General features: G+C 26.5%; 4 protein-coding genes across 7 annotated transcripts in view; 1 reads left to right on the plus strand and 3 right to left on the minus strand.

Moving 5' to 3' along the window:
- Positions 1-533, plus strand: part of LOC112688654 (limbic system-associated membrane protein-like) — a 532509-nt gene extending 531976 nt beyond the window's left edge. For both annotated transcript variants that reach the window (XM_025561958.1, XM_025561959.1), the window contains exon 12: positions 1-533. This exon is cut by the window's left edge and continues 231 nt beyond it. The gene's annotated coding sequence lies outside the window, so the exon portion shown is untranslated.
- Positions 534-15708: 15175 nt separating this feature from the next.
- On the minus strand, positions 15709-21670 carry LOC112688705 (mediator of RNA polymerase II transcription subunit 15-like). The gene is made up of 5 exons (XM_025562034.1): positions 21297-21670; positions 19080-19156; positions 18443-18524; positions 17904-18282; positions 15709-17342 (listed from the first exon to the last, which is right to left on the minus strand). Exons 1-5 carry the CDS (start codon positions 21366-21368, stop codon positions 16525-16527), a joined length of 1428 nt encoding a protein of 475 aa, XP_025417819.1. The 5' UTR covers positions 21369-21670; the 3' UTR covers positions 15709-16524.
- Positions 21671-27993: 6323 nt separating this feature from the next.
- On the minus strand, positions 27994-32288 carry LOC112688648 (2',5'-phosphodiesterase 12). 2 transcript variants are annotated; one of them, XM_025561946.1, is made up of 10 exons: positions 31935-32288; positions 31349-31584; positions 30391-31151; positions 30081-30220; positions 29849-30014; positions 29654-29783; positions 29343-29498; positions 29154-29259; positions 28199-28353; positions 27994-28122 (listed from the first exon to the last, which is right to left on the minus strand). In XM_025561946.1, the coding sequence occupies exons 2-10, from the start codon at positions 31355-31357 to the stop codon at positions 28015-28017; spliced, it is 1731 nt and encodes a 576-aa protein (XP_025417731.1). In that variant the 5' UTR covers positions 31358-31584; positions 31935-32288; the 3' UTR covers positions 27994-28014. The 2 variants fall into 2 exon arrangements, with proteins under 2 accessions (XP_025417731.1, XP_025417733.1); XM_025561948.1 differs by lacking the exon at positions 31349-31584 and having other exon boundaries at positions 28015-28122.
- A 7102-nt stretch (positions 32289-39390) lies between these two features.
- On the minus strand, positions 39391-60607 carry LOC112688689 (monoacylglycerol lipase ABHD12-like). 2 transcript variants are annotated; one of them, XM_025562012.1, is made up of 11 exons: positions 60261-60607; positions 58078-58116; positions 53063-53212; positions 50106-50224; positions 48074-48179; positions 46401-46594; positions 46181-46313; positions 42361-42478; positions 41384-41545; positions 39619-39740; positions 39391-39477 (listed from the first exon to the last, which is right to left on the minus strand). In XM_025562012.1, exons 3-11 carry the CDS (start codon positions 53128-53130, stop codon positions 39438-39440), a joined length of 1062 nt encoding a protein of 353 aa, XP_025417797.1. In that variant the 5' UTR covers positions 53131-53212; positions 58078-58116; positions 60261-60607; the 3' UTR covers positions 39391-39437. The 2 variants fall into 2 exon arrangements, with proteins under 2 accessions (XP_025417797.1, XP_025417798.1); XM_025562013.1 differs by lacking the exon at positions 53063-53212 and having other exon boundaries at positions 60261-60606.
- Between the last annotated feature and the right edge of the window lie 341 nt (positions 60608-60948).

The following is a 60948-nucleotide window of genomic DNA, read 5'->3' on the forward strand; positions in this document are numbered from 1 at the left end:
GTCACGTCTGCCACACACTCTGAATACATTTCAGTTATCATTTCATTTTTAAGTGATTCGGAGAACCATTCAGTTTTAAATGTTCCCATTACATTACGCTAGACAGCCTATAACAACCAATCGAGGGTTGTTCAATACGTTACTCTTTTGCCGGTTGATTAATGACCTCCTGTTCTGCATTCTTCGCTTAAAGCCAGATAGTAGAATAATTTCTTTAAAACATTCCGTACAGACTTCAACGGATCTACCACAGTAATTCCTAACCGACTGACATTCGTCGTATTTATTTATCTTTTATTCTAATGTTAATCCAACACTCTTTTCGTTTTACTTTTCCCATCATTTTCCTATTCCGTTTTCGTTTCATTCGTACCCGGATCAACGAAACTAAAATAACACTTAAGACTGTCTATTCTTTGTACCATCCTCTTCACCCAGCGTTATCATGAGAAAATTTTAACAAAGATCTACGAAAAAAAAAAACCAATGATCATAAAATATTGCTGTGTACAGCAAAACAGCTATCTACGAAAGCACTGTCAAGTGTTGAGAAAAATGTACGATAAATAAAGAACATCATGAATAGTGGAACGATAGAACATAATGCTTACGATGGAAATTGCGATTAAAATAAATTCGAAATAATATAACGACATTGCGCGCATTGGTTACCGACGACTGTGCGCCTCTAGTAGTGTCTCGACGAGGTATTATAATAATATATTTTATACACTCCGTACAGCCGTTTAGTAAAATACCATTTAATTTAATTATCAACGCGATAAAATAATATCATGTTATCAGCGAACAACATTAAATCTTGATTATACTCTCGAATGGCGATTCTGGGAATGTGTGTAACGAATCCTGTCGGCGGCAGTCTTGTCTTCGTAACAATATATTATTATATTGTTATACGAATCGACCGGGTGATAACAACGAAAAACATCCAAACGTACCCCATACATAAACAATGTTATATAGATCCACTTACGGTTTTAAAATCGAATATCCTATTGAATTACCATTACGAATTTCCCTAATGTCGGTCGTAATTAATAAAAGATAAAATTACAAAAAAAAAATGTTTCCTACCACATAAAATTATATCAAGCAAGCGAGTATTAAAACGCTATTCGCTATTGGATGGGGTTTTTTTTTTAATATACATTTTTGGTTTTTTACCACGGAACATTACAAAAATTCATATTTCTTAAACGACTCGACTGTCGCTGCACGTACTGAAATGCACACGTTTTATTGTACAGATATATTTCATGTGTACAATATATGTATACAAATGTATATAAATAAATGAATGAATAAATATAATACTACATAATGTAAGAAACAATAAACCTATTTGAACTATCACGATCAACGTATAGCGTTTCCTAAGAGTGTTGTAGAGTAGTAGACGTTCATTCGGAACGTACGTATTAAGTATACTATTATAGTCTTTTAAAACATAATTTTATAATATTTAAACAGTGTCCAGTTTCTAATAGTGACACGTTCTATTGGCATTTTTCGGTCGCTTCGGTCGGAGTTACCAGTTATCAGTACCTAGTTAAAGAGACTTTTATTTATATAAATTGTACATTAAGGTTGTATTTTTTTTATATTCAGTTGTGCCGAATACCTATATAACCTAACTTATGTGTGTTGTGCAAAAACAGCTAACACATTTCAAACATTGTCGAACGTTAAAGCTATTATAATTATTTTTTCTTAATTTTGGTCTCGACGTTATATTCCAGAAACGATTTAATTATAATATTGAATCGCACCTAATACGACGTGAAACAACACTCGAACGTACAGAAATTCATTTCGAAAAGAGGAAATTAATCGAGGTACTGCTTTCAAGTTTTTTGAATCACAAAATAAGTTAACCAACAGTAAAATCTTAAAATAACATGGTTTTTGTTTCGTCCTATTTAATCATTGGAATAGTCGTTTGGATCATTTGTATTTCGATAAGTTACTATTGCTTCATTATGAATAAGGAAAAACTTTTGACATGTTTTTATTTTTTTTTATCTATCTAAGTATAAACCTTTACTCATATTTTTCAACGCTTTTATTCAACAAAAACCTAATACCTAAGTCAGTTTTTGACAAATTCTTTATATTAGGTAAACAAACGTGTATATTTATGTTTTTATCAAATATTAAATATGATTCCGAAAGCTTATTGTATTGTTAAATATTTATTTTGCGTTACAACGTTTTCATTTATGTACATACCGAGTAAAAATTAAAGTTCCTTTCAATATACGAGTAGTTCTTCTTATTAGACGTGTGATACTCATGGGCAAACAATATTTTTGCGACTTTTACATTATACTATTACCTTCCCGATCTTTTACTCTGAAAAACAATCATTATTCATATACATCAAAACAAAAAAATATGTCTTGTTCTTCTATAAACAAATTCCACAAGCATCAAATGTTTTAAAAATAAAATACATTATACTTACTATTATTTTAAGTTAAATTAAAAAATACAAAAAATACATTTTTATAATACAAGGACTTAATATTTTAAGGTTATCTATTCAATCGTGTGCACTCCAAAAAAAGTATTCTTCATAATTTACATTTAAAGATTATGTAGAGCTTATAAATTGTGAAAATAATATTTATTTTAAATTTAGTGTTTAAGTTCTTAGGAAGGAATGAGTTTATTGGGAATGATCTTACTTAGTAGATTTGTAATTTTTAATATAATTTTTGTTATAATAAGAAGTAATTATTCATAAATGTATAAGTGCATTAACTATCAATAAATACCAGTTGTTATAATATTATAACTAAAATTATATATAATGAATAAAACACTTTAATACGTTACATCAATGCCAATTTAAAACCAATTACCGTACACTTATTTATCTATACATTTCTGAACATAAAATATCAAATAGCACAATCATTATTCATTCGAATAAAATTCAATTTTTTATGTGCTATTTTGTTTACACTTAATATCGAAAAAAAAGCAAATATTACTGATGAGAAAAAAAATAATTAAAATATTTAAAGTTCAATTTTCATTTAATAGAACACCGATAAGTAGAGGCTCTACATAAGTCACCTTGAAATTTTTTAATTATTTGATTTAGACTAATGTAGGTATAAGGTATATAATTAAAACACGATGAAAATAAAAATAGTAAAAAAAAAATCGCTTAGTTTGAAAAATTAGATATTTATAATATGAAAATACGTTAATAATACTCATTAGAAACATAACGCGTTCTCGTTAAACCAAAATCAAAATAGGACATCATAGGAGCTAAATTATAAAAACTTGGACTATGTGTTATATGAGTATAACCTGAGACTACAATTAAGATGTACATATACCATATATATTATTGTGAATATCCGCAGCTGGGGAATGTTAAACAATTAAAAAAATTAAAACATTTACTATTGAATGTTGATATACGTATTCATACGTATTATAGAACAATCCGGAGATGGCCAAATGGACGATCTCAGACAATTTCAAAGTCAAATGTTAAAGTTTAATTTTAGGCCACGCGCACGAAATTGGTCCAATAGTTCAACAAAATGTAATATCACACTTTAATTATTCCCAGATAAACAAAATAGTATTTTAATTATTATTTAGTAATTAATATAATTAATTAAAATAACTTCATGTATATTTATATAGTTACACTTTATGCTTTATACTTTCCCATTCTTCATACATCTATGATTTATAAATCTTCAGTAATAAAAAATAAATTTTTCATGGAATTTGATCCTCAAAGGTGAAGTATATTTTTAATAGATTGGTCATACCATCATAGTAGATTGGTTTAAACTATAAACAGTATATAAAATAGATATAACATATTTAATTTAGTCAACGAATTATGACTATTTTACCATACAAAAAATAATATTTTTAAAAAAATAGGAAAAATAGTTATAGTTATTGCAACATAACAGACTATCATGCAATTTTGTACTATCTACATAAAATGCTAACATTCCTACATTCCTAACATTCCACTTTTTTGTGATGAACTTTGTTTCGCATTTACATCGCGTATGTATGCCAACCAACTCATGAATTTGATGCAGAAATTTGCCTTGAGAAAATTTGTCGATCCATTAGTACATCTTTATCAGTTATACGTAGATCAAATAATATCGGCATTCAGCTGACATTCACCAATGACTTGTGGCAACAACATTAACCGGTAACTGTCAGCTTTCGCTAACTGCGGAAATTCACAGTAACATATAGATACGTTACAATTGGTAATAATCGTTTAGTAATTTATTATTGTTTACCGTACATCCCAACGAAAAAATATATGCATATATAATATTTGTGTCTGTTAAATTTTTTTCTGGTATAATATTTTCAACGTTTTAAAAGATTTATTATGCAATTTATATTAAATTTGATATATTTAGAGTTAGATTAAATTATCTTTTATATTCTTAACTGTACTATGAGTAGCGTTTATTTCGAATTTATAATAGAATAGCTGTTGTACATGATTGTACTCTGAAAAAAAAGTTATTAATTATAATTTTAGTAATAATATGTATTTTAATAATAATTGTATAATTAACTGTATAAACTAAATCTGTCAAATAATATTTAACTTGTTAATTGACCGCAGAATTTTTAATCGACATTAATAAATATGATAATTTCACGTTTATTAAACACCTATTGGAAAGTTCAGTATTGGTTGGCAAAAAAAATTCTTCTGATGCTGAAAATAGAATAAAAAGAGCGTTTCAGCTGTGTCGATTAAAATATGTTAAGCCTGAGAAAAAACAATAACAACAATATTATTTAAAAAATCATGTTTTTTCGTAGCGATTTGAAAACAAATTCGACGCGTGGTTACGTACAAGTTTAAATAATTATTGTTGTAGAGAGCGATATTATCACTACGTTTCACGTTGTAGTGCAAAATAAACCACCAATGGAACTAATAAGATCATCGATATAAAATCGAAAACACAATACACGATTACTGCTAGGACATTGAGACGATGCAAAGAAAATATCAAAAATGTCGATAAATTTGTGAAAACGTAAAATGTACATAGTTCTTAACGGCTGTTGGTATCATTTGTTCGTTTTCTGTTTATTTATTACAACATACATCGTCACGCGTGATTAAAATATAGCGCAGTATTTCGTTCTCGTGTCCACAAAAATATTTCATCTGAAAATACTCGTGTATACCTCTCGACGGTTTTCTCAATGTAGAACGTGTCAGCAGCGTTCTGAAATTAACAAGGATCACCCATCTGTACATATTAATCATGTAATGATAATATTATAATATTATTATTACGTACTATTATTATAACTTATACGTAATAAGATTTCGGTTTTTTTTTTTTTTTTTTATAACAATATAATCATAAAGTAATTTTATCGTGTGTTATATCATTAACTCGGGATGTACCAACCGCATTTAAAGTATACGGTATACACTTAAATATAAGTATAATATATATATATATATATATTTATACTTATTTATACCTACTAACTGTTATATAGTGTATTCGAACCGCTATGTTAGATTTTACGTATACTCTGACTGTATCCGTATTTAGGTTAAGTTTTAAGTATAAATATATAATATGTTTAACGAATAACTATTTATTACTATTATAATTATTATTATATACACTATACATATATATATATATATATATATATATACACCTTATGATTTTTATGTGTTAAATTATACGCATTATGGCATATTTCAAATCATACATATATGTGTATAAATATATTAAGTATATAAAACGAAAAACATTACACGAATGATAGCGAATACAGAAGTGATTTTATTTTCTTGCTCTCCACGACAAATCAAATCGTTTAAAATCCGAACTCGACGCGTATGTATTTTTAATTTTTTTTTTTTTTTACATTTACCATATACAGTATATATTGATTGAATAATATGTTCATATTGATATTAAATATCAATATGGACACGGTTTTTTAAAAAAAAAAGTTACATTTGATATAATTTTCGGTACGCGTCGACAGTATTGATATTTTATGATATTACGTAGTTACATCGCAGGGACAATATTATAATATTATGCCGACTAAAACATGGTCCTTTTCGCGAAATAAAATATAACATCAAAAGTTTCGTAGTCCTGAATCAGATGTGTAAAAAAATGATTGAAACGCGATGAGAGTAAAATTAGTAACGAATTTTGCGAATGGGAAAATTGTTAAGACAACATAATATCATCGATGTACCTAAATATTACATATTATTTCATGCGCATAGGTATACATTCACGTCACAACATGTGTTATAATTAGGGCTCGCATGTTTATGCACTTAAAATATCTGCAATATGTATTTCATTAAAAAATTACCATATATATACAAAAAAAATATTTTAGACAAACACAATTATGTAAATCAATAATTTATCATTTACCTATCCGTTAATTCAAATTGTTTTTAAAATGTTCAAAACGAACTGATATTTACATTTAAAATATATATCCATAAAATATGCAAAATAAAAAAATAAAAATAGTATTATTTGATTTAGTTAAACACGAATCAAATTTGTATCCAATTCCATATTAAATTTAATCAATAAAAAAAAAAAATGCAATTTCATAAACATCCTAGCCTTAGTTATATTGATTCGCTTCGATCGAATACGCTATAATATTATAATCTTAACCTAGATATATATACTTTGTATCGTCCCAACGATTACATATACAAATTACATTATTAATATTATTATTATAATTACTATTATTATTGTATAATTAGTTATAATTTTCCTGTACTCGATAACCTGTATTTCTATTATTTAATATTATGTGCTGTACCTGTTTCGTTTACTGTATTTGCTTGAGTGTATATTAAAAAAAAAAATGTAAAAAAAACCATGTGTTTATTTATTTATTACTTAAAAATCATCTGTTTCGATAACTTGTAAAATACTGCTTCTAAAATTGTTTTAATACTACAATAATAATATAACTTTTTTGTTCGATCCAAGTTTTAAAATTTATTCCAAAATATCTATGGAAGTATAATTATTTTTTAACTTATTCACCAATGTATATCGTGTTCGTGTTCAATGAAATACAGCATAAAAAATATGAATTCATAATAATAATAAATACGTATCCAATACTAAAGAAATCTCAGTAGTTACATTATTTTTAATATTAAAAAGATCCTCAAAAAAAGTTTAGTTTTTCTTAATTATATCTTTGACTCATAATATCAGATATCATACAATTTTTTGAAACCGATTCCCATTGTTTGTTTTTTATCTATGTGTTTATTTAGTATAAAAATACCGCACGAGATTTTTAGAACATAAATGGTACATATTATAGGCACAGTATTGGCAATTGTTTAGTAAACAAACTTATTAATTGCAATACAATAAAAATCAAGTAAAAAAGATAACATAACATAATTAAATGCTTATTGCGTATTGCTTATTTAATTATGTACGTTCCTCGCCACAAGTCGTCTTACCGGTGATTAGTCGGTAACACTTGCGGCCTTGACGTCTGGAACAGAACTAGAAACCGACTTTCGGCTGAAAACATTCCAAAGAAACGCCTCCGCTGAAGCATATTGCCGCCAAGTCTTGATTCCTGTAAAATATATCGTACAATCGGACGGTACTTGTTTTCTCGTCCCAGCGACGACTAGATCTACTACGTAGGCTGCTAACGTAGACGACGAAAATGGGAACGAAAGTTCTTACACGAAATATAGTCGGTAAAATGTTACTTAATAATTTAGTTCGAGAGATTGCAAACTCTCTCAACTTTACAGATCTGTAAACTCTCCCAGGTCTTCTTCAGAACTACTTGAAGGGTTTATTGTACAAACTGTCTCGGGCATACTGTTCAGTATTACATGAAGGAGGCAATATGTAAACTCTCCTATACCAACTTCGTTTCAATATTATAGTTTTTGAACTTCAACAGTCGAGATATTAATAAAATTAAAATAAGGATGAGACTTATAGGTCGGGTGAGATACAGGGGTGAATGGACTGTATTGGTTTTTTAAACTTGAAATCAATGTAAAAATGCTCTTAAAAAAACGATTCTGAGTGAAAGACGTTGAGTGATACTTCTAAAAATGATTGATATAGTAAAAGTACCAAATATGTTAACAAAACAGGTTGAACTTTTGATGTTAAACTATGGCAAAAAAAGGCAACTAAAATCTGAAATGTTTTTAACTAAAAAAATGATTTGTTATTAATAAAAATAAATTCGTTGAAATATCTGATTTTGTCAGAATTTATTTTTTGTAATTTTTATTAATTATTTTTACAACTTTTCAGTAATTTTTTATTCTATAAAAATATAGCGAATTTTCGCAATTTTTATCGTTTTGTTAAAATTTAACATTTATACATTCATAAATTTGTTTTTTTAAATCAAGCTAATTTTTTTCTTTTATCAGTAAGAGATGTATGACGAACTTTATATTCAATTTTTAAGACTTTTTGTCAAATCAAAATTATTTTATCGACGTTTTTGATAAAAATCTAAGATTATTGAAAATTATGCCATCTAAAAACACGACAATGTTAGCATTCAGTTAAATATATATATCTCTTCGATTAATATTTGTTGAGTTACAATGAAAACTAAAAGAATTTTTATTTTTTCAAAAACCAATAAGCCGTAAATTTTACCATATTTTTATATAATTTCAACTAACAATTAAATAGAAAACTCTTAGAAAACTGTAAAACTACTATTTTCCAAGTACCATTAAAACAATATTTTTAATTTCTTAATTTATATTTGATATTAATCAGGACAGTGTACTATCAGGTAAGTATACTCATTTAAAAAATCAGAAAATGTTACCACCAATCATTATTGGTTCCGGCACGAATAAAATAATATAAAAAAATGTGTGTATAAGTTTGTACGTTCCATTACCATTATGATGATTGATGATAATAATAATGGTAATAATAATAGTGGATTTTGATAATATAATCTAAATCGTAAATAATCTGAATTACATAAACTCTGTTATCTTAACTTCCTACAAGTACAATAAATTAATGTATTCATATATATATATTTAATCAGCCACGTTAGATGTTTATTTTGAGGAGAACGATTTATCATCATCAAAATGTGCAGTTAAATGGTATATACCATATATCTTAATTCGTGGTTACTACAATATGGTCTTTAATTGAGGAGGGGGAATTGCTCCTATGTCCTCCCCTCAATTAAATGGCTGTATATAATAGTGATATTTTATGCACTATTTTAAGTTAAATTTGTTCGAAATTTAGTACCTTTTGGCCGTTCGAGTTCAGGTATTTAGAAATTTAATCTCTGCACCAGCTATAATTCAGTTATTGGTTCTAAGTCTGAACGGAGAGTGAATTGACTTAAAAATCATGAGTTCATTTTTTCTAGTAATAAATAAAATTAATTTTCTTTATTTAAATTTTAAAATTTGAAACGAACTTTACAATTCACAAAATAGTCACGTCTGTATTATACGAATGTAATATTGAAAAATCAATCACACACCTTCATTCTAGGGCAGTATTCATACAATGTACCCCTTTAACATCTGATCAACCGACTCCAAGGGTGAATATGAGGGGGGCTTTGGGGTCAGGTTTCTTTTAAATTTTATAAAATAGTGTTCTTGGTTGAAGGGTGTAAATAATGTATAAAAATGATTTTTATAAATTTTTATTTCGTCACATCCAACAGACGACACACTAGGGAATAGGCTTAAACGATCTAAAAAACTAAAAATATACAGTTTAATACACTAAAAACAGATTTTTTTTTTTTTACTGAATTAACTGAAAATATGTTTTTAAAATTATTTTTAACATTGAAAAAGTTTATTTTGTTATTATAAGTAATAAATTCTTATTATTATTAATTATTCGTCATCTTCTATCTTTTATCCTAAAAATTATTTTCAAAAAATGAGTATACATTATATATAAATTCATTATATTTTTATCTTGTGTTTCATATAAATTCAGCATAAGAATATATGAAATTTAATTTAATTGTTTTCAAATGTTATCCATTCTTACATAAAAATGCCATTAAAGTGTCAAAAAATTCTTTACGGAATAAAAAATTAATTAGATACATAGCAATATTAATTAATATTATACTATACATAATCTATAATATAACATACTTAAGTATAATTATTACAAGAATGAAACAACCTAATGCCTTAAGACTGCAAGTAAGACACTGCAAATAATTGAAAATTGAAAACATTAAACTTCTATTATAGAATATATAGTGTTATGTAGCCGCCAAGAACTTGCTTGGGAGGCTATCAAGATGTTAGTTCAATTTCATTGTATGGTAAGTTGTATTGTGAAAATGTTGGTTTTATTAAATATTTTTAAACATTTATGTTTTGTTTTTTGAATATGCAGGTACCTATTGATAATTTAGAAATTATCCTTTCATAATAATGTGTATGCACAACTGATCCCCTCCCACACAAAAGTTATATATACGCCACTAACCAACTTTTCTCGTGTTCATATTATACGAGTACTGATTCAAAATGCATTATCAATATAAACACAAACTTAGTATATAATTTTCAATTAAAGTAGGTGGGCAGATCGTGCGGTGTGTTCACACTCTTGCGAATCCCGTTTGTATAGATTTATTTGGATATACAATCAAGTATACACTTATTATATACGTGTGTACAGTCACAAAGAGAATAAAATTACTTTAAATTTATTTCAAAAGGTCAAAAATTTTTAATATTCCTTATGCGTGTTGATATTTATGAATTCCGTACGGCATACGTGTGGAATCCGTTGCATCGAAGTAAACAAAATGTAAATGGACGTCTCTAGACACATCTGCAATAGAGCCAAACACAAATGTAAATTTCAATAATGTATAAGAACTACAAAAACTACAAAACTATTTCACAATACTTATTTCGATATATTTTTAATGCAAATCAATTATAAATCACGATTACTTATACTACAGTGACGTAATTGAGAATATTTCATTGGGAGGGATCAAAATAAATTTGTATGGCTAACTTGTAGGGGGCAATGCTCCCCACACTTCCTTTATCTAAAGTTATCGAAAGTAAACGTGGAAACAAAATACTAGTACTAAACAACTTTACATTTTTTATTGGATCAGTTAACAAATATCAACTAATTTTATATATAGTTACAATTTACATAACTAAGGTATCGTATACCATAATATATCATTTTTTTCACAATTTTATATCTGACCATATACAATTACACCATAATAATTATTATATCGTTTTTTTCACCTTTTTATATCTGACAATTTTTTTAAATAAAATTTAACATTTTCTTACCTATGTTGTATATATTATATAATGCCTTTATATTTATTGAATTAATATTATATGTTAAATAAAATTATTACTGTGCTATAACTTTTAATTTAAGCGTAATTTACAGTTGTTTTGGTAAAAACGTGGTCAATATCTCATTTGGTGAAAAGGGGAAAGATACACTTTTGGTGGAAACGAGTATTGGTGGAAAAAGGAAAGGTTTACTTTTGGTGGAAACGGGCATCACCCAATTCAACATAAGTACCTTCAAAAATTTCAGAATGGATTGAAAATCTTTCTTCTAGTTGTTGTACAAAAAAGTCCAACTAAAGTATAAATACTGACACTTAGTAGTATTCTTCAACACTTGAATTGGGATTTGGGTTTGCTCGATTTACTTGTCGTTTAGATACTCTTTTAGTACTCAACTTTGTATCTATAATTACTGACATCTATTACAAATGTCAAATATAAACATAATTATTTTCATATAATTCATATAATCAATGCCGGATTAAACATTCGTGGGCCCCTAGGCAATTAAAATTTTGGGCCCTACAAATTTTTTTTTTTTTATATACATCTTTAACATTATTATCCAATAATTAAAATAAACAGCTTTAATAATAACCAACTATTATTAATAAATAAAATCATGTTTATTACATTTTTTTATTTGCAAAAAAAATTAATTAATTATTATATTATTTCTATTTTTTTCAAAATAATTGTATTATTATTACTGCACATAACACCTACAATTTAATATATATTATATTTCATAATAATTTTTGTCCCGTAAATTCGTAAATAAAATACAGGTATTATTAAATGAAAAAAAATATAGTTTTCCGTTTTCACAGAACCCCTTAAATGCATGAGGCCCTAAGGCGAGCGCCTATTCCGCCTAATGGGTAATCCGTCACTGCATATAATAATATACTTTATCTTAGTATAATTACTTTTGCAAGCAAAAACAATTTGTGAAATTCAGTATCACAATTTAATCTGATATTTTTTAATACAATAATAATATTTTCAGCAAGGCTTACTACTTCTCTTAAATCAATTTTTTCTTTTTGTAGCAACTTACACAATGGTAATCCAAAAGAAAAAAACAACTAAAAAAATATTTTTTTGTAAAATAAAATAGATTATATTTATTAACTACTATTTACTTAGATAACTTGTAAGAATATAAGAAATTCTGAATCAATAGCTTTTAATATTATATTAGCTTCCATTGCAGTGGAATCATTCCAATTAGAAATATTTTCTAATGATTCAACTTCGAATGTAAATAGTTCAATGAAATCTGTTACCGCATCATAACGTTGCACCCATCGTGCAGCACCTAATCTTTTTAGAGTTTTAAACTTAGAATCCTCATTACTATTATCAATGTTGGTTAAAAGAACATTTTGACGTTTTGGTGTATTAAAGAAAACATAGACTTTTACGGATAAATATTTATTACCTAATTTTTTTTTTTTTTTGTTTCGTAATAATTTTTAAGTTTGTATTTGAGCTATTTGTAGATATAAAACAATATATAAATACGGTTCATAGGGAGGATCTATCCCCCATATCCCCCCCTTAATTACGCCCCTGCTATACTATTGTAGTGCAATCGACGTATAGTGATGTCGTGCTATTTAAAAACGAATTGTTCGTAGCATATAACTTGCAGGCGTGTATTCAGAATTGTATTTCGGGAGGGACGGATCAAAATAGTATAGGTCATATAATATAACAAAAATATAAAATTTAACGATTTAAATGTAATAGAATCTATACAATGTATTAGCTATCAAGTACTAAATAATTAGTTAAAAGCGTATTACCTATCAATAATAAATACAGATAATTTGCTTCTTTACGATTTAATACATTTAATAAATAGAATATTGTTCACGTTAGTATATTATCATCGTTGTATACATGAAATGGACGTGAACGTCGTGAACTGTAATGTCCCAAAGGTAACCTTTGGCAGGGCCGTCGTAAAGCTTAATGGGGCCTGGAACAACTTAAAGCACGGGGTCTATAGAGTGGCAAACCAGGGGTGGTTATGGGGTATTAATCCCCCCCCCTAATAAAATAAAACGATATTGGTTTGAATAACATATTAGAAATTCACATATAGGAATTATTTAAACTCCGCATTTAGAATACACATAATCAAAATTCAGAGGTTCTACGTAATTTGTTGGAAAAACTCATGGCTTCAATTACAAATGTGTAATTTAATATCATTTTTTTTTCATTGTACAAACTCTTGCTTCTTGAATTTCTTTAAATAGGTACAACAACAGAATGTACAAATTTACAAGTACTTTAGGTAGGAACAGTGTTTAATATAAATGATTACTTATTATTTATGAATTATACAGTTCTTTTTGCTTAATCTTTAGTTGAAAAGTAAAACAACAACAGTCAATACTCAAAATTAATATTTTATATTGTTATGGCAGAAATACCATGTTTGATGTTATTGTTTAAAACTGTGATTATCGCAGCCGGTTCGCGACGATGGTGTGTCGCACTGGTAATCACCAATTATTATTCTTAATAAAATATTTATTTTAGCCATTGCGCACCGCATTTCTAGAGATTATCATTAATTATAATTTATAAGTCCTTTTTTTTTTGCAAACGCTATCATGTAAATTAAAAATAAAACTATTTGCGTCTAATTAATTTATATAATTAAATTATTTGTTAATTATTATTAACAATGAATAACTTGAAACTCAGCTTAATCTACCATAGTTGAAAAAAAAAAAGCAATAGATGTTGTGGCCACCAAAATTTTAGGGCCTGGGACAAAGGGTCGGATAGGCCCGGCGGGTTACTAAGCAAAACTCGATGGGCCTCGACAATTGAGTATTTATTTTGCTGTCGGATAATTTTGTGTGTATTAATATATTATATTCTGCTGATTGATATTGTGATAATACATTTGGTGAAATCAAACACATGTATAGCAAAATTATAAACCTGAACTAGCTGAAATTATTAAATTTTAACAACCTTTAAAAATTTTTACTAACTTTTGTAATATAACATGGTGCATTTCGTTATGTTTATACTAAATATTAATTAGAAAAGATAAGTACACCTGTTGAAATATGCTATTAAAAAAAAATTTGACTAAGAACAGCCAGTTTGTAAATAGGATGGTAATGTACAGAATTGGTCTGAAATTGGGCTGAATTTGTCTAATCCGGCCCTGCTGAGGCAAAATAATTTCAATGCCCTCCTCCTCTTAATGGCTCTAACCTTTGGTATAATACACTGATATACATCGACTATCGTAAATAATAGTACCAATTTACAATTATCACCTTATTTACTGACCATAATAGTATAACTATCGATTCATGTTGTGTGTGACTATATATTTTATACTTAATTTGAAAATATAGTTCATGTTATTGACAAGAAAATTCAATAACTATTTTTAGAAGTATTTATCTTGTTATTTTAAATGAGCGAGCCTTCAGAAAGATTAATATGCATCAACTTTAGACGAAAGTGATGTTAAAATTAGTATATATATATGATTTATTTGTCTCATTAATTTATATCATGTTGGTATGTTTTAATATAATAGTTTTTTATAGTGATGGGTAACGATATCGATAATTCGATACAATATCAATATCGTGACACATTTTCGACACTGATATCGTTCTATAGTTGTACAATATATCGCAATATGAAATTTAATAATTTTTCTAAAAATACATTTTATTTTTAGATTCTAAGCTTAAGTAAATGTTATTGTGTATGCTGTGTAATAAATTATTAACTAATAATTAATAAGTAATAATATTTGTTTAATGATATAATTGATAAAGTGTGTACATGTGTCCTCGGGAAATGTAAATCATTATATTATTTATATTTAATTTTACATTTCTACATTATTGTTACATTTGATATACCTTATAATGTTATCTGTATCGATAAGCATTAAGTACTAGATAAAAGTTTACGATTTTGGTGTACCAATAATAAATATCATATACTAAATTTTAGTATATTATTTTACTAAATTTATAAAAATTAATTCGATACACAATAATATATTGTTGCCCAACACTAGTTTTTTAACTCCTTTTCAGCACACTTATTAAAATAATTTTTAATATTCAGTGAAATGTTTTCAAGTAGTTTAATGAATATATAAATACATTTACATTAAATTGAACACTAAATGACATTAAAACATGATAAATTATTTACTTAAATAAAATAAGTAAAATAATTAAAAAAATCCTTTATTAAAATAATGTTTCTTATAAACTAAATTGATTTAACACAAGCTTTAATTTTCAATAAGTAAAAATTTCAAATCAGAATAACATTTGACATCATATAAGATCAAATATGTGAAACAATAGAAAATAGAAGTGTGATATCATGTGAAGCACAATGAAAAATACAATATCACGTGAATGAAAATTATTTAGTTTTGTAACAACATTTTAAAACAATATGTAATAGGTTTCACATATTAACCGTGTGCCTTGATATCACATGAGTTGGCGAATTAAAACGTGGGTTCACATAACGTAATACTAATGTCTCCACCTTAAATTTTATAATTATATATAAATTTGTACATACCCGTTATAAATAGCCACTTAAATAATGAAAATTATTTTTATTTATTAAATTACTTTATAATAAAGAAAAAAAATGTTTGAAAATTATTGAAAATGACTGTACATTGAAAATCATGAATGTTTGATTATTATCTAAATACAAAGTTATAATTAAACTATTATAAAAAATTACAAATTATACTTAAAATTAACCAAAGAACTATTATATGATCTATATAAACTAATTATGTCTTGTAAAACTACATTTATATGGATTTATTTTAAGTTAAAATAGTAAAATAATATCTAAGACTGCTGACCAATTAACATTAAAGTAATTTACAAGCCGCAATTATTAATAAATACATAATTGTATATTATATATTATATAATAAGTACAAAAAAAAAATTAGTTATTTATAATATAATAACATATAATTAAGTAAAATTAAGTTTAAGAAAAATTAATTAATGTTCAATCATTTGTTGTTTTGTTTATCATAACCAATATCAATAAGTTTAAACAGGTGATGGCTGATACGGATAACCAGGGTATTGAGATTGGTTTGATGGAGGAGCCAGTGGTCTCTGAGGATATGGTTGATAACCACCTGGTTGACCGGGTGCTGGGTAACCTTGTGGATATCCTTGAGGCGGAGGCTGATAACCTTGTTGAGGAGGGTAGTTCTGAGGTGGTCCAGGTTGTTGATTGGGTCCATTATTAGGCGATTGATAAGATTGAGCATTTGGTTGTTGTGGCGTAGGATAGTTGGGTTGTGGTGCAGGAGCAGTCTGTTGCACAACCACAGTAGCATTAGGAACAGATTGATTAGGTGGTGGAGGGTATGTCTGAGTAGATGCAGATGGAGCTGACTGAGTTGTCTGGGATGATGCATATGTATTTTGTGGTGGATTTCCATAACCCGTGTAAGAAGATGGTTGATTTGTAACTGGACCATAACCACTGCTTGAACTAACAGGCTGTTGAACATAACCAGCTGGTGGATAGTTGGGTGGAAAGTTTTGTGGTTGAGCAGCAACAGCGTTTTGGGGGTAATTACCGCCAGGTTGGTTGCCATATGGACCGTTTGGTTGATATTGCTGATTTGCTGAAGGATTAACATAGTTAGGATTTGGATAGTTAGAGCTGGGTACCGGTTGTTGATGGCCATATCCTTGACCTGGATAAGGTTGGTTTGGTGGTTGATTATACATATTACCTCCACCAGGACCACCTGCTTGACTAGAGACAACGCTGTTTTGAGTTGCAGCAAAATTTTGATAGCTTTGTTGTCCTTGGTACTGAGGTGATGGTCTATATTGTTGAGAAGGCAGTCCTATAATTTAAAAATATATACATATTACACAAATTTCAAAACTATTACTTATTACTTATACACAATGTAATAAAAATCAAATGTACTAACCACTAATAGCCAATTATGTTGATTAAAAAATTTGAATGGATCAATTATTGATTAAAAATAACTATGAAATTATGGTACTAGACATATTTTTAAAAATATTTCTTTTAACTTTTTTAACCAGTTATATTTTATATATTTTTTAATTTAAATGCCTAATGCATAGATAATTTAAGTTAGTTAAAAACTATGATAAGTCACATAATATTATCAGTTCTTTACATACACAACATATGATAATAAATATGTACTCACTCCATTAAAGGACGTAACCACTATTAATGGAATCAAATTTACAAATGAACTTTTTGGGTTCATATTTATAATTAAGAATTTTTTTTTCTATTGGAAGGAATTATGAATAAAAATTTTATTTGTATTAATTAAAACGAAGTAACGATTTTAACACAAAAAATAAATTATTAAAAATCAATACAAAGAAATTAATATAGCTTTTATGAAAATAAGACATACTCATCGGAGCAATTGATTGTTGAGGACGGTATCCACTAGGTGGCATCTGGCCTTGTCCTTGAGTAAACACTTGATTCATAGCTTGTTGAGGTGGGCCTTGTTGCTGAGGTGGTTGTTGTTGCATTGCCTGAGGATTTTGACCATCCGGCCCTCCCATCATTACTGATGGTGGTGGAGGTTGTTGTTGTTGTTGTTGCTGCTGCTGTTGTTGTTGTTGTTGCTGCTGCTGTTGTTGTTGTTGTTGCTGTTGTTGCTGCTGCTGCTGTTGTTGTTGTTGTTGCTGTTGCTGAAGTTGTTGTTGATGCTGTTGATGCTGCTGTTGCAATTGCTGTTGCATATGCTGTCCTTGAACCTGCATGCCCTGCTGTATACTGGGTGGCTATAAAAATTTAAATAATTATACAGTATAATAAACATTTAGATTAGAAGTAGGTGTTTTCTTTACTATAAAATATTATTTATCAATTTTACTCAATAATTTGAAAAAATATAACTATTATATATTATAATCAAACATTTATTATTATTATTGAACTAACCGGAAGCAATGTTTGAATATTTTGATTTGAATCTGCCACGGAAGCTAAATACACCAAATTTCGATGAAGAATTTGCTGGAATCTTTACGAAAAAAACAAAAAAATTAATATTATACAAACATAATGATTATAATTATATTTATTTTATTAAATTTTTATATATTATATATCTACAGTTAAATACAAAACAATGACATAAAAATTACATTTATAATACTACATATTTATATCCCTCCACAAAATGAGGAGCAGTTATCATAACAAAATTTCATAATTCAAAATAAAATCCTAACCATTTTTAACTTTAAACATATTTTAATTTGCATTAGGTAAATTTAATTGAAAAATAATTGTAGTGTAACAATGAATTTTTATTGTAAATTTATTGTCGTAATATTTTAAAAATATTAAGAAATTCAAAACTTTTAATAAATTTATGTAAGATAATTTATTATTTATACTTAATTCATGCAAGATATACCTAGGTATGTATGGGGTATGTATAATTATTTATATTTTATATTATTTGATATTATGTAATTTTTTCTATATTCAATAAAGTTAAATCAAAAGCCTTTACATTATAATATATATTAATATATTATTTATATCATTTATTTTGGTTGATGAAACTTACTGAACACAATCTTGCGCTTTCCCTTTACTCTGAAATTCTTGAATTGTTGAAATTAATTGAGCATTTTCATCAAGTATCTAAAAAAAAAAAACATATTAATTATCTTATGAAAATAAAATTATCCATATTTCTATAACATAATAAAAAACATACCATTATGCTTAGTTTGTTAGAGTGCTTAAGAACTTATGTTTCAATATATTTCTTAATATTTTTTTAATAAATAGTTAATTTTATAAGGATCTAGTATCAACTAATTTTTTATATAATATAACCTAGTAAAATAAACTGCATGTACAATTGTGAAGATGAGTTTCTATTCAATACACACAATGAACAAAACAACAGTGTTACTATTATACACCATAAAAGATATAAGAAACAAACCAATTTATTTTTTTAAAATTTCTTGACATTGAGTCACATTTACGGGTGAGATCAAAACATGTAGTACTATATGACAAAAATTTGTATATTATAAATTAATATTAGAAATAACACACTGTATACAAAAGCTTCTATAAGAACGTGAAAAAATGATTATTATTAATAAATTGTTGTATTAAAAATAAGAACTAAAATTGTAAGGTTAATTATTATTAACACAATTGATTACTTGTTTCTAAGTATATGCTTTCGACAGATTAGGTCATTTATGTATATAGATAAAAAAATAATTATTATAATGTTAAGTTTAATTATAATTATTATAAAAAATAGAACACCGAAATTATAACAACTAGCGAAGATATATTTTCTTGTTAATTAAATGGTAAACAAGCAAACATAGATCATTGAAAAATTCAATTTAACATTAATAATTAATTTAATATTTATATTTTTGAAAAAAGTACTCTAAGTATAGTAAGAATAAAATTAACAAAAAAAATCATACGAAATATTAATAAGCATTTTCTCAAAATCTTAAATTGTTCTTTGCAAAAAGGTAATCAAATTAAAATTTTTTATTTTGTCAGTTTTTTATATTTAAATTTAATTATATTATTTAAATGTTGTTTGAAACAATACTAATATGTCAAATTGCTTCTAATAAAATCATTTGGAATCATACTATTTATAATTTAAACTCTCTTCTTATAGGTACTCTTTTCTAAAATAATTCTTTAAAGGTACCTATATATATATATATTACCAGAAAATATGATAATTTATAAACTGTCATCATTGACAATTCCTGATGATTTTGGTATTGTTAAATATTTTATATTTGTACCTTCATTTTTGTATTATTTTAGGCAATGTTGTAAATTGATACAACTAATCAGACTACAGATAATCTCAACTCAGTTTTATGTTATCAACTTATCAATATTTATATTATTTCATATATAAAAATTAATAAAAGTATCCAATGCAATACCCAGAACAAGCAATAGGGACCTCAGTGCAAATCTCTATTGCCGAGATAGATTAAGTTCATGGCTCACTACGAAATGTACTAGCACTGAAGTTAAAGAAAAATAACAAATAATAAAGAAAACGTTTGATTGCCAAAATAAATTGAAAGAGTCTATCAGTAAAATATGTATATGTTCAATTTAATAAATGCAAGTAGTACCTATTACAGAAATACAATAGCTACCTATTGATTATCTGAGGTTTGTTAACGCGTAAAAAATAAAAAATACAATGAACTTTATAGTTTATAATTTATCAAAATAAAATGAGATTATGATATTGTATGAAAATGTTAAATAAAATACACAATATTCATAAGTCCCATACATTAGTATTTGTATTATCGGCAATGATCATTTAAAACTTTGTATTTATGTGGGTGTAATTCTCGTCTACGAAATATAATACAATACAGGTGTACTGTAGTTTCAACGAGTACTTTAATTATTGTTCACTAAGTCGATGTATGAACAATATAATCAAAAATCATATTGATGTTTGAGAAAACGATGTGCAATTTTGTTACAAAACGAAGTGATTACACTTGATAAGATACAAGCGGCCGATCGATGTCAAAAACAAGCATTGAAACGTTGTGGTCACAGAGACCGAAGGCATTCCATACTGTTACGTACACGATTCGGGCGTGTGCGGTATGGTGATAAGTTACAGCAATCCGATAAACACGAAAAACGACCACTATGACAAAACAACGTGGTCGACCGAACGGCGAAAAAGAAAATGCGCCACTAACGGCGATGCTGGCGCGTGGGGCAGCAGAACGTGGTTTTTGTTTACCTTTTGGATTTGCATCGTAGGCGGCACGCGCCGGTTTTGGTTGTAAGCGGCAGCGGCTGCTGCGGACGCCATTTCCAGCGGGTTTCTGTTCGCACCGCGGGCTGCCAGGGTGACGAATCGGTGCAACGGTCGGGGCGAGTAAAAAACGGTTGCGGCGTGTTCCGGTGCCGATACGAAACGGTTGGTGCGTGCAAAACAAGAATGACTCGACGATCGTGAGGAAAACCACTCGTCGGCAATCGATAATAAAACGGAGAACGAGCGAGGGAGAGAAAAAGTGTGAGAGGGAGCGTGAGAAAGAACGCGTAAACGAGATCGTACGGCGGCAGATGACGAACGAGCGAACGAGACGGGAAAGGGGGAAAAAATTAGCAGATGGTGTGGATGAAGGGGGGGGGGGAAACGATTCGGAGACGTTAGACGGCGCGTGTGTGCGTTGGACGTCAAACGGATTTCGATCGCGCGCGCTCTCGAGTCGGCGGCGGGAAACAGTCTACAAGCGCACCACGTCGCCGTTGTACGGCACCCCACCGTCGATCGTAAAGGCGGGTTTACACGAGACGTGAGCCACGATCCTGTGAGTTGTGGCGCTCACGAGCGTGGTTTTAAAAAGCATCACACGGATCGTAAAGGTATTCACACGTGAACCCAATCACCACTCGATGAGATGGCATCGTTAGCGTCGGTAGTCGTGTGCTAAACGACTAAAACAACGATCGACAGAAATTGACAAATCGTAGTTAAAAATAATAAGGAAAAGATGATGGTGGGCAGGGCAGTGGATTTAAAGACGAAATAATAATGGTGGCTCCACGTTTATTTCCCGTGAATTACGAAATCGAAATACGGAAGATTTCTAGAACATTTTTCAAAAACATGTCAGATACACACTTTGACTTTTTATTAAATAAAATTCAATTTAAGACATAAAAATTAAATACAACAACGCGGGAAGCTAAAAAAACAGCATAATAATTGAATTTAAAAATGTATTACATTTACCTATGTATAATATATGATAGTAATGTATATTACATGTAACAGTTAATATTTTACAAACAAATATGCATTCCATTGTACACCACGACTGAAATATCCAACATGGTTTGATATTGTATGAACTGGTAGTGACAGGTTCGTAAATGACAACACCACGATCGTGAATTACGAATTGTCTGTTTACACAGAGCGTGAACTACGATTCCACAAACCACGATCGTGGCTCACCTCTAGTGTAAACCCACCTTAACACGATGTAACCGTTGCGGCAGTGATCTCTGAATAATTTTACCCTTTCAATTCGTTAAACGTTATTTTGTACACAGCTCTTTTTTTCGCCGGTCGTTTTTCATTCCGTCGACATTTTTACTGCTCCGTGAAATCCCTTTATTACTGATGTACGGTGCGATCTGTTGGTGATTGACTACACGGGAGCGCAACTAGATCCCAAATATTGGGGCTATTGAAATTACTGAAAATAAAATTAAACGGTATTTAACTGTAATTACTATCAGATTATATAGATCTGAAAATAAAAACTACAGTGCTGCGTTTGAACTCGGGAGTGCTAAAAACCCTATTTCGCCCCCCTAGTTGCGCCTATGGTTGACTACTAATCATCGTACTATACCGCCGTACCTGTTGATTCGGTACAACAAAGGTGACCGTGCATTATAACACATCGTTTGATAATGTTATGGACACGCGGCATTATAATAAAAAAAAACCATTTAAACGCGTTCATAAACTACGATAAAATTAATATTCGCAACTGCCAGTCAATTGAATCGGCTCCTTTAATATTTATTCAAGTACAAATTAAAAAACAAACGTTTAAAAAAATAAATATTAGTATGTTTGATAATTACACTTAAATAACTCAAGATCAAACTAAATGATTTTAAGTTTAATATTTTAAGTCATATTTGATTTTACGAACATTTCCTCGCTTCCTGCTCTGAAAAGTGGTCAATAACATCATCAAACTCTGGTTTGCTCAATTCAATAGATATGCAATATTACCAGAGCATCTGAATTTTGCTGGCTCAATGTAGATTGTAATCTATTTTTAATTATTTTCAATGATAAAAACGATCGTTTGCTTGAGCAGTAGATAACAGGCACTATAAGATAAATTTGAAGACACGTTTCCACATTTTAAAATGCATGTGATATTTGCAAAACGGAATTTAAATTGGTCAGCGGGATTTCTTGATGTTTCATCAAAAAATATTAAAAAAATGAAATTGAAGCCATTCATCTGCAAAATTATCGGTATAAAATCCAGTTAATTTACATACACTGATTGTACATTTTTTATTTGGCTGTTGATTTTATTTCTATCAGGATTTTTGATAGTTAAAAATTCAAATTTTTCCTCCACTTCGATGTAGACCACTTTTTGTTTTTTCAAATCAGCTATAAATTTATCACGAATAACATAATGGATATCACTAACAAACTTCGTTCTTAAATCTAATTGTCTTTCTTCCGAATCAGTATCATCTAAGTGTATTTTAATTTGAAGTGCATTTAACACTCTCGTTTATCCTTTAATTTTCTTTTCATTGAATTACTTACATGTTTTTTTGACAATTTAATTATCATTGTTTATTTTAATAATTATTAAAATAAACAAATGACAAATAGATATGCAATAGATACGACTAACCTATGTCACGGAAATAGTTATACTGCACAAGTATGCAAGACAATCAGGTCCGTAGAGAGAAAACACGGGCCCCTGGGCGGCGTGATTTTTTATAAAAGTAAGGGGGCGCCCTTATCTGCACTTAATATGCTACCTGTACCCAGTGGCCCCGTAGAAAAAATTTTGTCCCGGAACGCTGAAATGTTTGACACGGCTCTGAGTATGTGTTTCCCAGAAACATATTAAAGATAAGGGTTAAAAGTAAAAAATGTTACATAAATTATAAACAATAAAAACAGTCTAAACTCAAAATTTGTGATTTCATTGTATTAATAATTTTTTAATAACAAAAATTTCCTATATATTAGATTGACAAAGTTAAAAATTAAAATATAAATTATATTAATAATTCTTTATTCTTTTTTTTTTATTATTAATTTCTACAAACAGTTAAATAAAAATTAAGAAAATTGTAATTTGATCGATTAAATGAACAGTACTACAGTTTATACGACTGATTAGTAATAATTAATACGTTATTTAAGTATACCTACTTATTACCTATGGTTTCTACTTTAAAGTCTGTACGTCTACCTGTCTACATGAATAGTTCATAATAAATACTATAAAAGTATAAAATATAATGCTTTTGAATAAACGTTTGATTCATTTTGTGCTATCGACTATCCTCTAAATATATTTTTATTTTACGCACTACGTCTTTGCGGCTTGCTGTGTAAATAATGTAGTAAATTGTCATATTTATTATTTTTGAATTTTGTCTTTTGATGATAATTACCGATCCACGGTAAAAATCGAAAGATCGGTGTACCAGTTAGTGTAAGATACAGTGGCGTAGCTATCATATGGCGAAGCGGGGCAGTGCCCTGGGGCCCCGGAGCACAGGAAGCACCTTGAACCTTTCTGAAACTATATTTCCCTAAAATAATTAACAATGTTGATGGTATTTAACTTTCCTAATCGTTCGTAGTCGTTTCAACAACAATCAGTATTGAAGCAGAATAATTATAATACACGCAATATTTGTTTGTTTTTTATAATGGGTACCTCCTAATAAACGGCATTTTTTTTTTTTTTACTCTGCACATCTATTAATTATCTGGCAATTAATTGTATTTATCATTTCGTAATAAATAATTATTCACATTAAAAAAAAAAAAAAAAAACAATATAATTTGTATACCTTGAATTTTCATGTAAGGATATTATCAGTTTGAAAGCCATACGGCACCGGGGCCCTTCCCTGTATAGCTACGCCACTGGTAAGATGCCGATATTTATAAATACCGATAGGTCCAAATACCGGTGACTCGCTGGTATACCGAAAATACCGCCAACTCTTGGTAATACTATATACTATGATAGTAATGGCAATGTTGATTAAGACCGTAATTTTCGTCGAAAATCATTAAATTTATTACGAGTCATACGTAATCGGTAGGTGTAATTATTAAGCACCTACTCTCCTCGTTATCCCAATAAAAACTTCGCCCGTCGTACATAACGTCCTAACCTATTACGGTGATAACACGATCCAAAAAAGGTCAACGAGTATTATATGGAAATCAATCGAGTCGCGCGATAAAATATAACCCATGGGCGGGTATAGGGGGAGGGGGACCCTATATCAGCTGACCCACAGTTAATATTTGTTGACAAAATTGACCTCTTGGAAATTTTTTTCTCTTTTTAGACCTTGATTTGGACTCTTGGACAGTTGGCCCATCAAAGTTACTTGAAAAATGAATGCCATGTACATTCAAAATTTAAAATTTTTCAATTCATAATTTATATTTTAAATTATATCGTTTTAGTAGAATGTTAAGTAAATCATATTTTATTCTATACGTTTGTTACGCTAATAAAATTAGATTATATTTATTAATCGTAAATAAGTCATTATCGGTGGTATCACTAATTCTAAAATGTAACTAATATAAATGTACTTATACACTTTTATGAGCATATTGTTTTTTTTTTTTTTTTTTTTTATAAGGTAGGTACCTACCTATTAATTTCTAATTCAGTTTCATCCCTAATAAATAGCCTCTTGAAATGGCTTGGCCCACGGTTCCCCGACTCTGGATCCACACCTGATATAACCATGTAATTAAATTTAATATTATAATATCGTTCTCTACGTAAATTTATGTGAAGCCTCCCGAAAACAGATCGAATTTCCGGGCCTAAAATATTCCACTTCCTCATACTACACACTAAAACATAATACAAATCTAGGTAGATTGTATCATAGGTACTATGAAGTTAAATATGACACTATGCCTTCTAAAATTGATTTAAATGTATCATAGAAGTTATGTAAATTTTTGTGTATTTAGTATAACTTATTTCTATGATATTTTGATGTGAAAAATCTAATGCGGTAGATAACACCTGGATCAACAGTTGCGTGGCATGGCGAACTGATTTTGCAACTTCAAGGAATAACATTTTATTACACGCTTTCTAATTTTCTTGTTCACTCTTAATTATTACACTAGCAGGTCATAACACATACACAATTTCAGACCCTGATAAAACCTGATCACATAATATCGATACGATACTTGAAGTTAAATGATTAATATCAGATATCTAACTGATATTTAATTAAATTTAAATCTTTAATCTCCAGAGCAGTCTAAATAAAAAAAAAAATTGAGTAAAACTGATCCAGAATATCTATGCAAAATATAAAATAAAAATTTACTTCTGATATTTTCGTGCTATATGTAAAACCGTTTATGCTCTCAATATTTTCACCACATATATTGATGATTATTTCAGACTAGCTAACCTGCGCGGGCTTCTCATAGGAGCTTATACGTTACCGTTCAATTATTTGCTATAATTTAATATAGACAAATTTTAAAGATTCGAATCATTGTTTAAGGTAATTCTGACGGAAATGAAAAAAAGGTAATTATAATATTGCACCGAGTCATGACTGTGTTCACACCATTTTTTCAATTAAGTAGAGATGGATAAAGAGTGAGTGAGTTGATTGAAAGAGTCGACTTTTTTAGATGACTGAGCGAGTTGAATTAGGGTGCCATAATTCAATGACTCAATAACTCAATGTTAATCACAGATATATACAAGTATTTACATGTATATTGACATATTATTGTATATATTTATGGCGTTACCTCCTAGTTCTTATCAGTTTCATAAGTTTTATATTATCATTATGTCGCTATTGACTTGCTAGTTGTGTACACGGATATAGATATTAAGTATCTAGATATATATATATATATATATATATATATATAAATCTTTAGTATTCATACACATGGTTGTGTAAATTGAACTATGTAGTTCATTGAACTGGTGATTCATTATTATATAAAACGATTAAATTAAGAGTTTACTCACTAAATCAAATCATTGAAATGAACTGAGTCAAGTAAATTTAAACAATTAGTTTTTCATAATAATTTAAGTATTAATTTATTTTTAAAAAATATTAAGGACTTTTTAAGCTTTAAAAGTCAGATGAAGTCTATAGACCGTAATACATATTATTTAATTGTTTTAGATTCTATAAAATATGACTTTATCACACAATTGATTGCCCTTTTCAACCTAACTATTAGCTTGGACACATTATTTTACAACATTCAAAATAATTTTTTATACCTTTTAGCTACTACAATTTTAAAAAACAGTAGTGGTTTTCTTCTGTTTGTTTGTTTTTATTACAAAATATTATAATATATACTTACTGTTTAATAATTTAAGTTACAATTCACTTAAGTGATAAAAAAACAAAGTACAAATTGATAGTATACATATACATATATATATATTAGAACTCAAAAAATGTTGGTGTACTACTGTTAATAATAGTTTGAATGGTTACCGAAATTGTTGGTTTAACAAATGTTAAGGGTTAACAGCTCAATAAACATATAACTAAAACCAGAAACAAATTAAATTTTACGAATAAAATTTAATAATATAAACTAAACAACAAAGTATATTATATGTACATATGATACTATTATAATGAATACAAACAAATAAATACTATATTTGTAAATTTTATTTAAGTTTTAAATCTGCAATCAAAGCTAAATGATCTGAAGGAAATAATAAGCTTGGAAGACCAACATGTTTGGTAACAACATCATGTGGAGGCATAGGTAATGTCTAAAAAATGAAATGAATATCCAACAAAAACAATTGGTAAATAATTTTAATAGAAAATATTTTATGAACTTTATACCTGAATTACTTCTAGATGCTGATTAGTAAAATATATATAATCTAGAAGACCAAAGAAACTTTGTGTATAGTTACTATACTCAACATCTATGCCATATGCACTTTCCAATTTAAAATCAAGAACATTTTTTAAATTGTTCAATAAGTTATCATTTCCTGAAATCAAAGTTTAAAAATAATTTTATTCAGTTATACACATAATTATTATTTTTTATTGATCAAAGTTGTTATAATATTACTATAAGGTAATTTGAATTAGTTAAATTTAATATTTTTTTAAAAAAATATAATATAAATATGCTTGGGTTTATCCTTAATGTCAATTTTAAACAATCATATTATATTTAAATTTAATATAAAAGTACAGATGAATATATTTTCTCATAATTATATGGATCAACATACAGCTATGTACGCAAAAGAAATAAACAATTTTTGATCAAATTACTTTTTTACGAGTATGTTTCTTAATTACTATTTCTTATGAAAAAATATAATAACTCGTGGCAAGATACAAATACATGATATTATTATTATAGTAATTCATTTTTATTTGAATTTTTAACCTTCTTATTCGTGTATTCAACCTTATGATTGGTTTTACAATTAGACTTTAAATGTTTTATGGAAATAATAAAAATTATGGTAGTTTTTAAAAACATGTACAAGTGAAAATAGTAGGCATAATATCAAAAATTATTACTAATTGAAATCATATCAATATGAAAAACAACTTTTAAAAATTACTGAAAAATATAAATAAATATTTTAATAATAACCTTAAAACATTGAAAACATTACAATTATATGATTTGTATGATTTAAAATTATGACTTGCACTACTTACACAAGTACATATTTCTTGTACAATACTTTATTAAAACTAAAGAAAACCTCCAAACATATTTTATCAAAATTGTAAACTTAAATGGTTATAATTATTAAATAATAATTACTATGTTTTTCTGGTAATAATAAATTGGTTGCCAAATCATAAACTCCACTTTCAGGAGTACTATTAAAATCTCCACAAAATATAATAGATTTATTGCGTTCTGGATACTGAAATGAAAAATAAAATTATAATTAAAAAGCCCTATTATTTAACTTATTATATAATTATTTTTCAACTTGATTATACTTACATCTATGTCTAATTTTTTTTTAATTTGATTTATAATAGTTAATTCAATTAAAGATTGCATCAGTCTTGTAGAATCTCCTTCTGGATCACTAATTAAGTGAGTATTACATATTAAAAGTAAATGTTTTGTATCACACTTTAATTCTAAAACTAAAACCTATAAAGTAAAAAAAAAATATTATAGTAACTCAAAATATACTATACAACTTTGCTTCAAAATTTAAATTTTGAATAAGAAATGTTTACACATTAACACTATGAATAATAAAATCTAATTTGATTTAAATAAATCATTATAAATGAATAAAATACTTGAAAAACAGTTGTCTTTTTCAGACCAATTTTCCAAAATTCATCATCTATAATGTCATTTACAATAGATCCACAATAACTTTCCACAGTAGTTAAGTCATTTAGTTTGATGTCAAATTGATTTAATAAACTGAAATATGTTAAAATATTTAATGTTTTTTAAGTATTACTAAATAAGTAAAACTACAAACATACGTAAATTTATCAATAGAATAAAAGCAACTTAAGCCTTCACGTCTATGATTATTCTTTCTCAAAAATACTCCATTCATATTCATGTATAGTTTTAATAGAGGCTGTAATTCACTATTAAAAAAAGAGGATTCCACTTCTTGTAAACAAATTATATCTGCTTTGTATGCTACTCATGAAAATCAAATAATTTACATAAAAAAATTAATAAAATAATTTAATGTAAATAAATTACCTATTAGTTCTTTTAAAACAAGAGGATTCCGATAACCAGAGGCCAAAACTTCTTTGGAACAATATGGATACATGTCTAATTCTGCTTCCTTTGTTTTTGTATATCCTCCAGCTAGTATATTATATGAAATAACTCGAATACTATAAAATATAAATACATTTTAACAGATTTAACATTTAAAATATAATATTAAGCATTGTTGTTACTTAAAAATTAAGAGCTCACCACTTAAATAAAATGTACATAATTACTTCAAAAATAATATGAATAATAATTTACATTAAAAATATTTATAATTAATGTACACTACCTTTGATTATAATCTCTTTCTTTTAGTCTATTTTCATGTGGGTAGATGTCAATGGTATTTTTTAGAACTTTTGAAGATAAAATTTCTGCAGTAGGTCCAGGTGAACCTTTTTCATTATAAGGTTTACATACCAATTTTAAACAACAATCTATATCTTCTGCAGTAGGTGTATAAGCCATTTGGCAACCCACTTCTATTTCCTGTTTTTTTGGCGTGATTCTATACCATAAGTAATTAATATGAGTACTTGACACATTAAACCCATTATCAAATCCATATGGATATAACATTAATTTTTCATATGAAGGCTTATTAAGTTTTATGTTGTTTAATATTGGTGCGTTATAAACTACGTTTATATACATGTCCCTAATTAGAAGACAAGTTGTTGAATTATTATTTTCAAATATATCACTCAGGGTAGCATCATCGCATACTCTAATTCCATCCTTTTGTAATTCAATCTCTGTTTTTCCAATATTCTGAGTTTTAAGTACGTAATCTGAAGATAATTTTAATTTTATTCGTTCCAAAAACATATCTATAGTATCCTGGGGTTTTCGACACATATTTATTTTTCTTGGCTTGGACGGTGGTTTTATAGACAACATCAATGATATATTAAATTGTAGTCCAGTTCCATCTGACTTAGGCCCAGAGTTAACGAACATAGTATTTTCCCATAGATGTATTTTAAATGAAGACATCTTTCTCTTGATACACCTATACTCGTGTAACTTGATTAAGTATTTCATAAAAATCTGCAAACAGTTAAATTATATAAATGTATAGTAATAATAATAATAATATAAGATTATTCATTTGTATTAAATGTATAAAATTATTTTAAGAAGTAAAAGTATGAAGAAAATGTTTTAAATAATAAAGTCATATAGATATCTTATTATAAAATAATTTGTAGTACATTAATAATCAACTAAATATTTTTAATTCTTACATGGTTCATAATTTGAATATATTAATCACCATACAAAGATTGATTTCAATAATGACAACCATTGCTAAAGAAATTGTATGTATTTCATGATAATATGTATAGCTATGACCGATAAGGCTGCTGGTTAGTAAGCCTAATAATATAATTAGCTCAGTTTCTTGCAAACGACTAGATCAACTATGAGTGTTTGCAAACTCAACAATTATAAAATGCTACACAATCTTATTTTGCTGTCACTAAAACACGTTTTTAAAATACAAATCACTATTCAAACATTATCTGTAATAGTAACTGAAACAAATTGTTCAGGAGCAACATCAACCGTTTTCTATCCGTTATAGTGTAGACAACAGCAGCACTGAAACCAATGTAACCCAAATATAAAGCAGTTGCAAGTTTTTGGAAACTTGCCCCTTATAAGCCACATCATTGGTGTACTTTACCAGTTTTTACGAGTTTATGGAAAAATGTGCGAGTATGGTTTAGATATTATTGTAATGCTCAACAACTTTAAACTGATTTCGGTGCCTCTGGACAACTAATTACGGAGAGCGGTTCAGACGTAACTATTGAATGTTAAACTTACTGCGGCGATCGTTGACAGACTTCCAGCGACGGACAGACGAAAAGTTGGCGAATTGTTCGAACAAATAATTAGAACACGCAAATTCGAAGACTTTAGACGGGACCACAGGACTTCTTGGCATCGGAAATGACAACGTCAACCATTAATGTCACCCAGCTAGCCCTACGACGGCGTAGTGAAATATAAAAAATGAAAATTTCTTAAAAAGCTTGTACGGAAAAATGGTTTTTGAATTAGTAATAGATAACAACGTTGTCAATAACCGACTATTGAAACGTCCCTGGTAACGAGCAGTATGTACCATAGACGTATAATAGAATTCTATTATACGTCTATGGTATGTACTCGACTGTTCCGCGGTTATCACTTGCGATTGATTCATATCACAGTTACGGACAGTAACAGATTTAACCACTGTGCCGCTCTAAGCACTAAACAAATTGCCGCCTTTTAATATAAATATTTTTCTAGTCCAATAAATGTTGTTAAATCATACACATATAATTGTTTCCTTTATTACTTAAAATTGTTATGATGTAAAAATTATAAAAGCAGTTATAAAAATGCATTCATGCATTCATATGAAAAATATATAAAATATATTATAAAAATATGACATAAAATATAACGATATAAAAACATGGAAGTAAAAAATGCTTAAACAGTTCATTTTTAAATTATATTCAAAATGAAATATTTAGTGACCATCGGGCTTAATAAAATAAAACATTTTATACCTAATTAGTTGCGTTTACTTTAGTTCTGGTTAAATATAATAAAAATTCAATTTTAAATTTTGCCGCCCTTGATAAATTGCCACTATAAGCACTAGCTTATAGCGTTTATTGGGAAATACGGCACTGGGTACGGACACTAAGGACCAATGGTGCCCAACCCGCGGCATTCTATAACAACGGTAACAATAATAATAGAACTATAACATTTGGAAAAATATTTTACACTTGTATTTAATGTGAGCTTGTGCTTCGCTTACTAATAACTGGGCGCCGTCCCCAAGATTTACGAAACCCAGGGCGAAAACACATGTAACACATTTTAGCTATTATACCTACCCAGTGGTTAAAGTGGAAAAAATGTTGTGGGGGGGACTATATTCACCAACAACTGAGGAGGGTTCCCCTACCTAATTCTAAATCTTAACAACCTTTTTTAAGAAACCCATGAGGTCTAAGCCTCTTCAGTTACACATATATGTTCATAAAAACTTTATTTTCATAGACTGTAAAAAAAAATTTCCCCAAAGAAAAATTCTATACATATGCCTGCTCAGTAAAAATAAATTGAAATACATAGTAGGTAATGATTAAAAAACTTAACTTAAACTTAACAAAACAAAAAAGAAACAATTACTAACCTTGCTAGATGTTGGTCAACGTAGACAGTAACAAATACATACATTGTACATAAGGAGTATACTGTCTATCCTCTATCAAAATTTAATATTTATACTATTTATAGTTATTCTATTCTGTTTATATTTAATCAAATAGTCAATATCACTACCACTTTAATTTTTAGAGCTATGAGTAATAACCGCTCGGGGATCATCTATAATTAGACACAGCGTCTATTAAATTAACCCATGGTGTACATTAACTATCATTTTTGCTTATCATTATACCTATATATTATTTTTTCGAAATTTTTTTCACTTGTTCAAATTAATCAAGAAAATAAATTTCATGTAATATTTTAATATTATAATAAGTAGTGATGGGCATAATCAAAATATTAGTATTCGAGACATTTTTATAATCGAGATTTCTCGAAATATTAATAATTGAGATACGTGATGGGCATAATCGAAATATTAGTAATCGACACATTTTTATAATCACGAGATGTCTCGAAATAATCATTCAAAATGTTCCATTGAAATATAATATGTAAATATAAATATAATATAATTTTATTTATAAACGTTCTGAGAAATTTTTGTTGTTTTGTGGTTGAGTAATTCAAAAATTATAGCTGTATATCCATCAATATTTGTCTAAAAACCAGTCCCACGAATAGCACGAGTCGTAAATACAAAGACTCAAAGTGAACAACTAGTATTTACTTATTCGATTATGAAGATTAAAAATAATATTCCTCCCTCACTTCTTCGTTCCATAAAAATCATTTGAAATATTTTTTCATTCGATACACATTTCGAGATCAAGAATTGATTGTTTTTAAAATAAACAAGATACACCTCGAAATAATCTCTCAGGTATATAATCGAATTATTATTTTGATAATCGAGATATCTCGATTACGCTCATCACTAATAATAAGTATTGTATATTCAATATTGTATTTTAGTCATAAGCGTGCACACGGGGTAGTCAGGGTAGGTACTTGACTATTCTATGAAACTTCCCACCCTCACCAAAATATTCAATATGATCACAATAATAAATAAACATATTATTTTCAACCACTTCGAAACATTAGTTAACGTTAAAAAAAATGTAAGAATACTGGAGAAATATAGTTTTTAAGTTAAATGAAGTTACGAATGCAAATTTTTTGTTAATATTAAATGATAATGTATTATGTTTGACTACCCTGCCAGTTATGTCTGCACACGCTTATGATTTTAGTGACCAATGCCATTAAGCGTTCACACGGACTTTTTGCGACTTAAATGAAAGAGGACACATAATCTTACCTAAAATAAGAAGGGGGACTCAGTCCCCCCACTTTAATTACTATACTACTATAAAGCCCATATGAGGATATCAATCATTTTTTCTTCTTCTTTCTTCTTTTAATTCTTATGCTAATACATGTGATGATAATTAGGGCTCAGAACTTAATGCACTTAAAAAGTACTAAATATGCATGCACTTATGCGCTTAAAAAAGAACAAATATGCTCTAAAAATATGCACTTATATTTTATTTTCGTACACAAAATTTTCATTTGCACAAATATTTTATAAAATTATATAAAATTATAAATATAGAAAAAGCAAAGTAATAAACAAGTTCTCATTTATAATTTTTAATCATAATTTAAAATAATAATAATAATAAATTAGCATTAAAAATATTTCTTGAATAATAAAAATCCCCTGGAAAATGTTCAATAGGAAATCATTGAGTTATATTCCTAGAAAAGTATTTATAGAAAATCATCGTATTTCGATAACAGCTGTTCCTATTTGATAATTGTATAATATTTTATTCTAGATAAAGCTAGACGTAGTTATAATTTATAAATATATATATATATATATATATATATATATATATTATATATTATTTAACCGACAGAGAAAAACATTGTTTTTAACGTCAAAGGGAAATTTGAAAAATACGATAGGTATAAGAATATCAAGAAAATTCTCTCAATATGAATGTATTTTATTTTTTTATTTTTCGAATTTTCATACTGAATCTTCAAAAATCATAAATCATAAGCTTTAAAAAATTGTAAAATCAAGAAATATGCTCTAAAATCTAAAAATCACTTAATATGCAAAAATATGTACTATAAAGATTTGATATGTTTTTCGTAGTGTCTTGGAATGAATTTCTTACTCACTTAGTAATAAATCCAATGATGCAAAAAAAAAAACATGCAAACGCAATAGGTAACTATATATATGTATAACTTACGAGCTCTAATGATAATAATGTCGAGGTATACATTTATTTTCTATCGCTATTCAAACATGATACTGTTATTGATTTTGTCATAAAGATAGTAACTCCAAAAACTATAAATAATATTAAATGCTTTTAGTTATAATTTTTATAGAAATATTATTTATTTATAATCAACTTTAGCAGAGCCTTACCGAGCCATTTTTTATTCTGAGGCAGAACTAAAACAATGCGCCCCTAGGTTGCAGGGTTGTCACACTCACAGCTTTTATTATGTATAATACGAATCAGAAAAAATCCTGAAAATTGTAATTATGTTTCTAGCAAGACAAGAAATAACCTTTTATTAAATATTTTTGCGCCCCCCCCCCTCCCAACTTCAGGCACCCAAGGCAAGTGATTCGCCTCACCCTAGTTACGGGTTTGAACTTTAGAGAAAACATAGAAACCAAGATATCATCAGTTAACTGAAACTGGCATTGGCACAAATACTTCAGAATTACCTTAAACTTAAGGTTTAGCGCCAAACCGATAAAATGAGTTTTGAGTATAACACCATGTAGGGTCTATTGACCCGTCGACGTTCCGTAAATAGTGCCACGTAGAGTTTTGAAGCCCGTCATGCAGTACTTGTCTTTATTGTCACGTAGGGTCACCAAAACCTTAATTTTACATGTTTTTCTATGGAATTTAAATAGAACGTGACCTGCAGAACAATTTTGTAAAATGGTTCATACACTCGCAAATTCACACTATACAAGCGTTCCAGTCAATTGACCTCCGCCTCGTCACTTCTGCGACATGGTACATTTCTAACAGCGGCGGTCAAATGATTTTGTCATGGGGGGGGGATGTAGCTGATTTTTTAACAAACACTATATATAAAATCTTTATTTTTTAACATGGAAATTATATTATATTAATGATATTTTTAATTATTATTAATGATATTTATATTATTAAATCTATTTTTCTGGTTTTTTTTGCCAATTCGTCCAGTACTTAATCTACAGTTATATTGACAACCTCACGATGAACAACCATAGTGGTTAAACCATTGAGACGACTCTAATATAATATAATTACACAATTCATATAATAATATAATATATTATGTTAAGCATCAAGAACTAAATTTAAATTTCATACATTTTTATAATTTAACTATAAAGGAAATTAAAAAAATCTAAAAAGTTTGTTTCAATTAATATTTTAGTGTTTTATGTTTGAACTGTTAATTTTATTCGAGCCTAGAGACTGTATAATAACTAATAAGTACGTTATATTTAATTTTTTAAATATAAAATAGATGGATACCTATATTATATTATGTATAATGTGGATGAATTATAAATATTTAAAAAAAGGTCATGGGGAGGAATCTATCCCTCTCACGCCCCCCCCCCCCCGTTTGACCGCCACTGATTTCTAACGACACTCTTTACAAGGATTTAAAAACCGAAAACCTAAAACAATTAGCTACCAAGCATTACAATAGATTTCATGTAAGATTATTAACCCATCCAAACCCTCTAATTCTTTCATTTTCACATAACTCTCTTTCTGAGAATCTAGTGTGCCATCTATAAAAAAAATAATGCAGAGATCTGCTATTCAAATAATATAAAAAAAAAAAAAAATAAATAAATAAATAATAATAATAATCACATTGATTTCTACTACTGAGTAGATTTCCTGTTTCATATCATTTAAACTATAAAAAAAAAATAATATAAACAAAATGATTTATTAAAATACCCAGGCGTTTTAATTATGTGACCAAATGTATAAATAGAAAATATATGGAACATTTTGGTCGTTATCGGTTTGTAATCGCACGATTTTTTCGTCAGTAATATATTATAATAGTAAATCCATAACAATGACTACTTTCAAAAAAGAAATTGTCAAACAGCTACTATATAAACCAATTGTTCCTTAACCTAATTTTACCAGTCTTAAAACACTAGTTACAACACGATAAAAAGAATGTGTAACTCGTGTTAAGCGCAGAAGTCGGAAAATGTTAGTATATTGGAAGCCCAAAACAAAACTAGAAAATAATTTACTTATTGCGAAGGATTTAAATTACAAATGTGTAGAGATTGCTTAATAAAAAACCATAAAAATGTATTGTAGACATTTTTTAGTTATAATCACTTTTTTTATATCTAAATTACATTATATTATATATATATTTTTTTTTTACTTCAAAATAAAAGGTATTATTACTTATTATATTGAATGTATAAATGTGTAATTTATATCAAAAGTTAAATACCTATTGTATTTTTACATAATTGTATATAACACTAAAAATTGAATGAAGGATCTAATGACTTTACACTGGTCATTAAAGTCATGTAGGTTCTAAGATCCATCATATTTTTTATGTGTGCATTCAATTCAGGTAAGAAAGTCAATAGTTAATATGTGATAAAAATTGATAATTGTCTCTCTCCTCACTGAAATGTAAAAAAATGTATAGACAAACCTACTAAATTTGATAAAAATAATTTTGACAAGTCATATGAAAGATAAATTAGACCCTATATGGCACTTAACCTGTTAATAGTTTGCTCATACTATGTTACATTATATATTCAAAAATATTATTTAAGTTTTAATAATTTCTTATAGTATTTTATTATCCGTATAGCTACATCAATAAAATATTTAAAACAAATCTAATTGTTATATTATAGCAATATATTATATTATGTTATTGTTTGTTATTATAATAAATATGTTTTGCATACTGATTTACACCTAGATAATAATACAAAATTTTAAAAAAAAAAAAAATGTACATGGAATTACCATTTTAATCTTCAAAACACATGAAAGTTATTACAAGGTTAGCATTGTATGAATATAAGATAATGTACATCAAATTAAATAACCTATTTAATATATATATATATATATATATATATATATATATATGTATTTTAATAGTATATAATTAATAAATACAATACATTTTGATGAATTTGTAGTCATGCACTTATCCTTAAATTTTCAATTTAAATACTATGTTACAATGGTATAAAATTGATGTTGTTATACTTCCGTAATTTCTCTAAACTTAGAATTCAATTAGGATTCCAATTTCTGATCTATTAAAATATTTTTTTCATACTGCTTACAGAATAATTAATTTACCAACAATTTGGTAATATAAAATAATAATTTCCTAGTGAACTAAAAGTTCTTTGAGGAGAATCTTAAAATTTGATTACCGTTTATGTTTGAATAAAAATTTACAGAAAACAATTAAAGATTATTTAAGTATTTAAGTATTTAAGTTTATAAAATTAAAACTAAGTAATTTAATTAGAATAATGTACTATAAAAATGAATTAGGTTATTTTATACATAAAATATCACTCTAATACTCAAATAATTATATTATGAGTACATGAAATGTATTCAATTTTTTTTACCTATTTAATATTGTTACAATACAGTTTTAAAAAATCCTAATCGGATCAAAGAAAAATATTAGTAATATAATAAAAATAGTTGAACAGTTTATACAAAATGAAGAAAATAAATATTGCAAAAATGAATAAAAAAAAGACGAATTACTTATAAAATAACATAGCTATAATGGTAATTTATTATTAAAAAATATTATTCAATAATATAATAATTGTACATATTAAATATTTGTCATAGTCATAAGACAATTGACATTTAATAATCTATATTGCATTAAAAAGTAGTATCACTTTTGTATATAAGATAACAATAAGAATTAATTACAATCAATATTATATTAGTTGACAAAAAAACATATTAAACTAAACAAATACATAAATATATACTGTATACGCGTGCAATATTAACATCTATAGTAACGGCCAATGAGATAAGTATACATTTATTGAGGTGCATTATTTATAGAATCGTCAATGAATTTTCTGAAAAAGAAATCAAAAATTAATAATACAAATAGTAAAAAGAAGAGAAAATATCATCATATATAAGGAAAAGAAATTAAAATTTAAACATTAAAAATCAAAAACAAACAATTAATTTAAATTATTATTTTAAACACTGACCTTATTCGATTCCCTAATTCTTTATCTTTACATATAAATTTATGTCCAAACTTAAGATGAGCATCATACAAAACTAATTCAGTAGTAGCATTTACTCTAGTCTTCAATATATGATTGTACAACTGCAAAAATATACATTTTTAATACTTAAAATTTTGTTGTTCACAATAATTATATATTCAGTGGTTTTTATTTACAGAACTTTTTATTAATATAGAGACTTGAGACCAACTTGAGACCATTAATTTATAATGGAAATTATCATTTAAATTTATTATTTCAAAATGTTCAATACCGTTTAAATATTTTTAATTTTATAAATAAATATGTAGTAAAATATAAATGCTAGTACATATTTTAGTAATAAACATATTATTGATTTCATTAAGACTAACATTAATTAATTTAATAAATTTCAATAAAAAAAAATTAACTAAAAATAAAATTCTAAACAACCAGAATACCAAAACATAATATATTCTGGTTTATTAAAACTATTTTTTTATTAATTGTAACATTAACAAAAAATACAAACTATATAGATTAGATAAATAGATAAAAATATTGTAGAACAAACTTTGTTAAAATAATATTATCAACTGATTTAATAATTTGATTAGTATAAAAAGATTATGAAACTTAAAATAATAATATTAAAAATTTAATTAATATTAAAAAAAAAGGCACAACTCCTAAGTTGGGTGCAATACAGAGAAAATGGTATTACTGTACTGGTATTTTAAACTTGGAACCATTGTACCATTATTCTCGAAAAAACAATTCTGATTAAATGATATAAGGTAAAACAATTAATATTTATAAATAAATAAATGCTTAGCTAGAAGCATTATATTTGTAAAGAACGACCAGTTTTAAACTTAACTTCATCATTAGGTATATCTATAAAAAGTATTTTTGTTTATATTTATCAGGATAGTGGTATAGTAGTAACCAGTAATAACCAATATCATATGATGGAAATTTGTTGAAATATCCAATTTCATTAAAATTAAATTCTGTAACACCCATAAAATATTTTTGAGACTTTCAAGTAAAATTTTATTTTATTACTACACAGCTAATCTTATGAAAAATCTTGAATCCAATTTTTAAGTCTGAAGTATAAAAATTAAAAATGTTATGAACTTTTGATAACATTAATATAGTGGATTTTCATGATTTTCATCATATTGTCGTTTTCAATATAACTATTCAATTTTAATTTCAAGTTTTAATAATAATAATTTTTTGAGTTACAACGAAAAAAAAAAAATTATTTTGTTGAAAACCGTTATGGTATACATTTTGTCGTTTTTTTTTTTTTTCATAACTTTTCGTCAATTATTCGCAATTATTAGTAATCTGTTGGGAAATTTGTAATAGTATCAAGTACACAACATTTCCTATCAGAAATCACAAATTTTTGTGATGATCGGATTAATTAATTTAGTCGATGTTGTATAAACAAACACAAAATAAATAATACGGGACAGAAATAATAGGCAATTATTGGTGATTTGAGTTCGAATTTTGGTACAAATTTTAAATTTTTTGCAATTTTTTTTCGTTTTCTCAATTATTCGGAAAACTGTAGAAAATTTTAAAAATAATTCGCTTTCCCTAAGTACGAACCAAAACTCATTTCTTATCATACACTCAGAATCTAAAATATAAACATATAATTATTTTTTAATTTATATATATTTAACCAAGATTCGATTTCTATGATATTGGTATATCTACATTTTTAAATGTACTTGTTTACCTTTTCGCCTAGTGTATAAGGAATTACAATGTCATCTTTTGCATGTAAAATTAGTATTGACATTTTCGTATCCATCAAATGTTTTTCCGTATCAAAGATAATATTATTTTCTTGTACAGGCTCAATGATGAAAAATTCAAACCATGGTAACATACGGTGAATCTATGAAAAAAAAAATTAATTAACATCTATAAATTGAAAAAAAATTAATTTTAATAAAATTCATTGTAAGAATAAGAATAAGAAACCACAGTTAAAATTATTTAAAAACATGGAATTCAGTTTAAGCTTTAGTCTAGCTTATAAAGAATAGTTAACAAATAATAACAGTTTATTGTTAATTTAAACTCAAACATAATTATCACTTAATTCAATCACGTTCACAAAAATATATACAAACGAAACTTGGCAAAAAATGTAAAATATTTGATTAAAATCGGTTCTAAGCTTAAATCATAATATTGATCCAGTTAATAATTTTTATTATTAGATACATTTTCGAAAAATAGAAAGACTACTTATAATTTTGTATAAAATATAAAAACTTTTTAAATTTTTCTGATTTAATCGAAAGAAACACAGTATTAAAAATAAGTCATTAGGTAGTAGTTTAGCTTAATAAAAATCAAAATTTTTTTTGCTCTTCAGACATGTACTATATTTATTTCAATAGCATTCGGTGGCATTATTTTTCTGTAGGATATGCGAAGATCAAAATATAGGTAGCATATCAAAAAACTATATTCAATATTAAAAACTAAGAATATTGGCTTTGGATTTCAACAATGAAATCTGATATTATGATACACGCCTGAACTAAGTGATTAATTACAGCTAAGTGATACTAATAATTACATTTCTAGGACCAAGTGCACTACATTCCTTTTCAAATATCAAAGTATTTCCTAATTTATTTGCACATTTTTTAATAATATATAATAATTTATAATCTATGTTACAGTGTAATAATATTATACCTTGGTAAGTGGATATTCTCTTATTTCATCACTCATTTTGGTAAAAGGCGCTTCTAGTATGAGACCATTCGGATAAATATCTTCTTTTTCTAGCAATGAATACGCATGTGAGCCAATTCTAAAAAAATATCATTTATATATAAATTGAAAATTTTAATTATGTTTAAGTAACAAACGAGATCCGTGGATAAAAAATATTTTCATATCATTATAATATATTTTAAAATGATATAAACTGATTGTACTTAATTAACTGATAAATGTAATTAAAAACTTTAACCATAGAAAATATAAAGGTTTAAACAGTCGGTACAAATAAACGCGTAAAATAGGCCAAAAGCCGGACAAAAGTTTGACACGGTGTCGTACGGCAGCGGGTCTAATTGAAAATCACATTGTGCTATCGCGCATCGTTGTCAATTGTTCGCGTGTTCGGAAAAATTACGACACACACTAACGTTCATTTACTTTGCACACAAAATAATTGCAAAAATTGTAATTAAAAAAAAAAAAATTGTTAACAACTAATGGGCGATGTCACCAATGTTCATTTAATCAATAAAAAAAAAAAAAATGCCTAATGCTTATGTAATTGTTGAGTGGGTATATATTATATAAATTAAATTTTTTTAAGTTAATAATAACATAAATATGACTTCAAATTCATTAACGAATTGGTTAATTAAACCTTCCATAAAATCTACATCTACCACTTCGATTTCTGAATTGGAAACTGAAAATTGTGAAAATGAATCCACTTAAACAAATTCGATTACAACAAAATCACAACACGATATAACTAGACATTTTGACTGACATTAGTGCATCAACTTCTCAGGCAATAATAGATAAAAATGAAATTTCCAATTCCATTATATTTTTTGATATGCACAGATATGGAAGACATTTTATAAGGTGTCAAATTTGTTACCCATTTCCTGATCTAGTTAAACTTTTTTTCGAAAAAACACAAATACCTAAAATATGTCAAGATTTAGGAACACGATTCAGAACAGAACACAAAAATCTATAATTTAGAACAAACCTACTACCAAGAATGCTTAAAAGCTTTTAAACTACGTAAAATGACAACAACTGACATTTCTAATCAACCACATTGGGACAAATGATAATTAAATCTAAAGAAAAACTGGCCAATAGAATAGGGTTAATTCATATATACGGTGATGCAAAAAAATTTACTTTGAGCACTTACTTTTATCATATGAGAATAATAATAAATGAATTATCTGTAAAATTTAAATTTAATAATTTTGGAGAAGATAGCAATGATGGCCTTCATGATATTCAATATTTGACTCCGGGCGCACATAAACATTTTTTAAAAACTATAGTAGTTAAAGTTATAGAAATGAATTCACTTAAAAAATTATGAACAACGTATTAACCATATCTCTGAGATGTGATGGATCAATTGACCGAACTCAGATTGATAAAATATATGTATTAATTAAAGTTGTTAATAAATCTGGAAAAGAAGAACACTTTTTTCTTGGCACCGGTGAGGTGTGTAAACGTGGAGCTCAAGGTATTTTAGAAGCAATTGAAACTGGCTGTATTAATATACTCGCTATCGAATTATCAGAGTACGTTTTTAAAAATATGTCGTCGATTGTATCAGATGGTGATTCAGTAAACATTGGTGAGCGTAGACATGGACATTGTTTCAACAAAAATAGCGATCATTAAGTGAACAAAATGTTCTATTAATAAAAATTTGGTGCGCAGCTCATCGTTCCAATATAGCTTGGAAAGATACAAGTGATACAGTTTCTGAAGTTATTACACATATCATCCAAACTTTAATAGGATTGTCTAAATTTTTTCATATTTTAGCAATTTGAACTAGAGAGCTTCATAATACTGCTAAAAAAAATAATTGTAACCTTATAAGAATACCAGCATTTTTTCAAGTACGCTGGACTGAATTTTCATTTTCACTCTTAAATTCTATCCTGATGTCATGGCACGCACTTGTTCTTTTTATGCAAGATTCAAAGAAAAAAGAAGCAAAAAGCTTCCTGTTATTTTCGACTAATCTTGATAATTTCTGTATGTTATAATTTTTAGCTGATACTTTGTTCATTTTTAGTTGTTAACAACAAAAGTTACAGTCTGATTTTATAACGATTTTAGATTTGACTAAAGAAACAAATTTTGTCGCTCAAAAACTCAAATCTTTATACTCAGAAAATTAACTTGGAGGATGGATGAACGCACTTCAAGATGAATTAGATCAAAATTTAAATTCAATAAAAGGTATAAAGTTAACTGAAGGTAATTCCTCTCTAAAAAGGCAAAATCGACATCACTTTTTTGTGACAGAATCTCGAAATGTTAATGCTGTATGTCAAGAAATCGTAGAATGTTTGGCTAAATTTTTATTACAACGAATTGATATTAATGATCAGCTAGTACATATTCTAAAACCATTTACAAACCTTAAACCATTAACTCAAGTTCATTTAAAAGAAGTTCATCAGACTATTGGAAATGATTTAGACATAACAAAACTATCATTGGAGTATGCAGAAGTACTAGAATTAGAGGAAATAGAAAATTTACACAAAATGTCTATGGCTAAATTAGTAGATTATTTTGCAACTTATACTTCATTCAATACAATAATAATTATTATTTCTAGAATTCTAGTGGCCAAACCTCACAGTACAGACGTAGAACGTCTCATAAGTACAAGTAATATTTTAAAATCTTCAGATCGTCAAAGTCTTCTTGTTGAAACAGAATATGAATATTTGTTCATCCACTTTAATATGCCACCTTCAATATTATGGGACCCAAGACCTGCAACTTTGTTATGGATAAACTCATCAAACCGCCAATTAAAAGAAACTTCCAAAGCACGAGAACAAGTTTAGTTTAAAGGCATTTTTGATCACTCGTTGAAACTTCAAGGCTTAAAAAGAGATGATGTTCTAGAAAATGAGGATACAAATCGTTCAAAAAAAAGAAAATTTTAAATATAAAATATATTATCATTATTTAGATATTTGTATTGTATTGTAAAATTGTAATTAATAATATCTAATAAGTATAAAAAGTAAAAGTATAATATTGACATATTTTAATTATGTACTCACTACCTATGTCTAGAAATGTTTGGAGTTAAAAGTGTTTTTACATAATCAATACACATAATTGGGATTACGTAATAAAAAAAAAATCAATTTAAATAGTGGTATACGTATAATGGAAAAGTTCCGTATTTTTTTTAATATTTTACCACGCGATGGTCAAAATTCTAAAATATCAATAAACAATTTATTTTTGGGGAGGGGGTAAGTATTATAATTCAAATACATTTTCAGTGTGTTTAGGCAGTTGGTAAAAATCCTTGGAATAAGCCCTGGTTAACAGTAAATTAAAAATTATTTCTCAGCACTCTAGACTTTCTTAATTTCATAAATAATAACATAATATGTATAATATATGTATTTACTAGCACACTTTTATGATTTATTGATTGTAGCTTGTTGATAAATAAAACATACAAATCGACGAATGAAAAACGTAATAAAGATACGAATAATAGTTAATATATTATAATTGTTAAAATCACTATGTATTTAATACCTGTTTTTTTGTCACAGAATCATTTGCGAAAGGTATTTATTTAGATAAATGAAGTTTCCTTTATTTTGTGAAACCGGTGGGATGGGTTGTTTTAACTTCGGGAAATTATTTTAAATAAATTGAGGAAACGGTCTTGGTGACGTACTCGATGATCCGTGTCACTTACAGGCACAGTCAAAAAGATACTGAAAAATATCATATTTACCCAGTGCCTAATGAATGACCCCAGCCGAAGATTGGTGTTCCATTTGCACGTTTATGTGTCCATTTAAACATTTCCATCGCGTCGGTCACCACTCCTAACTCGCTCACTTCCACATCTGTAGAATCGGCATAACCTAATGAAAGAACAACGGCAGTTCATAGATTACAACGCAAATAAATGATACGGATTAAAACATTAAATATATTTATGTGCCACATACTTCTGTAATCTACAGCTAACACATGGCAGTTGATATTCCTTAGGACATGGTAAAGCTGTACTCGATGTTCGTTAGCTCTGGTACCCGAGTTACCGTGCATGTAAATCACGATCGGTTCGCCGTGGCTTAAAAGCTGTTCGTAATTCGATTTATCCTTTTCGTATTTGTCCAATAGATTACGTGGTAATACATGCCTAAAAGATTTTCGATTGGATTATCTTTTATACGCATGACTTACTTTTGACATGATATTTTATATCAAAGCGTAGGGTAACCTTGACGGGGTTTTACACTCATTAAATTCGTCAATTTATTTTTTGAAAAAACTAAGAAGATCGCAAGCAAGTAAGTATCAATTTTGATCCTTAAGGATAGCAGAAATTAAAATATTTTATTATTAAAAATATATTTTGCCATTAAAACAATATTATGATAATAAATACAATTTTATCCTGAATTAATGGATTTTAATTACATAAAATATCAAACGCTCAATCATTGAAAAAAAAACCTTTATACAGTAGAACTTCGATAATCCGGGGTAATGGTGGGGAAGAGTAACACGGATAAATGAAAAACACGGTTAATCGAGACGAATTAAACAAATTATGAAAAAATGAATAATGTTGTATGCATATTAATTGTGTAACAATGTTATTTTCTCTATGACTAGAGCAAATATTAAAAATACTAAATAGTATGGAACAAATTTGACAGAATTGAATAGTTCCTATATTTATTAGTAATAATGTGATTAGATAAATATGATTGTTGAAGAATCTCTATTAGTCTCTATTAATCTTAAATAACTCTTATCTACCTGTGACATATTTGGCCATATTTTTATCGTTATGAAGGTTGTTTAGGTTTTTCGATAATGTGTATTATGTAGGTACATAATATAAAAATACGTTCGTCCAAACTAATTAAACTTTTCCGGTGAAAAATTTCGAACGACGATAATTTTGGAAAAGTAAGCACGATTAATCGCGAACATGTTTAACGAGGTTCCACTGTACTTGTTATTTGTAATAGACAAAGGGGGGTTCGAGTAAATAATTTATAGTGAACTTCACTACTAAAAATGTGTGTGAGAAAACCGTGGTGAATAAAAATACAATATATCTTAAGTAATATTTAATTAAGTTTTTATAATTGTAAATAACATTATTGTATATAAATTAATAAATAAACGCTTAATCTGGATTATAATTATATTAGTTAAGTACGATCGGTTTCAAAATAAAAAATTATCATCTGGTACATAACAAAGTCAATAGTATACAATTTTTATTTTACACAGCAGCGATTATAACGTGAGTGGTTTACATAATAGGCATACAAGTATAATGTACAAGTTGGATCATAAATACATTTTGATAATTTGAAATTTTTTGTAAATATACATTAAAAAAATACTGATTTATAAAAAAAAATAAAAGTTAAAAACTAAAAAACAAATAAATAATTATGATATGATAAATTAATTGGAGTTTCAATTTATCCGAATATATAAGAATAGAAAGTAAAAATGTGAATAATAAAACGAAAAATAAATAAAAATAAGTAAACAATAAAATGATAAATAATATTTTTTAAAGTTGAGTAAATTACGCTTTAAAAAATTAAAATAAGTACTCAAATTAACCATTAATAAAATAAAAGGTACTTACCAAACTCCTAATGTCATATTATCATTTGTATTTATGTAAAAATTTCTAGTTCCTCTGAGACCATAAACTTCGGGTTGGCTATAGTTTACGTTGAATGGTCTACGGACTAAAATAAAAAAAAAATATCTATATTAAATACAATATTAGTAATAACATAAAATTTACATGTAGTTAGTAATTTTGATTGACCAGGATAAATTATTTATTTAAAGATTTAAAAAAAACAAAATACTGTAGGTGCTCGATATGAACTTAAAAACATTAAATTTAATCTATCTATTTATACAAATACTGCCAACACAAAAATATAGATTGATGCTAATCAAAATAAAAATGCAATTATTATAGATATGTAATATGTTAAAACAAATATGTAAAAAATATACTGATTTATAAAAATATGTTACATTTTTTGAGGATCACATTGTAGAAAAATAACAATTTACAGACATTATTTTCACACAAAAAAATACATTTCTATATTGGATGCAAAATATATACCATAAAAAACCTTGAGCTGTAACATTTTTTCAAATTAAATAAATAGAAAAAATGAAGGCTAGTTATAATTTAGTCACAATTATTATATTTATGAAATATATGATTACTCTTGGCATTTTTAATTATTAGGTAGTTACAACAAATTACAAATCTACAGACCCGTATTTTTTGAAGGGTGCACACTATATACATTGTATTGTAATTCACTGTATACTATAAATTAAATTAAAAATTAGAATAATTACTAATAATGTATAGTGACGGAAAAAAAAGTTTAAAAAACACTTACCAGACTTTAATTTTACAAGAAATATTAAGATTTTATGAGAAACAATTTATAACAATGATAAGATAATTATCATAAAAAATAAATGGATTGACAGTTTAATCAGGTTTTCACAGTTAAATAATATAGATATTTTATTTGAAATTTTTCTTCAGTTTCGAGTTTAAAATAATTATTCATATTTCAATAAGTTAAAGAATAAACAGTGGCGGATCCAGGATTTTCTTTTTTTGGAGGGGGGAGGGGGTTGAAAAATATTTTCCCTAGGAATATTTTTTATAACATTGCAGTCAATGATTGATAATGAATTAAGATAATAGTAAGTAATATAATACATTCATTTAAATCTAAGACTACTATTTTCTTGTATGAATAAAAATACAAATTATATACTTTCCCCATACACCTTATACTAGTAAGGGCTATAACTTTTCCTCATACTTTTTTTAAAAAAAAAAAGAAACTTTTTCAAAATTCATAAAATTATTGATTTTTAATATATATTTATCCTGATTTTGGGCGGGTTAACCCCCTACCTCTGTGGATCCGCCACTGAGAATAGATAAAAACATTATGTTCTTTAAATATATGAGTGACAATTTATATAATGTTATCGCTGAACACATCCAGTAATATTATAATCATTTAATTTAATATAAAATTGTAATAAAAAAGAAATGAAAATGATTGTTCAGGGAAAAAGAAGAAGAGAAAATCGAATGGAGGTTAAGGACAAGGGTGGCCAAATCCAGATAGTTGGGAGAAAGGCGAAGAAGAAGAAGAACAAAAAAAAAAAAAAAAATAGGACATTTAGTATTAGGGGATAATATTAAAGTTTAAAGTATATGAAAATCATTCAAATAAAATATAGATGTAGATAAGTTTTAGATTGATTATTCAACAGCCACTCATCAATCATATCTGAATAATTTTTGAACTTAGCTAAAACATTGAAATTCGCTAAAAAATGAAAAGACAAATTTGTAACTAATTGTTGTTAAATTAAAATTAGTAAATGATTTTGTATTTTATTTTTTAAACAAAACATTTTTTTATTAAGAAATATACCTAGAAGGAAACCTATAATACAAACATTTAAAATAATAATCTAGAAATTTAATAAAATATAGATTAATTTTTAAATACTTCATTGTCATTATTTGTAGAAACATATAATATATATATATATATTACATTAGTTAAACATACATTTAAATTAAAAAAAAAAAAATTGTTTGTAATTACCATAATTAAGAAAAATCATTCCTCTTTGAAGTGATGGCGAGTACCGAAAAACAATAGGTACAACTATGAATATGAGAAATAATATTATCGCAAAGAAACTCGTTGTTATGTAGCATGTCCTGAAGAAATAAAATTAGATCAGAATGTTACAAATAAATAAAAAAAAAAATTATATTTTTAATCATTAGGTAATTTTAATTAAATATATTTAATTACAATTTGGATGATTGATGGGATATTTTTAAATAAATTATATAATACATGCATGAAAATGACAAACATAACAATACCGACCATAATAAAATATTTCTATTAACATACTTGTTATAATACAAGAGTTTAAGTTTACATTCAAATTTTCAAGGTATAACTTTTTATTTTAATAGCAAACTATATAAATGTCAATAATTAATAATATATGTATAAATATTTTAAATATTTGTGAAGAAGTTAGAGAATTCTATCATTGATAATCAATAATCAAAGTAAGATAAAAGGAATACCTCCGAACTTATTTTTCTTTACAGCTTTTAATATTTTCAGAAAAGTTATAATTTGAAATTATATTAAATACTATATTAAATATTAAACTGATTTTATCACAAAACTAATTTAGTAGCCATTTCAACAGCTGATTATTATGAATAGTTTTATTGTTTTATTACTTTCCAGATAATTCCACAACTTATAAATTGGTACAAAATTTCAAATTATTTTAAACAGGATACAAACATCTACTTAGATCTTATACTAAGTCATCATCTATAAATTTTAAAACAGTTAAGAATTTACATAACACTAAAAGAAAATTACAAAAAAAAATAAACAATTTTGTTTTATAATATAATCTGTCATAATTGGGAGCTTCTATGTAAAACTAGAGTGCTTCATTATGATTCATTTTTCAAATAAAAAAATACACCACTATCCTGTGCCAATTTTTATACTTTCAGTTGACCTTATATAGTTAGAGCAAAACAAGGTAAAAGTTAATTTTTTTTATTAATACTGACATTTATTGTAGAGTTTATTTATTAAATGTTTTATCTTTGATTTGAAATTTATCTTAAGAATCTAAAATAATAGGTTAATATATTATTTCAATTTCACTCACAAAATATAACATGTATCTATCGAAAAATAATAAAAATATTGTTATTATATACAACAAAGGTGTCAAACATTGGGTCCATAGCTTAAATTTAGTTAGCTGGGTTATTAGACAAATACAAAGGCTGTAAAATATTTATATATGCGGATCAAGTTAAAAAAAAAATAATGGATAATTGTGGAATAATATATGAAATTAATGATTATTTATGATTTAAAATAGGTTTTTCTGATACACATACATAATCAAAATACTACTATTTTTACATTTACTATCATATTAAACACGTGCAAAATATAATAAATGCAAGATTTAAATAATTTTGAAATACAATTTTTCACTATAGTAATAAATTTTATTAGTGTTATATCTGGTATATAACAAACTTATATGATACTTCAGATTACATTAAATTTAATTAATTAATTAAATTATATTTTTTCTGTGACAGCACAATGATTAACAAGTTTTATAGTACTAAATCTATTTTAATATTTTTTATTAGTTGTTAGTAATTAAATGACATATTTTAAATTAAAAATGATATATATATATTAGTTATTAACTAAAAATATTATTTATTCAAGCTTTGAATGAATATCTACTGTAATAAAGGTACATTGTGTTTCATGTACTGTATGAACTTAAAAAACTTAGTTTCATGTATAAATTATATTTCTTAATCCAATGATTTATCATTGTTTTAAAACTGAAATATTACCACCACAATAGCTCAACCAAGAACTAAATGGTAAAAATATTTTATAATGTCACACTAATATTTAGGAATAATATTAATAATAATAATAATTTCAATGGCATCATTACAGCTTTTTAAAGAAAATATTTAAATCTCATAAATTGTTTACAATAATTTTAATATAAATTGAAATCTCACTAATCAGGGACCAACACAAGGGAAATTTTGGAAGTTAAATTCCCCACTGAAATACTAGGAACAAATTTAAAAACAAATTACCTGACCCAAAAATATAATACATAATTATTTCAAAGTTTCCCTTGAGCCTAACAAATAAAATAAATAGATAACCTTTGGTTTGTAAATTTATGGAAGTATATGGTTTTGCAATAAAGATTTTACATTATTTCAACTCTTCCCCAAATTATCTTTTTTGCATTTGCCACTGCCACTGCTCATTAGTTAAGAATACCCTACTTCTAAAATATATTTAAATAAATGTTTATTCAAATATAAAGATAGCTAAATCTTAATGTTTTCTAAGATTTTATATTTATTTTACAAAAATTTTAAAATCTTAGTGTCAAATAACTTTACCACACCTTTGTTATATTATAGATAATAATAATAATATATTTTTTTTTTTTTTGTAATGAAATTTTATTTTTTAAGCCAACTGTAAAGTTAGCCAACTGTAAAAACTATATATTTACAAGTGTAAGATACAAAAAAAAAAAAATAGAATAATATCATCAACATTTTAATACAAATGGCTTAGTTAAAATAGAACTTAATATGTTAGATAAAATGTTAGTTAAATTTCTAAGCCAAGGGTTAAATATTCTTTTTATATTATACTGTGAAATTTCATGCAAAGCAAATGTTAAACAAATTAGTATCAAAGCTAATGGTATAGCAGTATTCCTATATACTATTATATTATCTCGTATGTTTGATAATATAAGAAAAAATAATTTTATTCCTGACAAAATGTCATATGGAATGTTAAATATAATATTAAACACAATTATAATTAATTTGATAAATTGAACAAAATGTGATTTTCATTATTAATAAAGTAAAGTATTTTACATTTTAATAAATGTAGAATATGTAAATGGAATACAATTTAATATTATTACTTACGCGAGAACACAAATTAATAAGAATATCATCACAGGTTTCATAAATGAAAAATACATGCATGGTGCCATTATTGAGATATATGTATTTTTCACAGCACAACGAAGCTATAATAAAGTAGTTTGAAATTGAAAGATCTAAAATACAACAATCCTGTAACATAATATTTAATCCATAGCAGTCTTAAAATTAAGTAAGGTATCTACATTTTTAATTAGTATCTGTATTGTTAACATTTACATATTTACATTATACAAGTATCTACTTAATGTACATTTTAAGAAGAAGATACTTTGTTTTTAGATAATTTTTAATAACGAAATTAATTTATTAACATTTATTTAAATTTAAGAAGTCCACAAATAATTAAATTGTATTGAAATTATATATTATAGAAGTAATTGGGAGCAATTAAAAATACACTAGTATAAACTAACATATGGAATTATAACTATTTTATTTTAATATTTTCTTGTTATAGAAATATATACGAGTAAGCATTCTTTGTATAAAGTTTAATATGAAAATTATTTTTTAAAAATTTATATCAATTAAAATATTTAATTAGAAACAAAAATCAATTAAAATGTATAAATTATAACATAATTTAAGATTTATTAAATAATATATATAAAACAACTAATTTGATTGACCGATGGTTCAATTTTGTATTAAATATATGTACAGTAGTCACTTGATAATTCGAAAAACTCCATAAATCGAACTAAACGCTTAGTCCCCCGAGAAAACCTCTATAATTAAAAGAAAATACATGTATTCCAGTCCCCTCGATAATTCGAAATGTCTGTTGGTGGGACTCACTCTACAATTCAAATTTTTTTTTCCAACACCTCTATAATTCGAATTTGCTTTAACGCGGTTATACGTATGTTCATATGTACATCTATTTGATGTACTCGCAATAAAATTAATAAGGACGACAATTAAATATTATCGTAGATTATAAATTTTATCGTACCTTACCTACTTAATCTTAACTTTAATCGTATCATTTTACCATTTTGATGTCAGAATTGCGAAAATTTTTCGAGCATTTTGAAATGTACGAAAAAGGATGCGATACAATTTCCAATACTATCAGTAAGTTAGATAACGCTATGGACCAGATTGTGGCCAACAATTTAACACAAAAAAAGAACTGATTTCTTTAAAATGTAAAATATAATACATAAAATATATAATAAATGAATGTCAATTAATAAATGTAATATATACAAATCATTTTTCACCTCTCTTTAATTCGAATTTATTTTTTTACCTGGATTATTCGAACACTCGGTAAATCGAAAAGCTCTATAAATCGAATTTTTAGCTTAGTCCCCCGAATTTCGAATTATCGAGTGACTACTGTATATGATATTTTTACATGATTTAAAAAAAATATATTTTAGCATGAGTACTAAGTAGTATTAGTATCGTAAAAGTATATATTTTATAGCATATTAAAGCATATTTTGAGGACCTTTTGTGCATATAAATCCGTTCCGTACTATATTTAACTAAATGAAGATAACAATATTAATATAATTCGGGGTTATTTTATATTAATTTTTATTGTATTTATCTAATATAAGAACAAAAATACAATAATTTGTTTTGGATAAAACCAATTGATGTTAAATAGTTTACATTATAAGTACATCACTTATACTTTATAAGATCCTTTATACACCTAAACAGAATTTACTTATGACATAGTAAAAATGAATAATTTAAAATCCTAAGTGTAATGCAAACAATAACATAGTGCAGGTTACATAATAAATTGTGAAATATCTATTTATACTTAATGTTAAGAATTAAATAACTAATGAAAATTTAAGAGCACATTGGCACAAGAGGTGATTTATTTTTTAATATCCTTATTTAAAAAAAAATATTATATTCATACATAAAAATTATTATTAGTAAATGATATTCCTATATAAATATTTATTTAGTATTAATTTAAACAAATATCACAATTCATTAATAGCTCCTGTATTATAAACAAATATTGTAATACATTAATGCAGTGATATAGCAAGGGTAGGGGATTAACAGATTATAAACTCTCCCAAAATGTATCTCTTATTTCATAAAATATATAAAAATGTTAAGACATAGACATAGTTACAATAAACTAAATAATAACACATTTTATATTTTAACTTATGTTTAGTCGATTCATTAAAATAAAAAAGTTGTTACATACATAGGAATAAATTTAAAATTTAACCCCTCCCCAAATATTAAAATTTTCTGGCAATGCTATTGCATTAATGTATAAACTTTGTAAATAATAATCATTGCACGATAATCATTAGTTCATTAGTCACTAGTCATTAGTTATCAAAATATACCAACTAAATTGAAGGTGAATCATGAATATCTATTTATTGAGAATATATAACTACATACTGAGGTCATAATTTGTTTTATAATAAAAATAGAATTTTTCAAACTAGTTTATATAGTTCTAAGTACTAGTAGCACATATAATTTGAATTTTCATTCAGTAAATAGTTGTTAGCTATCACAATACAGTGTCAAAATAGTTGAGACATCAAACTAAAAATAAATAACTAAACAAATAATATTAACATAATATTAGACATACCTACATAATACATGTTAAACCAAAACCATCAATACTATTAATAAAACTAAAATTTCTAATTTTAATTTGAACGTAGTAAATATCATTAAAAGAATGTCAGCTCATGTTTGATTAATTTTTCTATCTATAGTTTAGAATAGCAAAAACACATTACATTATGCTGTTTATGTTACATTTCAATTTTAAACCCATATCGTTAAATTTAAAGAGATGAATCTTTTTTAAGTAAGACATAACATTGTTTTCATTAAGTATCGACTGACAAAGAAGTGAAGACAATTTAAAAAATCTCAAATTGAAGTATATATATATTCATACAAATAGAGAAAGAGTACCTAGAAGAAAACAAATATGGTGGGTATTAGAATATTTATTATATTATATATTACAAAGTACATCTGTATAAGGCAGATCATTGTTATTAAATAACCTCTGAGAATATTATCTATAAATATAATAGTTTTAATATTTTACTTAATTATTGTTGAGTATTATTCAATGATATATGATTTAAATCCTTAATGCCTTACTAGATATAAATAAATTACAAGAATCATATAATTCAATGTATAAGTATGTACATGATTTTTATACAATAAATATATTTCAATGCATTTTTAAGGATTTTTCACTGGACGACAAACCATTTTCTACTTAAAATAGTCATTGTATAATAATATTATGGTAGTATTTTAAGTTTGATATGCATAATTATTAAAAATAAATCATAATTTTGATAAAAAGAGTAAATATCGATAACATGATAATATACTGTATTAGGTATATACAAATTAATTTAATGTACATTACCTAATTATTTTTTTACATAATTTAAAAAAAAAAATCTTTTTTTGCAATTAATTGTGTTTCGCTCAATTTTTCAAAATATTATTAATTTGATGATAAAATATATTCACCAGGCAACATTTGTGTCGCTTAGTTAGCTAGTTTAAAAATGCACCGATATATATGTATGTATTATTGATATTAATTTTTATTTTAACAAAGTTAATAATGTTTTCTAACTATATATAACAGTAAACACTTTTGTGTAATGAACATTTTTGTTAAAATAAAATAAAAATATTCATTACACAAATCAATACATTACAGGATTCTTTATATGTTTATACATATTATATAAATACAGGCCCGTATTTAGAGAAGAGCATGGGTTGACACATTCTCGGGGGCGTCAAGTCTCAGGGGTGACAAAATATCTTAGCAAAATTAATTTCAAAAAATAATGTACCTAATGAAAAAATAAATAAAACAATAAAAAAAATAAAATAGTATGTTTTATTATATTATAAATTGAAAAAAAAATGTATTTTTATTATATTATAATTTGTTAATTAAAAAAAAAGTATTAAACAATTATCATTTATAAGTTATATTTTAATATTAAAGAATCTCGATTATGGACGAAATAATAAGTCTTGTATTATTATTATTTATTTGGGGAAGGGCTTAAATTATATGCTTGGGGGCTCCAAATTTTTAAATACGGGCCTGTATAAACAATAAACATTTTTATCCCGAACTTATAACTGATAATTAATGTTTTATAAAAGGCAATTTATCAATAGTAAATTATTTAAACAATAAAATAATTTATAATTTGTTAACAGTGGCGGCATAAAATGTATTTTTCAACGAAGCAGTGTAATAAGTACCTACCCCAAGTCAAAGTTGTAGACACAGAGTTCAATCATGCTTGTAGGTGCATAGATATTAAAATTAACAAATCCAAATAAAATAATTTATAATATTTTATGTCAAATGTGCAAGCTTTTCTGTCACTCAACACTACCTAACTACCCACTCCTTTTAGTCATGAAGCAGCTGCTTTAATAAAACCTCTATTGCACAGCCATTGGTTGTTAATTTATTTATTTATAAATATATTTACAACAAATATATACAGTAACCAAGATAAGTTAATATGAGTTAATTTTATTTGTAATGGTTAAAATCACACTGCATAGTGATTACTTAAAATATAGGACATTTTAATTACCCACCACCATAAAATATTTGCTTAGCAGTATGTGGAGTAAAAAATATAATTTTGAATACCTCAAATGTTAAAACTATAAGATAAACTATTTAATTCATAATAATAAACATAAGTTATTAAAACTTTGACTTTCTATAGGAACATGTTAACACCTTGCACGTATATTTTAGCTGTCATTCATAACATTAAATTTAAATTGTTAAGTTCTTTTTTTATCTTTAAATTTATGAAATAAATTCTAAGAATCAACTAATTCATGATAGATATTTTCATATTGTACAGTAAATAGATCCATGTACATAAAGTTTAAAAATAAAAAGTACATATCATTAATTATTTATAAATTTAATATAAACAAATTTATTAAATTATACATACCTTTTCATACAGCCTTTAAAAGTCATTTCAAATAAATATCTAAAATAAAAAGAAATAATTTAATTAAAACAACAAATATTGAATAAAATCCTTCATTATGTACCTATATTTATTAGTAGAATGTTTTTACAATTAAATATTTTGTGAAGTGGAAACATAAAAACTAATTTTATCAAACTTTTAAATTTTTGCACCTAAGAGTAAAAAAAAGTTATGAAATTAAGAAAATTAAATTCATAGCATATTCATAAGCATAAAAACAATAGCTAATTATTCAAAAATGTGTATGTATATGAAATTATATTTATTGTATATTGTATATTGACTACATAAAAATTAGTTTTCTCAAATTAAATGTATAGTGTTAACTGCCCTCATTTTTTAGTGAATCCAGACATAAATTGTGTAGTCCGTAATTGTAAATGTGTACTACAGATTCGAGAATTCTATACCTACAAAATACTAATAAATAAGACTATACAATGAAGATGTTTTTCAGGAAGCCAGTTTAAGCAAGACAGCAGATGAGGACTTAAATATATCTAATAAATTTTAAATTAAATATCCCACATTAAAGTAAATAATTTGTTATTTTAAAATTTATACCAGACATAAGTATATTTTTAGTTTTAAACATAATAACAAATTGATAGTAATCTAATTATAATGAGCAATTTGATTAATAAAATAACTATTATTAAAAATTATAACCAAATGGAAGTGGGATAGAAGGGACTCAATATCATATTATTCTACATTAAAAAATGTGTAATACGAATTTTTATGAAAAATAGGGGCTGTGTCAACATTAATAATCTATAATTATGAGTTTGCATTAAACATAAATTTAAAATAAAATAGAAATTTAATTTTTATAAAATAAATAATTTTAAAACACAATACATTTGTAAATGTGATTCTTCATAAATAAATAATTCAAATATAATTCCAATTAAAGATCTTTTTTGGAACGGAGTACAAAAACTTAGTAAACATGCAAATTGTAATTGACAATAGTTTACTCTAGGTCATTTTGGTAAATTAAAGTAATTGTTACAAATAAAGAAATAGTACATGTTCTACAGTTATTCTGTTAACTTGCTTGTATAATTTTTATTGGTATATCTTCTGGTGCATAATATTCTAATACATTTTTATCTATATTTAATTGTATTTATACTAACCATGTATATTATCTTTGCTTGAATATTAACAAGCAGTTTTATTCTAGATAACATTTATAGTTTAACATTTTTATTTATTGATGATTAAAAAAGATTCCATGCCAGTTAATTATTACCTTGATCATTACCTGGTTCATTAATTTAATAATTATAAGTATAACTGTAGGTTTCTGGTTTTATCAGTACAATATGTAAAAATAATTAATTTGTATATGATATATCAATATTGTAATATTATTGATATTTATACATTCAGAGTTCATAAAACCAACATATTTTGTTCAGAGATTATAACATTTTATAATATGATGTAACCATTGGGCAACAATTATTTGTGTACGAAAACGTTGAAAACTAAAAAGTGTTAACAAATTTAATTATGAGGTCTATACCGCGACAAAGAGAAAAATCAAATGGTTACAAAATATGACATGAAAATTATTAGTCATTTGAACTGAACAACTGTTTTTGTCGAAACAACTACACTGATGAAAATTTAAATTTCTTAGTAGTACTACTATAATATAATAATATAATATAATAATAATGTAATATAATAATACATATATTAATACATATTAGTATCGAATGTAAGATTAATTTTTTAAGCAATTTCTCAAAATTTTAAATCTTAAATTGTGCAAATTTTACACAACGGAATCGAAACGGTAACATCGTTAAAAATGAGTCATACGAGCGAATAAAATGAGTCATATATTCTACATCACACAAGCGAGCGAAATGAACGGCGAATGATGTTTATTCAGCAATAATTCGACGACCGAGGAAACCGTATCGGAAGGAATGATTTGTTCTGAACGATTTCGCAACGGTAAAAACGGAATTTTTTCGGTTTTTTCGGCACAGGGCACGACAAAGATCACCGAGGAATCGGTGGTACGTCAGCGTCGTCGACAGGTAACGACCGACGACAAGATAGTGCCGTGATAACGTGCGTGCGTCCGAGTACAATTGTACACGTTCGGGGCCGGTACTCACCAGTGAATAAATAGCTAACGACGCGATAGTCGTACGGGCGGTATTGCGGATCAAACGGATCTACCATCGGACAAGTGAGGCGATCTCGGTGACATCGTAACAATGTGAATTGAACAGGAACAACAACAACAACGACTACGGCGGCGGTGGCGGCGGCGACGACTGGAATCGATTTGACGCGGACTCGTTCCGCTTCCGTACGACGTGTGACGGTGAGTAAACGCGTCCCTGTGCGTGGCGTAGCGACCAGGCGACTATTGGCATTTTGGCACATTGGCCAAGCCGTTCGACTTTCACCCCTCCTCCGTCCACCGCCGCGGCCCGCCGATGATATTCGCGATGACGAACCGCTTGAGCGCGCGGCTTATCACTTCCAAACCGACAACGCGTTACCGGCGAGGGATGGGAGTTTGAAAATATCGACGCGTAGATATCCATCGCACCATTGGCATAGTAAGATTCGTTAGCGCCACTGGCACACTTAGAAAAAAAACGCTTTTTAACCAATTCAAATTTGATATTACGATATATTTTTTTAACCTTTAATTTTACTAAATTTTTTTAAGCACACGGTTTATACATACAAGTTATTATTACGACGTTCATTTTAAACTTTGAAAATTTGCTTTTCTTGCTTGATGACTAGCAAATTCATCGATAATTTCTTCATATGAAATTTTTTATTTAC

The sequence above is a fragment of the Sipha flava genome, unplaced genomic scaffold, assembly GCF_003268045.1.
Source record: "Sipha flava isolate LNK unplaced genomic scaffold, YSA_version1 3_pilon_pilon, whole genome shotgun sequence".
Lineage (NCBI taxonomy): Eukaryota > Metazoa > Arthropoda > Insecta > Hemiptera > Aphididae > Sipha > Sipha flava.

What these genes read in the sequence shown, in the direction of transcription:
- LOC112688689 (XM_025562012.1), bottom strand. Translation starts at nt 53,130, where the DNA reads ATGGCACCATGCATGTATTTTTCATTTATGAAACCTGTGATGATATTC. An exon ending in GAGAATATCCACTTACCAAG is followed by an intron (nt 41,546 to 42,360) that starts GTATAATATTAT and finishes TTTTTTTCATAG; the next exon opens with ATTCACCGTATGTTACCATG. An exon ending in CTTATACACTAGGCGAAAAG is followed by an intron (nt 39,741 to 41,383) that starts GTAAACAAGTAC and finishes ATATTTTTGCAG; the next exon opens with TTGTACAATCATATATTGAA.
- LOC112688648 (XM_025561946.1), bottom strand. An exon ending in GAAAGAGATTATAATCAAAG is followed by an intron (nt 30,221 to 30,390) that starts GTAGTGTACATT and finishes TATATTTTATAG; the next exon opens with TATTCGAGTTATTTCATATA. An exon ending in AGCATCTAGAAGTAATTCAG is followed by an intron (nt 28,123 to 28,198) that starts GTATAAAGTTCA and finishes TTCATTTTTTAG; the next exon opens with ACATTACCTATGCCTCCACA.
- LOC112688705 (XM_025562034.1), bottom strand. Translation starts at nt 21,368, where the DNA reads ATGGCGTCCGCAGCAGCCGCTGCCGCTTACAACCAAAACCGGCGCGTG. An exon ending in CTACGATGCAAATCCAAAAG is followed by an intron (nt 19,157 to 21,296) that starts GTAAACAAAAAC and finishes TTTTTTTTTTAG; the next exon opens with ATACTTGATGAAAATGCTCA. An exon ending in AAAGCGCAAGATTGTGTTCA is followed by an intron (nt 18,525 to 19,079) that starts GTAAGTTTCATC and finishes TTTTTCGTAAAG; the next exon opens with ATTCCAGCAAATTCTTCATC.